The 63,643-nt window shown below is 37.4% G+C and overlaps 1 long non-coding RNA gene across 2 annotated transcripts; it reads right to left on the bottom strand.

Annotated features, from left to right (window-relative positions):
* Positions 1 to 5,651: 5,651 nt before the first annotated feature.
* On the bottom strand, positions 5,652 to 50,890 carry LOC139130510 (uncharacterized). Of its 2 annotated transcripts, none has more exons than XR_011551886.1 (6): positions 50,511 to 50,890; positions 40,241 to 40,371; positions 31,171 to 31,302; positions 30,382 to 30,513; positions 6,600 to 6,704; positions 5,652 to 6,129 (listed from the first exon to the last, which is right to left on the bottom strand). It is a non-coding gene; the product is annotated as an uncharacterized lncRNA (long non-coding RNA). The 2 variants fall into 2 exon arrangements; XR_011551884.1 differs by lacking the exon at positions 50,511 to 50,890 and adding an exon at positions 49,227 to 49,424.
* Between the last annotated feature and the right edge of the window lie 12,753 nt (positions 50,891 to 63,643).

The following is a 63,643-nucleotide window of genomic DNA, read 5'->3' as shown; positions in this document are numbered from 1 at the left end:
TGAATGATACTGGTGGAAATATGTCTGAGTTATGGCTCACTACATGAGAAAATCGTAACCACCGCCACGCAGCGATATTTGATCTTACTGTTTAAAAAATCAACACGTATATGTATGACATAAGTCAATGTCCAGGTAGAAACTTTGAATAAAATCAGTTGAGACTTGCCAAAGTCATGGCTCTCGACATAAAAAAAACCATAACAAAATTGCCACCATGTGGCCATATCGGACCATATCGAGAAACAAATCAAAGTACATATTTATATCGAAGTACATATGTATACTATAAGTCAATGTCCTTGTACCTACTTTGAATAAATTTGCTTGATACTGTCTAGTTTAGTTCAGGACATGGAAAATCGTAAATAAAATGGCCGCCTGGCAGCCATATTGGATCGTATCACAAAACAAATTGATGTGCATATCTATGACATTGGTTAATGTCCTTGTACCAACTTTGAATAAAATCCGTTGAAACATGTGTGAGTTATGGCTTTGTACATGAAAAAATTCTAATAAATGGCCGTCTGGTGGCCATATTGGATTGTATCGCAAAATAAATCAATGTGCATCTGTAGGTCATAGTGCTATGCCTTTGTGCCAAGTTTGAACAAAATTGGTTAAGCAGTGTCTGAGAAACTGTTGATGACGGACGGACGCACACATGGACGGGACCCAATCTGTAAGTCCCAGCCGGACTTAGTCCGCGGGGACTAAAAAAATAGTGTCAGGGACACTGTGCTCACATGTTTTGAATTGGTACATTTGAGAGTGATATAAACCAGCAACCTAGCTTTTGTATCCTGAAAAGTTCTTGCAGACATATCAAAGTGTGGGTACTGATGAACGTTCACTATTTGATTTGAACTATTCATAAATATCTATAATAAGATAAAGATGACATCTGGCCTAGAAGCTTAATATCTTTTATCCTTGGCACTGGGCGTGGGAGGCACGTCACATTGGAAGGTGTTATCAACTATCATGTACATACTTAAGGGACAAGCGGCCTTGGGACCAATATAGACCCTTTGTGATATATAGGACAATTGAAATGATGACACCCCTAGGAACCTCCATACTAAGTTTCAAATGAATTGGACCAGTGGTTTCAAAGAAGACTTTTAAAACCACAAATTGGAAAGTTGCCAAACATACAATTATGCAAATTTCATCACACTTCAAACAAATATGACAGAGGTTACCCCTACGAACCTACATACAAAGCTTAAAACCAATTAGAGTGCAGTTTCAGAGGAGATGATTTTTTTTTACCAACAATGGGAAAAATTGCCCCAAAACTACAAATATGCAAATTTCATCACAATGTCATCAATTCCGACTTAAGATCACCCGAAAACCTCCATACCAAGTTTCAAATAAATTGGAATTATGGTTTCAGTAAGAAGATTTTTTTAACAAAAATGGGAAACATTGCCCAAAAAATACAATTATGCAATTTAATCACAATATTTGAACAAGTCTGACTGATGTAACCCCTAGGGACCTCAATACCAAGTTTCAAATGAGTCAGACTTGCGATAACAGAGAAGAATCTTTTTTACCAAAAATGGCATTTTTAAAATCTAATTTGCATATTTTTGAAGAAATCACCAAAACGAAAATATCATCCGGGCATTTACACATCTTGCATTCACACTCCAAATATCAAGTCTATAGGTACTACGGTTCTCAAATTATTTGAGTGGACAGACATGACATACATACATACTGATGCCAACTTCAGCCTATACAATAAGCTCACATTGGTAAAGCAAAAGTAAGCTATAAAATCTTCATCAACTCCATGAACTCTAATACATAAAAATGAAGGAACAAGAATTCGATAAGGCTAAATGTAACTCTCAAAACTGTTTTACATGTGAAAGACAACCTATTTGAAAAAAAAAGTGAAGAGTATGGTACATCATATATTTTTTGTCTATGTTATCAATTGCGAGTTACCACATGAGGGTTCATCACATGCTAAATTCCTGAAAACGTTGGTTTTGCTGTGTTAAAGACAAAGCGTTTGAACAATTTTGAGCGAAAAAATTGAAGAGTACAGTACTTAATTTAAACATTTAATCAGAATTCAAATTTTGGAGTTACCTAATTTTGTTCATCACATGGTTAATTCCTAACTCTGTTGGTTTTGCTTTGTGGAAGAAGAACTGTTCAGACAGTTTGAAAGATAATAAATGTAGAATATGAAGAAGATGGTATTCACATATTTTGTTTTTCAAACTTAGGATTGTGGAGTTACCTCATGAGGTATATCAGATGGTAAATTCCTAACTCTATTGGTTTTGATGTGTTCAAAGACAAACTGTTTGTAATTTTTTGGAAGATAACAAGTGAAGACTATAGTGCCGCTGGTAAACATTTTCTTTTCAAAGTTAAAATTTCGAATAACCTCATGAGGTTCAACACGTTGTAAATTACTAACACTGTTGGTTTTGCAGTGTTCAATGACAAATCATTTGAACTTCTGAAATTTGAAAAGATAAGTTGGTTTTGATGTTTTCAACGACAAACTTTTACAACATTTAAAAAAAAACGAGTGAAAAGTATGGTACTTCATGTAAACATTTTAGTTCAGAGTTAAAATTATTGAGTTACCTAATAAGGTTATCACATGGTAAATTCCTAACTCAGTTGTTTTGCTGTGTTCAAAGACAAAGTGGTGGGATTTTGAAATTTGGAAAAATAACAGGTGAAGTGTATGGTATCTGCTGTAAACATTTTGTCAAGAATTAATATTATGGCGTTACCTCATGAGGTTAATCACATGGTAAATTATGAACTCTTTTGATGTGTTTAAAGACAAACTGTGGACATTTTTGAAAGCTAACAAATGTAGTATACGAAGAATATGGTACTTCATGTATTTTTACCCGAAAAATAATAATTTTTGAGTTACACCATGAGATAATCACATTATGAATTCCTATCTCCTGTTGGTTTTGATATGTTCAAAGTCAAACTGTTTGGGCATGTTTAAAAGATAGCAAGTGAAAAATTAACATATTTTTCCAATAAAAATTATTGAGTTACCTCAAGAGGTTCACCACATGGTAAATCTCAACTCTATTGGTTTTGCTGTGTTTAAAGACAACCTGTTTGGACATTATTGAAAGATAACAAGTGAAGAGTATGGCACTTCACATACTTTTTTTTCAAAGTTACAGTTTTGTCATTACCTCATTAGGTTCATCACATATAAAATTTCTAACTTTGTTGGTTTTGCTGTGTTCAAAGAGAAAGTGTTGGGAATATTTGGAAGATAACAAGTTGAAGACTAATAGTGATTCATGTTGACATTTTTTTCAAAATTAAAATTTTGGAGTTGCTGTAAGATATTCATCACATGGTAAATTCCTAACACTATTTGTCTTGAAGTGTTCAAAGACAACCTGTTTGCATATTTTTGAAAGAAAAGAAGTGAAGAATATGGTATTTCATATCCTTTTTTCAAAGTTACACTTTTGGAGTTACCTTATGAGAGTCATCGCATGTCAAATTCCAAATTTGTTGGGTTCTTGATATGGCCAAAAAGAATCCTCATGAGGAAACTCAAAAAGGTCTAATTTTGAAAAAAATGTGGTACCATAACTTCACTTTTTATATCTCAAAAATATCCAGTTTGTCTTCGAACACACCAAACGCAACAGACCAAGTAGGAATTTACCATGTGTTGAACGTCAGGGGGTAACTTCACAATTACATTAATTCTGAAAAACATTGTACACACAGAAACTCAGAGTCAAGGTAATCTAACAATCTGAATGCAAAACAGCTATCATTATACATCTCCTACAACTGTTTCTTTGCTCTCCTCTCATATGCTATTGCCCTGCTTTTAACATGTGCCATTTCAGCAATTTCAAGTTTCTGTTGCTCAAAACATTTTTTTATTTGCTAAGCATTTTTCAGCTTCGGCCTTTGTGACTATTTTATTCTTTCTAATGTGTGACATGAAATGGCTGTCAATGGCGGCTTCTTCTGCTTCAGTTAAAATTTTGGAATTACCTCATGAGGTTCATCACGTTGTAAATTACTACACTGTTGGTTTTGCAGTGTTCAATGACAAACCATTTGAACTTCTGAAATTATGAAAGATAAGTTGGTTTTGATGTTTTCAAAGACAAACTTTTTGTAACATTTTAGAAAAACGACAAGTAAAAAGTATGGTACTTCATGTAAACATTTTAGTTCAGAGTTAAAATTATTGAGTTACCTAATGAGGCTAACACTTGGTAATTAATTCCCAGCCCTGTTGTTTTGCTGTGTTCAAGGGCTAAGTGGTGGGATTTTGAAATTTTGAAAAATAACAGTTGAAAAGAATGGTACCTGTTGTAAACATTTTGTCAAGAATTAATATTATGGCATTACCTCATGAGGTTCTTCACATGGTAAATTCTGAATTCTGTTGCTTTTGATGTGTTTTAAATACAAACAGTGGACATTTTTCAAAGCCAACAAATGTAGTATATGAAGAATATGGTACTTCATGTATTTTTACCCCCAAAAATTATAATTTTGGAGTTACAACATGAGATAATCACATTATGAATTCCTATGTCTGCTGGTTTTGATGTGTTCAAATACACACTGTTTGGACATGTTAAATTAAAAGATAGAAAAAAAATTAACAGTTTTCCAAGTTAAAATTATGGGAGTTACCTCAAGAGGTTCATCACATGGTAAATTCTCACATTTCTGGCCGCTGGGAGTGCGGGATCGACAGTGTGGGAAAAATTGATCCCACACTCTCAGAAACCGTCCCACACTCTGCAGTAAATACTACACGAGCTCTGATTGGATGATAAACAGTCTGTTTTGTTCCACGCGCAAAATGTTATCCAATGGCACGACGAGTAACACACAGACAGAACTACAAAGTAAGCAGGTCAAAGTACAGTGGCAAATGATAGACTTGTCACGATTTTGGAAAATGTTGTACATGTCCAATGTGAATTTAACGCATTTTGTGGTCATGTGAGAAAAAGAATCTCACACACCAAGGACCTGGGATCAGATTTCTCACACCAGAAACCAGTTGGGGATATTTTGTCTCACACGAGCCTGCGGCTCGTGTGAGACAAAATCTGATCCAAGGTCCTTGGGGGTGTGAGATTCTATCATTCCCAACTCTATTGGTTTTGCTGTGTTCAAAGACAACCTGTTTGGACATTATTGAAAGATAACAAGTGAAGAGTATGGCACTTCAGATACTTTTTTTCAAAGTTACAGTTTTTTCATTACCTCATTAGGTTCATCACATATAAAATTTCTAACTTTGTTGGTTTTGCTGTGTTCAAAGAGAAACTGTTGGAATATTTGGAAGATAACAAGTTGAAGACTAATGGTGCTTCATGTTGACATTTTTTTCAAAGTTAAAATTTTGGAGTTGCTGTAAGATATTCATCAGATGATAAATTCCAACACTGTTTGTTTTGATGTGCTTAAAACAACCATTTGCATATTTTTGAAAGAAAAGAAGTGAAGATATGGTATTTATATATTTTTTTTTCAAAGTTACACTTTTGGAGTTACCTTATGAGAGTCATTGCATGTCAAATTCCAAATTTTGTTGGGTTCTTGATAAGGCCAAAAAGAACCTTCATGAGGAAACTCTTCATGAGGAAACTCCAAAAAGGCTAATTTCGAAAAGAAAAATATATATGGTACCATATCTTCACTTTTTATATCAGAAAAATGTCTCGTTTGTCTTCGAACACACCGAAAGCAACGGAGCTAGGAATTTACCATGTGGTTAACCTCATGGGGTAACTCCACAATATTAACTCTGAAAAACATTTTACATACAGAAACTCAGTGTCAAGGTAATCTAACAATCTGAAAGCAAAACAGCTATCATTATACGTCTTCTACAATTTTTTCTTTGCTTTCCTCTCATATGCTATTGCTCTGCTTTTTACATGCCGTTGCAGCAATTTCAAATTTCTGTTGCTGAGAACTTTCTCATTTGCTAAGCATACTGTTCAGCTTCGGCCTTTGTGACTGTTTAATTATCTCTGATGTGAGACATGAAATAGCTGTCAATGGCGGCTCCTTCTGCTTCAGTTCACGGTACTTACTGGCCAACAGGCTTTTTTCGAACTATAGTGAGGAAATATAGAGAAAATGGTTCATAAAATCAGGCCTTAACAAAATTCAAATATCTGTATTTCTCTGAAGAATGGGACCCTTCCTCACTAAAAAGTTGTAGGGGTCCTAGTGCGAAATAGGGAGTCTGCAAAGCAAAATTTGGGGTTAACGCAATCCTACATAAATACAAACAAACCCCACAAGGCAGCTCAATATGCTGCACACCAGTATCTGTTTGTCTTTAGCTGATTTAACAGTTGTGGGGTCACAGGTTCATGTGGAAAGCTATTTTCCCCCTAGGTATTACACAAGGAAGACAATCAAATAATATTAAACTCTATGCTATGCACATGATGTTCTGTTGATCTACTGTTACATGCTCAAGGAACAGATTTGTGATGTCACCTTCATGGCAAGTCATCCAATAGATGTTTACTGGTTACAGGTACATATATGTCAGTATATCATTGACTATCACTGACCTTCAGAAGTTTCATCATGTTCACATTGCTTCTTGTTCTTTTCTGCAGAGGACTCCATATGACTCCCTGGGTGGATAGTGTTCCTTTGCATATTCTCACTCGCAACTAATAATCATAGGAAAGAGCACCATCATGTAAGACCATGCAACACATAATACTGAACTTGCTTTTTGCAGATAATTTGCACTAGCGAGCGGCTCTCTCTGTGGCCTCTCTGCTAGGTGACTGATGCCGTATGTTGTGGGTTCGGACCCGATTGAAAACTAGCCGTATACAAAGGATATTCAAGATGAAATCTTAATTTCTTATTGCCATCTTTCCGACAGTAATCATAATATGTGAGAGAGATAATCATGCTGTCACAAATTAATTTCCAATTATATGACTGCCACAGATTCTGTATATCCCTGTATTTTATGGAAGTATTTAGCTGTCAATTGATATGTCAATCAATCAATCAATCTATCAATCAACCAATCAATCAATCAAAGCAATTTATAAGTGCTAGAATCAATTACACTGTTATTTTTGAAGGCACTGAAGTTAAAATACGTGAATTCTGTTACCATTGGAAGCAGATGGCACCTAGTCCTCACAAAGTAGAGCACAGGGCAGCACTTATTTTTTTTATCAAAGTTAACAGGCAGGCCACTACCTTTAATTGCTTGGTATTTTCAGTTTTTGTGGGTGTGTGTGGCAATGCCATTTTCTTGCTCTCCATAGTGAATTCCAACATACCCAGTTTTTTACAAGTCAACATATGTTGTGTCAATATATTAGTTTCGTTGTTCTCATTTACAAATGCCATCAAATCTGGAATGATAATTTTTCAGACCTGATCTGTGTCAAGAAGATTAAAGCCCCAGTAACTCTTGAAAACTTTCAAGGTGTATTGTCTCAGTTTTGTGTGTATTATAACAGTGGCCCTCGTTGTATTCTGCAAACAATTGCTTGATGTAATTTATCAACACACCCATTCTGTAGTAATCACCATTGTTATTGTTGAAGTCATTGTCAATGACATAGTCCCCATTCAGAATTGTGACATCAGTCTTCATAGAGCATTCAAATGAAGTCTGTATAATATACGGATAGTTTTCAATCGGATGCGAACCCACAACATACGGCATCAGTCGCCTAGCTGAGAGGCCTGAGACAGAACCAGTCGGCTAAATCTCCACTCCCAAAAAAGAGTGGTTCAATAGCCGGCTAAGTTGTTACATTTTTCTGACTGAGACCTTTCAACACGTTGTAGAGTTCGTGAAGCACTCACGCTCGCATGCTCACTATCATACATCGCACATACACACTTTATCGAAGCCAAGAAACAAATTTCATCGCTTTAACTGGGCGAACAATAACCTCGGGGACAATTCTGTCCACCAGCAGTGTTACCGACCCAGGATAGAAAATACGGATAGTTTTCAATCGGATGCGAACCCACAACATACGGCATCAGTCGCCTAGCTGAGAGGCCTGAGACAGAACCAGTCGGCTAAATCTCCACTCCCAAAAAAGAGTGGTTCAATAGCCGGCTAAGTTGTTACATTTTTCTGACTGAGACCTTTCAACACGTTGTAGAGTTCGTGAAGCACTCACGCTCGCATGCTCACTATCATACATCGCACATACACACTTTATCGAAGCTAAGAAAACAAATTCATCGCTTTAACTGGGCGAACAATAACCTCGGGGACAATTCTGTCCACCAGCAGTGTTACCGACCCAGGATAGAAAATACGGATAGTTTTCAATCGGATGCGAACCCACAACATACGGCATCAGTCGCCTAGCTGAGAGGCCTGAGACAGAACCAGTCGGCTAAATCTCCACTCCCAAAAAAGAGTGGTTCAATAGCCGGCTATTGTACTGTGAATCCAGTGATTGTTTTCATGTCGAGGCATCAATAAATAAGTGTGATTGGATTGTATCATAAAATGTATGACACAGGTTATATCCTTGTACCAATTTTGAAAGAAATCAGTTGAGACGTATTGAGTTATGGCTAAAGGCATAAACAAATCATAACAAATGGCCAGCTGGCAGCTATCAATTGCATCATATGACAACAAAATTGAGAGGTACATGTATTACAAAGGTTTATGTCCTTGTACCATATTTGGAAGAAATCAGTTGAGGCATGTCTGAGTTATGGCTTAACCCTTTTCCTGCCAGACAGTATTAAGACTAAATATTACTTCCCCATCAGCCAAGTCAGTAAAAAGCGGTATTGAGCCAAAAAACATGAAGTATTTTCACACACTTGGCTTGGTCTGTTATAGCATCTTTAGTAAAAAAAATAAAGTTTATAGTATTGATGTTTTCAACAGCTTTCAATTGATGTACAGTATTATGTTAAAATCGCCATATGTTGTGTTTCATTAATTTTAACCATCTTGACCTGATGGTGAAATATGGACTTGGCAGGAAAAGGGTTCTGACATGAAAAAATCGTAACAAAATGGCTGCCTGGTAACTCTATTGGGTCGTATCACAATAAATATCAACATGAACATGTATAACATAGGTCTATGTCGTTGTACCAACTTCAAAAGAAATCAGTTGAGACATGTTTGGGTTACGCTGTGGGTTACGGCTGGAAACATGAAAAAATCGTAACAAAATGGCTGCCTGGAGGGCATATTGGATTGTATTTTAACAAAATAGAGATGCATATGTATGACATAGGTCCATGTCCCTGTACCAATTTTGAAAGATATCAGTTGAGACACACTGGGTTATGGCTCAAGACATGAAAAATTGTAATGAAATGCCACTGGGCGGCCATATTGGATTGTATCAGAAGAAAAATCTACAAGCATATGTACGACATAGGTTAATGTCCTTGCACCAAATTTGAAAGACATCAGTTGACACATGTCTTGGTTACGGCTCAAGACATGAAAACTTGTAAAAAACTAGCTGCTAGGTGGCCATCTTGGGTCATATTGTGAAACTATTAAATCAACGTACTCTGTATGGAGTCTGGTGCTATACTTGTGCAAAGTTTGAAAGAAATTGACCAAGCCTTGTCTGAGATATCTGCGTGAACAGGGGAAGGCATGCATGTGCGCGGACTTACAGACGGAACTCAATCTATAAGTCCCTGGAGTTCGTTTGTGGGGACTAATTAATGAGGTATATGATAGTGTGCCATTAGGTGCCTTAACCTGCCATACCGGTATATGAACCATTTAGTCCTTTTAGTTATTTAATTATTCACATTTATGTGATATTAAGGGTAATGACCTTTGACCCCAGCATAATTGATGAGGTGTATATGACAGTTCATCATAAGGTGCTATAACCTACCAAATATGAACCATCTAGCCGTTTAAATTACCTAGTAATTCATATTTATGTGATATTTACGGTCAATGACCTTCAACCCCAGTTGACATATTGGCGAAATGGTTTGATCCAACGTTTCCGCACTCTCGAAGTTGGGTCCTTCATTTCATGCATAATAAGGGATTTCCTTCAAATGAAGGGCGCCCTCTCTTTAGTTTCGATGACCGTTACACCATGTTTCACGGCTAGAAAAATCGGCAAAAAACACTGCAAAAGGTTAGTATTTATGGAAATTTTCCATATCCTTGCCATTTATATTGCCTCCAGTCGTGACCTATGTAAATTTTTCAACAATCAGGGCAAATCTTTTGTAGAAATCACCAGATACGATTTTTGTAGACATGTTGACCTCGCCTTATACAGCACTGCGTCGCTTGCGTTGGCAAGACATTTAATTTAATTTGCAACCAGGTTTGGTCGGATTTGAATCTCATGACTATGATTTTCTGCAAAGTTTTGGTGTTCAAAACGGACAAATATGAATTTAACACGCCTTTGAAATGAGGTCTGTTCGGTGTTGAATACCGTTAAATCCAATAAATATGGTGGCCATGCACACGCAAACAGCTTGAGACGCGTTGGTATCACATATCATTGCGTATTTTCAGTATCCCAGTTGTTGTAATCTTTTATTTTTTGAGCAAAATTTGTGATCAAGAATATATATAATGATGGTTTTGTTTGTTTAAGTATGATCCACTTACCGAAATACATGTGTCTTTACATTTTGTTGGCAGATATACTGTGGCTGATAACCTACCACAGCCCGTTCTGGCAATGGCACATGGCTTACAATATTCACCGGTATTTTGTACCTGTATCTATGTTTACTAACAGTTTGAGTTTATGGTAACGTTTGGCCACAAGAAATTCACGTACTTTGAAATCATTTGTCATAGTTTTGAAAAATAAGAATTAAATGTTTGAAAGAAATATTTTGGAGAAAAAGGAGAGTGTTTGGATCCTTAGCCATATCAAGCAGTGCAAGTAAGGATGCTTTATTGAGAAGTTGCATAAACTACGGTATGCCATATGCCACAGAGCATGGAAGGTTGCCCCTGACAGAAGTAAAACTTGCGGCAGCAAGTCTTCTTAAATGGAGGGCAACTTAATAATATTACAGGCCAATCGCAAAAGTGGCATATTAATTTTTTGCCAATTTTGTGACTCAAAGACTGCAATATGCAACAGCACAAAGGTTGAACCATGTGAATATTTCTTTGTCCCTGAAAAACATCTAAACAGTGTACACAGAGCCTGGGAAATCTAAACAGTGTACACAGAGCCTGGGTCAAGATTTCAAAAGCTGTTTCACATTGTCAGAAACTCCATAGTCGAGGGGTTTTAAGTTTGAAACAGGATGCTCAGTGCACAAAAAACACATTCATTGTCAAAGAAATGATACTGTTGAAAAAGGATTGATGCAGTTATGTCATGGAAAGTAAAAGTAACATTGGCCTGCTCTCTGATATTGAAATACGGTTGTCCAGACTTGGCCAGTATGTGCTAAAAGATGCCACAAATTTGAAAAGCACCATGTAACTGTTGTGCTAGAAGGCAAAGAATTTATTCTTCCTTTAAAATCATCGCTTTCATGTGATATTCAGAAAGAGGTGGCCCACAGTCTCGGTTTACAGGAGACTACCATAGTTTTAAGTTATTCTCAGAAGACCAGCCATTGTATTGCTGTTTCAAGTCACACACATTGCACAAGAAAGTGCTTTTGATCAATATCTCTGGACTTGGAGATGTGAGGTCACATAAAGCAAAAACTCATCCAGATAAGAATAAGTGTGGTCCATGTGGTAAATGTGGGATAAAAAAACAAACAGATGGTACCATGTTGTGGGAAACCAGAGGAATATGTCCGAGCTGGTTAAAATCTAGGGGCATGAATGAACAGTATTGTTTCTGCAATGCGTGTCGCCTAGCTTTATATAGATAAAGAATTTCTGGAAGAGATGGAGGGGATGATGAGAAAGCACCAATAATTGATGTCACAGAGGCCAATGGTTCTACTCCGGAATAAAAAGGACGCGATGCATACGCCATTCTACATACTCAGAACGCCCAAATAATCACGTGATGCCGGTACAAACAAACCCACATGTGTACTGAACGCGTATAGAAATACACGTACGTCTGTGCGCGTTTGCGCACATGGCTTTGTTTGTACCGTGGTCGATTCGAATTCCGGGTTTGCCTATTGTTTAATCTGTACTTTAACTGGCCCAGGTTTACACTCCACTGATGTTGATGACAAAAACCTCTTTCTCACACAGTTTAATCTCTACTCCAGTGATATCGATACTTCCGTTCCTGACATAGTGTGTCTTTGTCCAGAACACTTCAATACATGGATGGAAAAAACTGAAAATACTGCAGCATGCCAGATTGTAGAAAGCGCATTACATCGAATGTGCGGTTTCCGTCAAATGTTGACTTAATCAATGGCTTCTCTCCATGATCATGGTGACTACATGAATTTTAGTTTTGATGGAAAAAGTCAACTGTGTGGAAAATGTTACATGCAACTTTACCATATTGTTGAAAAAATGAAAAAAAACATCAAGTGCAATCTCTCAAGACTTATAATGACCTTTAGCAAGTCATTGAAGACATTGCCTCCAGTATCAAAAATACAACTGATATCACTGATATAGCCCTGAACAAAATGTCACTTTTTATTGCGCTAAAATTATTAGAAAAGAGTCTGTCCTTCTTCAAGAGGCTAGAGGCTATGTTTTTCTTATAACCTCGGTGGTCTTTAATGCTCATACAGAGACTAAATAGAATTTAAACCAGCAACCTAAGGCGTCGGTGTTTTTCAATGTATTTTGGAAGCTGAATTTGTCGATGTCAATCTCGCTCCCATTGCTTCTTGACAGTCATTTTAGAATGGGAAAATTCACAAACAGAGAGGTTACAATGGTCGCCACGGACAAGTAACTTTTGGCTTATTGACCTGAAATTAAGTCAGTGTTCATTGAAAATTCAAAGACTGGACCCGTTGACATCTAAGCTTGCTCATGACTTTCATTGCATGCGGTCTTGCCACGATGCCATCCACTGTCACTCAACAAGTTAACATTGAAGAGTACGTCTTAGTAAAAGTCCCATTTTTGTGGTGATTTTTCACCACTGCACTTTATTTTTTACCTTATTATAAACGCTCATACAAAGCACAAAAACTGCTGTGTGTTTCTTTTTTTTACCGTATCGACATATTGTGAGACACCGTAACTCACAGTCAATGCAATGAACTATGGTGAACGTACGCTCCACCAGCTGAACAGCTTTTTCATATGCAAAATCAGCGTACGGTATTTAACCGGTGGTATTGTTTGAATTGCATTTTATTGGAAGTGATTATATGATTCTTTTCATCAATTCTTCATGCAATTTTACGAAAAAATCTTATGGAAATGTTCACAATGACATAATATGATACCGTGTTCCCTCGCTAGAAAATCGCTCTCGTGAATTCGATTTCTAGGTAATTACTTTTTTCCACTTGTCCCGTAGGGCAATGGCATCGGAGGTTCAATTGCCCGAACGTGACTTTCCCTTGCCCTGGGCAATCGGACAACCCTTAGTGTCTTTCCCTACCCTTGTAACTTACGATTTTTTGAGTGAACCCATCTCAGATTCCTCCGACCTCCCCCCCCGGGCCATAAATAATGACGGCTCCCTAATTACCCTACGCAACTCTTTTGGCATGATTTGTTCAAAGTCTAAGGCCAGAGATACCATGAATAGGACAGTTTTGAGTACCCCACAAGGAAAACTTTGCCGGTTGCTTCACCCCAGATAGTTTTGTCATAACAAGTCTTGAAAATATTGATGTAGGTCAACCCAATGTCAGTCCACTTCACTGTTTTAGTGTTTTGCAATAGCTGCACATCCTGTACTCAGAAAACTAGCCCATCAGGGCAGTTTAAAGCAAGATCCTACAAGTCTAGCTGTGTTGAAATAGCTAGAACTTGTGATAAGAAATTATACTGCTGTCTTGCTTGCAGCTAGTGATGAGACACGTATTTTGAGAAATATTGCCAAGCGATGAACAAAACATCTTGTTGACCATTGATTTTTTTTTTACTTTTTTGAAAGGTCACAAAAGGTCAACTCAGTACAGTACCTGGTGATTACGCAGAGCTGCTCTGTCTATGCTATGCCCTGAAATGTCCTGTTCAAGATATATATACCCATGACAAAATGCTATTGTACACATTTGGCTCAAAGTATCAGAATGTTGAACCTTTTCGAATCATTTGACAAGGGGATGGTCTGTATTCATTGCTTTTACACACAGAATGGCTTGATAGTGACTAGGACCTCTGTGACCTTGACAATGAAAATATGCCCTTAAATCCATGGTATCAGGCTAATGCCAGATTGGCTGGACTGCAGGTGATACAAAGTAAAATGAATGAGATCTTTTTGTGTGAGATATTGTTTCCCTGAGCACAGAGGTTGTTTTGCTTATATCTCTCTTTACATGGCTTTCCGTAGCAGTAATTGGCAACTGAGAATGGCATCAATCAAGCAGCTAGCCCCTTTGTATCATGCTTTTGATGGTCAACCTAGTATCTTCGTCTCCTACCAAGGCATCTCCATGATTTGCTGCAAGCACCATCTTGCATCCTAGATCACCTGCAGTCTGGGGGATTTACAACAAGCATAACTGGCTTCAGCTGGAGAGAGCTTGCACTTGATGAAGCCATGAACAACTTATCAATTTAAGTGTCAAAACTGCAGTTCATAAGCCCTCTCCTGAATTGCTTGACAACATGGCAAAGTATTTGCCTTTCAGGGCTTCATGCCTTAAAAATCTGCATTCTGAAATAACCCCCGAAAAGAGTGGCAAAAGTGTACAGATACAGATAAATGCAGAAGGGAATGAGGGAGACTGATGAAGGTTGTGCCGAGTGTATTATAAACAAGCGACCTAGCGGCCGATATAGCTCCGCTGTGTTTATGTAGAGAATAACTATTTTTTACACATGTGATGAGAAGGTGGAAATCTTTGATAGCTCAATGCAGAGGCCAGAAAAAGTGGCTAAAATAAGCTGCAAAAATATACAATTGAAGATTTAATCATACTTTGAATATATCACATCGATCATCCCTAAGAACATGTCAACCAAAGCTATCTGATGAGTAGTTTTTTGAGAATAAAATTTTCTGACCAAAAATGGCAACAATTGCCCCAAAAAATGAAATTGCAGATTTCATCATAATTTCAAGAGATCAAATTTAGTTCATAACTTTATCTATAGAAACCTGTATACCAAATTTCAAAGCTGTTAGACCAGTACTTTTTGTGAGAAACACATTTTTTGACCAAAAACGGAAAAAATTGCCCCAAAAAATCAAAATTGCAGATTTCATCATTATTTTTTAATAAATATCATTTAGTTCATCTATAGAAACCTGTATACCAAATTTCAAAGCTATCGGATGAGTAGTTTTGGAAATACACGTTTTGACCAAAAATGGCAAAAATTGCCCCCAAAATACAAAATTACAGATTTCATCAGAAATTCATTATATATTACTGAACTCATCTGTAGAAACCTGTATGCCAAATTTCAAAGCTATCAGACCAGTAATTTTTGAGAAACACATTTTTTGACCAAAAATGGCAAAAATTGCCCCAAAATTACAAAATTGCAGATTTCATCATAATTTCAACAAATATCATTAAGGTGATCTGTAAAACCTGTATACCAAATTTCAAAGCTATCAGATGAGTATTTTTGGAAATACACATTTTTTGACCAAAATGGCAAAAATTGCCCCAAAAATACAAAATTGCAGATTTCATCACAATTTCAATAAATATCATGTAGTTTATCTGTAGGAACCTGTATACCAAATTTCAAAGCTATCAAATAAATAGTTTTGGAAATACACATTTTTGACCAAAAATTGCAAAAATTGCCCCAAAAATACAAAATTTCAGATTTCATCAGAAATTCAATATATATTACTCAGTTCATCTATACAAAAGTGTATACCAAATTTCAAAAGTATTAGACCAGTACTTTTTGAGAAATACATTTTTTGACCAAAAATGGCAAAAATTGCCTTAAAAATGCAATTTTGCATATTTCTGCACAATTTGAACAAATCTGAAATAGATCATCCCTAGGGACATATGTACCAAATATCAAAGCTATCTGACTGGTAGTTTTGAAGAAGAAGATTTTTAAAGATATTTTTACCAAAAATGACAAAAATTGCCTTAAAAATACAAATATGCAAATTCACCATAATTTGAACAAATCTGACTGAAGTTACCCTAAGTAAACTGCATATCAAATTTCAAAGCAATCGGACAAGCGTTTCAGAGAAGAAGATTTTTTTACCAAAAACACCAAAAATTGCCCCAGAAATACAAATATGCAAATTTCACCACGATTTGAACAAACTTAAGTGTGGTCACCCCAAGTGAACTGCATATAAAATTTCAAAGCGATTGGACTTGCAGTTTCAGAGGAGAAGGCAATTGTTGACGGACGACGACGACGGACGACGACGATGGACGACGGACGACGACGGAAATCAACCTATTTGATAAGCTCTGCGTCGCTGACAGCGGAGCTAAAAAATCTGTGAGAGCTCTGTTTTTGCTGCAACCCCTGAAAAAAATCTTTGGAAAAGTTGTTCAGGAAGACTTGATGACATTTTATGAAGTAGGTCAAAGAGCTCTAGCAGACTACATCTCTACTAGGCTTTTACATAAACCTAGTACAGAAGCTCCTGTGAGGAGGAGAAAATTAAAAACATTTTCAGGGAAGGTTGTAGTAAAAAGGAGAACACGTACAGCTGATGCTGACAAAAAAAATAGTTGACGCCTGTTTAAAAAGGCAAATTGCTCACTCAATAAAATCTGGTGTGCCATAGAAGGCTTTGTGCAATTTATTCCCCTCCCACGTGCAATCTGTGATGCAGATGGGTCTATGCACCATCAAAGCTCAAAATCAAACACAACTTAAGTATTACAAAAAAGATATGACACATGCAGCATCATAAGTGAGGCACTGCCTGAGAATTGGACAGCTGAAATGGTAATACTTGAAGGTATGTTTTGATTCAGTGTGCGCCAATAAGACAGTGTTTTTGCTAAGGTTGGGGAAAAGAGGTAAATGATTTGGGAACCCCGGTAGCAATTCTGTGTCCCCTGATCTGATTGCATTGATACCAAGAGGAACCCTGGTAAAATGGCTGGGGAACCCCGGTAACATTTACTGGGGTACCAGCCTTAACAAAAACACTGTAAGATCCCATCATCAAACATTCAAAGACTACTTAATCTATACCATAAGGGACTGGACGTAAATTAGCAGGGAGGAGGGCCAGGGGGATTTGGGGGAGGGTCACAAATTTTTGAGCCTGGGGGAGGGTCACAATTTTTTGAATCCTCTAAGGGGGGGACACAAATTTTTGGGCTTGTTGTCGGTGCACTAAAAGAAGAAAAAAAATTGTTTGTGTAGGCAATTATGGTCACATGACATCACTCACACACTGCCTCTTACTTTTTATTAAGTGCTCATTCCCAACTCGCTGTGTATCTCTTCCCCACCATTATCTTAAACAGGATTGTCTCTCTTGTTGCCATTCTTATCGCCATTAAGTTTATAGCAAATCCAATCTATTGTTTCACAGCTGACCCACCATATTAAAAGGATATTATGATTCATGGCATTCTGGCTGCACATTGTACCATGTAGTGGGTTTTGTTAATAAACACTGGACAGTGTTTTTGCTAAGGTTGGGGAACAATGGGAACCCTGGATAAATTTCTGTTGTCCTCTAGTAAGACTGCACAGATATACCAAGGCTAACCCTGGTAAAATGACTGGGGAAACCCTGGTAACATTTACCTATAGGTACCGCCCTTAACAAAAACACTGCTGGATATTACCACAATATCTTACATTGTCTACTGATGTAGTCAATCTTGAACCTCTATTTGACAATATTATTTCTCATTCCACTTTTTGTTGATCAACAAAAGTTCCCTCTCTTGCATAAGTCACTTCCCTTTAAAGTTTAAGGCCAAGCTCCACCCTGCATCAGTCACTTTTTAGGTACATGAATTTTAGTTTTTAGAGATACTATCGTTTGAAATTAAGAGCAAGCTTTGGTGTGATAATTGATAATTTTGATTCTAGAAAAATGATTTTAGTAAATTAAATATTTAGGTACAGTCATCTGATTGGTATGGCTACTTGTGGCATTTTTCAAGTTTATATTGGCTTTACTACGTGGGTACTATCTTTGGAATGGATAGTGTTCATTTGTGTTGTTGATGGCAGGATATATGACATTTGTTGAAATTTAATGTGGGTAATTTATACAGTGAATTAGCCATGTTGATCACTATTCAGATTGAACTTGGTTAAATATGGTGAAATCCCAATGTCATTTCAGAATATGGAGACTTGATTGATCATGAAATAGTGTTTGCCACTTCTGTGTCAAATCAGGATCAGTCTAATCCTCTCTTATCTAGGCTGCTCTCCGTGATATGTTTAAAATGCAAAGAAACGAGGCACAAAAAATTGACAAAAGAAGACTTGATTATCATGAAATAGTGTTTGCCACTTCTGTGTCAAATCAGGATCAGTCTATCCTCTCTTATCTAGGCTGTGCTTTCTGTGATATGTTTAAAATGCAAAGAAATGAGGCACAAAAAATTGACAAAGTATTTTCAATGTTAAAACATCATAATTTCACACTATAGCATTCAATCTATTACGATACTTTGAATTGTTTGCTTAAAATATTGCATGAATAGGAATAGCCTTTCTGTTGACCTTTCCCACAAACAGGGCAACATGAACAAAACTTTCATTGTCTACTCGAACACATAGTACATTTTGTAAAATTGGATTTGATATGAGTGCAATGAGCACATGTACATGTATTTTCAGTTCTCTGACTACACAGGTCTATTGGAAATATAATAAATTCAGTGAATAATGGGGTCATGCACACACATGTAGTTGTATATCTGTACCAGGAATACATTTTAAACATACTTTCCATTATTTCCTCCCCACGTAGAGATTAAACTGCTCAATATATTGTACATTGAACAAATTATATTGCTGTGGAGATCAATATGTCACATCGTGTTTCTGCAGTATTCCCTCAATGGTCAACGTGATACATTCCAAAATTATGAATTTCACTAATATTTTGATAAATGTTAAATTATAATTCATAAGAAAAATGGCAGGCACAATTGTGCATTAATATAAAAGAAAACATTTGAAGAACATTATTTATTACAATCATTCTTAGTGGAGTATAAGTGTGCTCTACTCCATTATAAGCCAATTTGGGCATTCATTATATGAATTGTTGGACAGCCTATTGAATCACAGCATTCCACATCTGCACTTCAAAGCCAAAGTGAAAGGGCACATATTTACTGCCTACTTTACATGATATATGCCATTGACTTGGTGTAGCAGTCTAAGCCCTAGGAGAATGGTTAGAGTATTCAGCTATTGGCTGCTTTGATTGCCTCCAACAATGGCATACTCATCACACACAGGTGCAACCACAATCGCAACGTAAAGGCCTATGCACCCAGTAGGGAGAGCTCTTCTGGGTAAGTACATGTAGCCTTCGCGTAGCGACAGTGGTGCACATACGGTACAACTGTATCCTCCTAGCATAGGGCAATATTGCTGTTGTACCTCAATATTTGGACTGGTGTTTAGGTAGGACGTCAACTTGATCAATCCTAAAAACTAAAAGCTTAAATTTGAAAAAAGGCAAAACCTTCAGCTTCGAAACTGCAGCTACGTAAGGCAATATATGATACCACGGTACTACCAAAAGAGTGTGGTAGCTCCTAGCTTTGCTTGGCAGGGCTGTGCGTTAATTACCAGCGTTATACTTTACTTTATTGCTCAACAACACACTTAAGGAGTGTGGTAAAGCAGAAATTGCAAAACTCACCAAACACTGGATGAAGCTGCTGCTGGGAGAGGAAATAAAGTCCAAATATACGGCCTGTGGTAGGAGGCTGTATAACGCCGAACACACAACTTGATCCTTAATATATTTTTCATAAACCAAGAAGTCAATCATTTAAACATACAGACCTTTATTTCCTGAAAATGATAGGCTAAAATGTACAGTGTACGTCCAGAGAACTTCTTGGTACAGCGCGACACTTGTAAACAAACTTGAATGCGTTGAAGTTATTTGTATATATATACAGAATGATGTTCACAGTCACACTTGGAAGTTGTGACAATTTAGTCCAGTTGTAAGTGAAACATATTTATGAAAATCATCATTAAATTAAGTACTTTCAATACTTAGACCCTCAATCAATTTTGACAGTCAGGAAGAACAGACAGAAATAATTGAGTGAAATTAATGACTTGTATGACGAATCTCTGACTTAAAATAATGTAAAAGTTACTGGCATTTTCCAGAATACAATGTACGTACCAAGCTTGCAGGTCAAGTCCAGAGGGTCAAGTATGATATCAAATAGGCCCAGAAGAAAGCTTTTAAATAGCTTTGAAACAAGCAGACTGCCAATCTTGTTAAGCAGTCATGATCTAGTACAAAGACTTTAAATTTTTTCACATAATGCTATGCTTGGTGTCTGCCTCCATGGTGTACAACATACTGGTACATGATTCGGCGTCACTCATCAGAGGACTGCACTTTCATTGAAAATATTTGTGAGTTCACATGGTGGTGTAATCTTACATCCTGTTCAGAAATGGCTAATATTATGATACTTTGGACAAAGCTATTTTTGTCAACATTTTACAGTACTGTCTGTCAATGCACCAATTTTAAAAAAATATTCATTGCCACCATTTAATACTTCAATAGTGTAATGGTCATGCTGCTTGACACTTGAATTACAAGAATCTGTACTAGATATGTTCCAAGTTAAAGGGACAAAGTTGCTCATTTTTGACATTATTTGCCATTTAAATTTCTTTTGATGGATTATTCTCACTGAAATATGCTCACTCTCTGGTTATTGCAATTCAATTTTCATCTTTAATAAGACACATTAACATGTGAAATTAACTATGTTAAAATTTTTGGTAAATACCTTCCATGCATGCATATGAGTTGAGCTGTGACAACCAGAGATTGCAGTTTAGCCTATTTCAGTGAGCAGCAGAAAAGCATATATACAACAGAAATTAAAAGGACCAAAATTTGGTCAAAAATGAGTGACTTTGTCCCTTTAATGGCCAATATGAAAATGGATAAAATTCCATGTTTGCTGTTTTGTTATTTTTGCCTGTCAGTCACTGTTATTTTTAACAATGGTGTGGACAAGATGTTGGTTTTGTTGTTTACTTTGCAGTTCTGAGTTACATAAATGCATAAGATTTCAGAATTTTTCAGTATTAGCTGCTGTATTTTAGCATGATATGCTCTGTATTGATTCAGTTTGTCAGCCTAGCCTGATGACACTTGAGCAGTGGTGTCATTATTTGTGTCCAGTGAAGTCTTAAACTGTTTTTTTTTGTGGTTTGTTCCACATTTACAAGTGTGCTGACAACATGGAAAATTGAGAATTTCATCAAACTTGTGCAGTAAATCAAACAATGAATTAATTTAATCATAGAGTGTTTCCTATGGTGTTCCCCAGAACAATCCGCCCCTACCAAAATGGAAATAAGAATACCAGTACTCATTTATCTGGTGATTGGTTTACTAAGTTTAAACAGTGTAAGAGTTAAACAGTAAAAACAGTATATTAAACCATTATCATAACAATCAAAATGCATATTGTGTAGGCAGAGAAATCAGGGTTTCCCTTTTATTAAAAGTACTTATCTATAGCATAGAATTATCCAGATTTTTGTCTACAAGATTAGTTTTACCCATGCTGGTCAAATGTGACTGACACATCATTGAAAGTATTCTTAGGTAAGGCTGACATCCATATCTAGACTTGTTCTTGTCACAAGCAGAAGCAAATAAAAAATTTGCTGACATCCCTTGCTGGTGTCCATCTATTTTGCCGTGTGTTGTAAATCCCCAACTAAATTTTTGAACGTTGAAGATCCGATCAATTTGTAATATTATATTTTTTGAAACTTTACCAAGTCCTAAAGACTTGGAAAGAGCGCGTAGAGATGGTAAAGCAAAAAAAATGTACAGCATATATGAATCAATTGACCTGCAAACAGTACTTCCAAAAGAAAATTGGATGGTTTTTTGGTGACGAAAAACTAAGCGGTTATTGGTGAATTTTCTGTGTGAAGAAATTCCAGACTTTCTGAAGCCCTACCTTGGAGTTGACAAGGAGTTTGTCATTGCAGGGGGGTTTTGATGGCAAAAGAAAGACAAAGCAATAATTGTGAGTGGAAATTACCCTTCTCATGAATACCCTGCATATTTTTCAAATCATGAAGAAACTGATACACGTATATGGCGCCATGTCCCTGTTTCAGTAAAAAAGAACATACTTATATACTCGCCAGATACAGATGTTTACCACATCGGATTACCTCTGATGGCATCTGAGCTATCAGACAGAAACATCTTTATACAGCTCAGTGCATGTGCAGATGATCAGTCATATGTACATTTAAATAAATTAATTAAAGCCTTAGCAAATGATCCAGATCTTGCTTAAATGATCAAGACATAAGAGCAAAATGTCTCCAAACTCTCTATATCACATCTGGTTGTGACTTTTTTGTCATTTTTGTTGGCTGTGGAAAAGCAGCATTTCAGAAAGAATTTTTCCAATATTCAGAATTTGTTTCTGGTGGAATTGCCACCGCGACCTCAGGCACTCTTGCAGACACAGAGAGTGGCATCTGGGAGAAAGGCCTATCTCTCTTTCTTTTAATTGGAACTATTTACTACCAGAAACATCACAGTGAGTTTGAATCACAACATGACAGCCCATATGACCAGTTTAAAGCCATGAAATGAGATGAAACATTTGACACTGAATTGGAATTACATATTCAGTGGCTTGAAAAAATCAGAAATACCATCCAAGTTAGAATTCAGAGGGAGGAGGATCTAATTCCAAACCCAACAGCTTTAAAATACCATTGGCTCAGAACTTGTTTCATCTCTGATTCATGGTCACAGTCAGAAAGGGGCCAGATTGTCTTACGTGGATATGACAACTCTGGCTATGTTGTCAATGGTAACAAGTTATCACCCATATGGGATTCACCAGAAAATTTGTCCCAAGTACAGGAAAGGATGGCATTCTATACCAAAGGGTGTAATGTTAAAAATCTGGGTGCAAAAATAATTTTGCAAATGTACAAAGTCAAATAATGCTTGTGGCCCAGGGTGCATGCAATTGTTTAAATTGTGCCAATACTGGAGATCAGAGTGACAGCTTAATTGATGACATTGTTTTTGACAAAACCAACAAAGGGCAAACCACAGAAGCATTGGAATCAAAGAAATTGATGAGATCAATATCAAATGATCTTGCTGAAGAAAACATGGTTGAAGTAGTAGAATACACAGATGAAGATGACGAAGAAGAAGATGGAGACAGTTCCGATGACTGATGTATATCCTGATCAATTTTCTGTCATCACAAACTGTTGTCTGTACAATTACTACCATGGATGTACATCCATGTTACTACTAACACCAAGGTGGCTGATCATTAAAACAAATGATACACATGTGTATATACATAAAGTTCAACTGCGTTCTCATTGAATTTAAACAATTTTAATTTAGACTGAAAAATGACTGCTTCTAAGCTTAATAAATTCATATGTCTAATAGGTATGTCATCACGTATTCACGCATGGAGCCGATAGTCCGGTACGGTATACCAACACAGTGTGAAACCCACACAGTACATGCTGTACGGCGTACACTTCCCTCGGCGATGTTGCCGTGCACAAATGGTATAAAAACGGGTTTCATGACATAAATTCACTAATACTTCCTACCAAGGAAGTAAATAGCAAAACAAGTATCATTGTGAAGAATGATAGCCTGGTATCTTCAAATAAACAGTCGCTAGAGCAAAATACTCGTAGACAAGTTACTTCCGCATTTGCCCCTACTCAGTGCTGCACGCCAGCATTAAACACTGCGTCGTTTTCGTTGGCAAGGTCAGAAAGCATTCAAACTTCCAATCAGAATGCAGATATACACTATGAATATGTATACAAACTATGAACTCTGCACAAGACGATTACTTGGGGATAAAACCAAATTTACATACCCGAGTATGTAGCCGAGTTCAGCTGAGGCAGCAGCGAGAGACCGTACGCAAAATTCACAAGATAGTTGGATAGTTAGGTGGGGAGCCTCTTTCACAGTTTTACATAAAAATGAGACTCAGTAACGTTTGGTCGCTTTACTTTTGATCAAAAACCTACCAAACCCATCAGACAAGGCCCTACTCTTACGCAGAAAACCAAAGCTCTCAAGCGTCGACTTTCTCTTCCGCGTTTGAGACTCGTTCTTCTCTTTCGCATTTGAGAGAAACAAATGTCGACTTTATTCGGCAATGGTCCGCTATTCGTGGGCGTAAATTGCTAGACTACATATAGCCACATCGGCACTTCTGAAATGTTATCTCCGGCTTGCAAGACAACAAAAATATCAAAATATTATCATCAAAACCAGAATTTCGGGCTAGAGAGCGAAACATCGCTGAAAAGTAGCTGGCCAAAATACGGAAGTAGCCGGTCAATTTGGCCGGCATCTGGCTAAAAGTGAACACGCTGCAAACAGAGGGGCTTGTTGCGATGGACAAGTAGCCTTTGGCTCTTTGACCAGAAAAATAAGTGAGTGTTCATTGATAATTCAAAGACTGGATCCGTTGACACCAAAGTTTGCTCGTGACTTTCATTGCATTGCATGCACCTTTCCGCAATACCACTCATTGAGTCTGAACTGAAATGAAAGAGTACGTTTTAGTAAAAGTCCTGTTTGTTGTGCTGATTTTCGCTACCGTACTTTCTTTTATAGGGTAATAAACATTCATACAAAGCAAAAAATCTTCAGTTGTCTCCTTTCGATCGTACAGAGATATTGTGCGACAGGAAAACTTTAGCTCAAAGGGCAATGATCTTTGTGAACGTACCCTCAACCAGCTAAAATAGCTTTCTATATGCAAAATCAGCGTACATTAATTAACAGCATTTTATTGAAAGGGATTCTATAGTACCATTGTTTTTGTAAACTCTTCATGCAATTTTATGAACTAAATGATGACCTCAAAGTAACAGCAAGTGCTAGACGGCACTTTTAACGCTGGTCGGAAATCCAGAATGCCGGACAAGGGAGCCATCATCAAGTCCAGGCGCCGACTGGCATTGGCCATGCTAAAAGTAGTTCAGGCAGTGCTAATGTTTTGTTTACACTAAAAGGTAATCTGTTCGCATATGTTGACATAGAGATTAATCCTCTGATAACAAGCTCGGGTTAGTCGGGTACTTCTAAGTTAATGGAGCGTTCCCCTAATGCTTGGATTGTACCTGCGGATGACCAAACCTCATTAACATATTATTTGCATAGTTTAGAAATATGCAATTTCGGACCCAGATTCGAGAGTGTCTGCATGTGCACCAAAATTAGTGCACTAGCCTTATTGGTTAGCCTAGAATTAGGTATGTACATAATCTATGAGGTATATGTTAATTTGCAATAGGTGCTGTAACCTATGAAATATTAACCATCTAGCCCTTTAAAGGTATACAACCACCTGTAATCTAAATATCCCCATGTATGGTCAGGGCATTCCTTGGTATTCAAAATGCCCATGTGAGGGCGCTGTTTTTAAAAAGTGGCCACCCGCTTAAACTCTGTGGTTGGTTAGATTTTCTCTTTGCATAGTAACTATTGCACAATTGGAACAGGTGACAGTATATCTTTAAGTTACCTAGTAATTCGCATTTTTGTGATATTTAGGGTCATTGACCTTTGACCCCAGTTGACATGTCGGCGAAATGGTTTGATCCCGTGCTTCGCACTGTGTACCAAAAATAAGCACTGTAGCCTTATTGGTTAGCCTAGAATTAGATATATGCATAATAATTAAAGGGACATTATTTGTATCTTTTGACTTTTTTTTCATTTTTTCGATGACTGAAATCAACTGTCAAATCAATGGAAGACCTAAATTGTGACTATGGATGGCTTCAAGGATATGTAAAACCACATTCTTGCTCTTTACGGCAAGGTTCAATGTTGGTAAGGGTGTTCAGCACGATTTGAACCAACCGCCATGATTGAACCCCTGCACATAACCAATATTACTACGCATACGTCAACCATCAAAGTACAGCTGGAACATAAAAGGCCTGTGACCTACATACTAACTTCAGCACAATGGATATCGAGGAGCACACGGTGCATAAACAAATGCACGTATCACAAACTACTGTCAAATAGTGAAACTAAGCAGGGCATTTGCTTTTAAGTTTCATTTTAGTATCGATGACACGGACTGTGGAACAAATGAAACCATAGACGCAATTGGTTCAATGGTAAAACTAAAACGATCGATGTCAGATTGCTGTGGTAATAGTGAAACAGGTACAATGTAATGCATTTCCTGTGCATTTGATCATTAGCAAAACTTCGTCAATTTTTAAGATTTTTAGGACATTTTCTTGTCAATACGTTGGTTCGTTTTACAAACACGACATGATCACTTGTTGAACCTGGAAACATCACACTCGGACTGAACACTGCACGGTGTGTAGCATCGGTGACATTGTGACACCGCGCCGGGCGAGTACTGTCATTGATACTGCTCGCGATTGGAGTCACCTCTCGACACACAAGATCTGTTTGAAAGTTGTTATTCTCTGTGCATCGTGTAATTATTTGTATCAGTTGAATCGCATTTCGAACCAAAAGTGAGTACATCACAGTTACAGTTGCCTAGACCCATTCGCTTACGGCCTCTGTGCCTCCGACCCACTCCCAAAAGTGGACTTTACGTAAGAAGCGCAGCTGAGCACATCATGTACCTACATGAGTAAAGCCCTCCGTACGGCCTCCACGCCTATAACGCTGGGAACACACAGACCTGTACGCAGGGCTAATCGTGTACCCAGGCGAGGTGGGTGTGCTATGCAAGTTTTGGATTAAAATGGGTTGTTTTTGGTGGAGAAAACTGCACGCCGCAACCGAGGTGCTGCCAGCGGTTTGGCACAGCCCTGCCACGCAGAGTTAGCTTTCACCCAACAATGTACCGGTACATAATGTAAGTGTCAGTCGCCAAAGTACCGGTACATTGCTCAATTTTGCGATCACCTCGACAATAACATGACTGTCTACTGAAGTTAAATATCCCGTCATTTTACTCTGTTTTCACATTTCTATGCACAAAGGCTTTGGGCAAGTCTACATATGCATATGGAGGAACAAACGAGATGAAAAATCCGCAATTATAGACCTTGTCGTTGTCAGCTGGTACTGGTAGGCATTTGAAATGCCCATTCTAAAATGTGCTCTGTAGCAGTAAAGAATGGTGTATCTAAGAGCAGGATTGGCCGTCAAGATCTCCATCAAAAACTGACCGTCAAAATGTAACTGAGCAAACTGGATTAGTAATAGGGAATCCCGAAACTGCAATACTGCACTTTTGACTTTCACTTCGTGTGGTTTATTTTTTTTACACGCGGATGCTTACAGTGGCCCAGATAGCAGTTTGCAGTGTGGTTACTGATCGCAGGTCAACCTGCCAACTCTGAGGTTAACAGTAACCTCCATAAACCTCAGACCCAAGGGTTTTTTTAAAGGTGTACGCAAATGGGATGGAAGTTGTCTGTGGTCGGCTACTGCTTGTTTGCAACAATATGAGGTCAAAGATGCAAATAATGTCCCTTTAATAAGGTATGAGATAGTTAACCATTAGGTGCTGTAACCTACCAAATATGAACTATCTGGCCCTTTAAGTTATCTGCTAATTCACATTTGTGTGATATTTAAGGCCAATGACCTTTGACCTCAGTTGACATGGTGGCGAAATGTTTTGACACCATGCTTCGCAATGTGTACCAAAATTAGCACTCTAGCCTTATTTGCTCTAAAAATTGAGGTAATAAAACTGTGTCACTGCATCATTTTTCCAATATGAATACGATGAGAAAGTAAATTTTTATTTTTTGTGGCCCTTATACAAGGAAGTCTACGGAGAACTGTCTTATACATAGGAGTCTATGGAGAACTGCCTGATAAATGGAAGTCTATGGAGAGTAAAACTAAGAGTCCTCTAACACGGCCAAATTTAATTCCATTGTGAAACAAATTAATTGACGTGCATCTGTATGGGGTAGGGTAATATCCTTGTGCAAAGTTTGAAAGAAATTGACCATGGCATGTCTGAGATATCTGTGTGAACGGACGGACGCATGACATTACAAGATCTAAAATGAATTAAAGTCTATAGACTAAATTCATTTGTCAATAATAATAGTGGCCATTACTCATGTACAGGCTTTCTTAAGAAACTTATGATTGAAGCTTTTGTAAGGTATCAATAGTAGAACAAGAAAATGGAGTTGAGACATGTAAGAAAAATACTGAGAAAATAGCAAAAAGTTGGCATTGCTTGGGCTTGAAGACTAATATGCCTTCAAGTCTGCTTCAGGGAGCAGAACAAGAAACTGGTTTATGCTACGTACAGAAAAAAATATACCGCCAAGGGCATGCAGTGTGATGCTCTCATCAACAAAAAAGGTATTATATGAAAGGTATTAGCTGTTCAAAATCCCGATAATCCTCACTAGAAACCAAGTCAAAAGTGCTACAATGTTAGCAGAGATTAGGTAGCTTTTGAATTTTAAATTGTTACAGTTGAATCTGAACACCAAAATACCCTGAAACTTGGCTGAGCACTTAGCAATATGCAGCAGAGTTCCCTAAACCAAAGTCTGTTTTACTGCTTCAGAGTTTTAGACAACTCAGCAGGTGCCCTACTGAGTCAACTGATAAGCGGCTGTTGCTATAAACCATTTACCACTTACACAGTCCAAACACAGTTGAGCATTGGATGATGTATTCTCAAAGTAACCACAAATTATTGTTTTACTCACAGTATTTACTTCCCCCTTCAAAAATTCTTCCATTTACATTTGTAATATTGCCAGTCAAAAATGGTTTGACCAACATAAATAGATCAGTTTACTCAGAGGGGCTGCCTACTGAGTTGTATCAGACTTCCCACACCCACACACTAGACTTTGTTTTGGCAAATGTCTTGGTATAAAGCTGAATGCTCTGCCAAGTTGCTAAGTAATTACTAACTTTGGTGTTCAGATAACAAGGGCAAATGCTGCAAGCCGCGAGTTCAGATAGAACACAATCTTTCAACTTGCTGGTGAAATTTTTTGCATCGAAAGCTGAAGCTTTAGAGTAATTTTAAAGTGTATTTTTAAAAAATAGCGTCATGGACACTGTTCCCACATTTGTTTTGAACATTTTTTCACGAGTGTTATGAATTAGAAATGTAAGATGCGAATAGCAAACAAGATCTTGAATGAAAATTCATGAAAATTATGTACATTTGCCATTATGTTATTGTGTAACTTTATAATTTATATAAATTTCACTACAATTTTGACAAATCCTACTGAGATCACCCCTAGGTCCACATTACCAAGTTTTAAATGAATTGGACTTGCACTTTCAGAGAAAAAGACTTTTTACCAAAATCAAGAAAAAACCATTTCACCATAATTTCAGGCAATCTGACTGATATCACACCTGGGAACCTCTATACCTAGCTTCAAATGAACTGGACTTGTGGTTTAAGGGAAAACAATTTTTTGACCAAAAGTGGCAAAAAATTGCCTCAAAAACACAATTATGTAAATTTCACAACAATGTTGACAAATCAGACTGAGATCACCCCTATGAACTGTGATACCACATTTCAAATGAATTGGAATTTGGACTTGCGGTTTCAGAGAAAAAAGGCTTTTTTACCAAAAAACAGGGAAAATTGAGCAAAAATTACAATTATACAAATTTCAACAACATTTCCTCTTATCTGACTGACATTATCTTTAGATACCTCCATAGCAAGTTTTAAATGAATAAGACTTTTGGCTTGGGGCCTGAGATGAGCAACTGATAAACAGTGTGACCATACAGTACTGAACATCACACCAGGCCTACATATACACATTTAATTAACCCTACATGGTGTTTTTATACACATAACTGTTAGTTGTTTAATTACATGATGAAACTCCAGTGAGATAGAAATATTATTTATGTGTCGCTGTAGTTGTCACTACTATTTATACACAACAATGACATAAAATTATACCTTTTAACAAACATGTGTTATTCCAAAAAATTTTGATCTAACAAAATCATGCGAGTTTTTGAAAGATATCACTTTACCTTCATTTCATTGTACTCATTAATTAACACAATCAAATTAAACATTCATACATACCTTAATTCTGAACGGAGTATTGGGATGACAAATTGTAATAACCGGATGATAACTACACTGGATTCAGACAAGGAGACATCATCCAATACAGTATCTACACTGTCAACCTGCACAGGAAAGGTTGCGAATAGCCTTCCCGAGAACAAAGCAAAATCAGTGAGAATGTACTGGCCTAAGTGGGTAGCTGTAAATTTCACAACAATTCACAACAATTTTGACAAATCAGACTGAGATCACCCCTATGAACTGTGATATCACATTTCAAATGAATTGGAATTTGGACTTGCGGTTTCAGAGAAAAAGGCTTTTTTACCAAAAAACAGGGAAAATTGAGCAAAAATTACAATTATCCAAATTTCAACAATATTTCCTCTTATCTGACTGACATTATCTTTAGATACCTCCATAGCAAGTTTTTAATGAATGGGACTTTTGGCTTGGGGCCTGAGATGAGCAACTGATAAACAGTGTGACCATACAGTACTGAACATCACACCAGGCCTACATATACACATTTAATTAACCCTACATGGTGTTTTTATACACATAACTGTTAGTTGTTTAATTACATGATGAAACTCCAGTGAGATAGAAATATTATTTATGTGTCGCTGTAGTTGTCACTACTATTTATACACAACAATGACATAAAATTATACCTTTTAACAAACATGTGTTATTCCAAAAAATTTTGATCTAACAAAATCATGTGATTTTTTGAAAGATATCACTTTACCTTCATTTCATTGTACTCATTAATTAAACAATCAAATTAAACATTATACATACCTTAATTCTGAACGGAGTATTGGGATGACAAATTGTAATAACCGGATGATAACTACACTGGATTCAGACAAGGAGACATCATCCAATACAGTATCTACACTGTCAACCTGCACTGGAAAGCTTGCGAATAGCCTTCCCGAGAACAAAGCAAAATCAGTGAGAATGTACTGGCCTAAGTGGGTAGCTGTAAATTTCACAACAATTTTGACAAATCAGACTGAGATCACCCCTATGAACTGTGATACCACATTTCAAATGAATTGGAATTTGGACTTGCGGTTTCAGAGAAAAAAGGCTTTTTTACCAAAAAACAGGGAAAATTGAGCAAAAATTACAATTATCCAAATTTCAACAACATTTCCTCTTATCGGACTGACATTATCTTTAGATACCTATATAGCAAGTTTTAAATGAATGGGACTTTTGGCTTGGGGCCTGAGATGAGCAACTGATAAACAGTGTAACTTGCCAATTTATGCATGAACAAATGGCTCTGACTTTTTGCCTGATGAATGGAACAATACCTATCTAAAAATCAAGTCTCACTTAACCGATAATGTTGATAAAACAAAATAAATCACTGCATGAGTAAAGCAAATACTGTACTACAATCACTCCAACTATCCTGTACTTTGAATGTACAGTCATGGTCTCTTATCTACACTTATTGACATAACTATAGATCTACATGCACACTACAATCACTCCACTATCCCATATTTTGAATGTGCAGTTATGGTCTCTCATCTATACTTATTGAAATAACTATCTACATGCACACTACAATCTATCCAAATATCTAATATTTTGAATGTGCAGTCATGGTCTCTCATCTACACATTGATTTAACTATCCACATACACTCTACAATCCATCCAACTATCTGATATTTTGAATGTACAGTCATGGTCCCTCATCTAAACTTATTGACATAACTACATGTATCTACATGCACACGACAATCACTCCACTATCCCATATTTTGAATGTACAGTCATGGTCTCTCATCTACACTTATTGAAAAGTATCTACATGCACACTACAATCAATCTAACTATCCAATATTTTGAATGTACAGTCATGGTCTCTCATCTACACTTATTGACATAACTATCTACATGCACACTACAATCACTCCACCATCCCATATTTTGAATGTGCAGTCATGGTCTCTCAACTACACTTATGAGACATAACTATCTACATACACACTACAATCTAACCAACTATCTAATAGCTATCTAATATTGTGAATGTACAGTCATGGTCCCTCATCTACACTTATTGACATAACTGTCTACATGCACACACAATCACTCCACTATCCCATATTTTGAATGAACAGTCATGGTCTCTCATCTACACTTATTAAATAACTATCTACATGCACACGACAATCACTCCACTATCCCATATTTTGAATTTACAGCCATGGTCTCTCATCTACACTTATTGACATAACTATCTACATACACACTACAATCTATCCAACTATCTAATATTTTGAAAGTACAGTCATGGTCCCTTATATAAACTTATTGACATAACTGTCTACATCACACAACAATCAGACTATCCCATATTTTGAATGTACAGTCATTGTCTCTCATCTACACTTATTAAATAACTATCTACATGCACACTACAATCATTCCACAATCAGATATTTTGCATGTGCTGATATGGACTCATCTACACTTATTGAAATAACTATCGACATACACGCTACAATCTCTCCACTATCCCATATTTTGAATGTACAGTCATGGTCTCTCATCTACAATTATTGACAAAACTATATACATACAAACTACCGGTACATCACTCCAACGTTCCCATATTTTGTATGTACAGTCATGGTCTCTCATCTACACTTATTGACACAACTATCTACATCTACACAACAATCACTCCACTATCCCATATTTTGAATGTACAGTAATGGTCTCTCAACTACACTTATTGACATAACTATCTACATGCACACAACAATCACTCCACTATCCAATATTTTAAATGTGCAGTCATGGTCTCTCATCTACACTTATTGACATAACTATCTACATGCACACAACAATCACTCCATAATCCAATAGTTTGAATGTGCAGTCATGGTCTCTCCATCTACACTTATTGACATAATTATCCACCTACACACGACAATCACTCCGACTATCCCATAGTTAGAATGTGCAGTCATGGTCCCTCATCTACACTTATTGACATAACTATCAACATACTGGCTACAATCATCCAACTATCTAATATTTTGAATGTACAGTCACGGTCTCTCATCTAGTAGATCTACACTTATTGACATGACTATCCACATGCACGTTACAATCTATCCAACTATCTAATATTTTGAATGTACAGTCATGGTCCCTTATCTAAACTTATTGAAATAACTGTCTACATGCACACAACAATCACTCGGCTATCCCATATTTTGAATGTACAGTCATGGTCTCTCATCTACACTTATTGACATAACTATCTACATGCACACAACAATCACTCCACTATCCAATATTTTGAATGTGCAGTCATGGTCTCTCATCTACACTTATTGACATAACTATCTACATGCACCCAACAATCACTCCATAATCCAATAGTTTGAATGTGCAGTCATGGTCTCTCCATCTACACTTATTGACATAATTATCCACCTACACACGACAATCACTCCAACTATCCCATAGTTAGAATGTGCAGTCATGGTCTCTCATCTACACTTATTGACATAACTATCCACATACTGGCTACAATCTATCCAACTATCGAATATTTTGAATGTACAGTCACGGTCTCTCATCTAGTAGATCTACATTTATTGACAGGACTATCCACATGCACGTTACAATCTATCCAACTATCTAATATTTTGAATGTACAGTCATGGTCCCTTATCTAAACTTATTGAAATAACTGTCTACATGCACACAACAATCACTCGGCTATCCCATATTTTGAATGTACAGTCATGGTCTCTCATCTACACTTATTGACCTAACTATCTACATGCACACAACAATCACTCCACTATCCCATATTTTGAATGTACAGTCATGGTCTCTCATCTACACTTATTGACATAACTATCTACATGCACACGAAAATCACTCCACTATCCCATATTTTAAATGGCAGTCATGGTCTCTCATCTACACTTGTTGACATAACTATCTACATGCACACGACAATCACTCCACTATCCCATATTTTGAATGTGCAGTCATGGTCTCTCATCTACACTTATTGACATAACTATCTACATGCACACAACAATCACTCCACTATCCAATATTTTGAATGTGCAGTCATGGTCTCTCATCTACACTTATTGACATAACTATCTACATGCACCCAACAATCACTCCATAATCCAATAGTTTGAATGTGCAGTCATGGTCTCTCCATCTACACTTATTGACATAATTATCCACCTACACACGACAATCACTCCAACTATCCCATAGTTAGAATGTGCAGTCATGGTCCCTCATCTACACTTATTGACATAACTATCCACATACTGGCTACAATCTATCCAACTATCGAATATTTTGAATGTACAGTCACGGTCTCTCATCTAGTAGATCTACATTTATTGACAGGACTATCCACATGCACGTTACAATCTATCCAACTATCTAATATTTTGAATGTACAGTCATGGTCCCTTATCTAAACTTATTGAAATAACTGTCTACATGCACACAACAATCACTCAACTATCCCATATTTTGAATGTGCAGTCATGGTCTCCCAACTACACTTATGAGATATAACTATCTACATACACACTATAATTTATCCAACTATCTTATATTTTGAATGTACAGTCATGGTCCCTCATCTACACTTATTGACATAACTGTCTACATGCACACAACAATCACTCCACTATCCAATATTTTGAATGTGCAGTCATGGTCTCTCATCTACACTTATTGACATAACCATCTACATGCACACAACAATCACTCCACTATCCAATATTTTGAATGTGCAGTCATGGTCTCTCATCTACACTTATTGACATAACTATCTACATGCACCCAACAATCACTCTATAATCCAATAGTTTGAATGTGCAGTCATGGTCTCTCCATCTACACTTATTGACATAATTATCCACCTACACACGACAATCACTCCAACTATCCCATAGTTAGAATGTGCAGTCATGGTCTCTCATCTACACTTATTGACATAACTATCCACATACTGGCTACAATCTATCCAACTATCGAATATTTTGAATGTACAGTCACGGTCTCTCATCTAGTAGATCTACATTTATTGACAGGACTATCCACATGCACGTTACAATCTATCCAACTATCTAATATTTTGAATGTACAGTCATGGTCCCTTATCTAAACTTATTGAAATAACTGTCTACATGCCACAACAATCACTCCACTATCCCATATTTTGAATGTGCAGTCATGGTCTCCCAACTACACTTATGAGATATAACTATCTACATACACACTATAATTTATCCAACTATCTTATATTTTGAATGTACAGTCATGGTCCCTCATCTACACTTATTGACATAACTGTCTACATGCACCCAACAATCACTCCACTATCCCATATTTTGAATGAACAGTCATGGTCTCTCATCTACACTTATTAAATAACTATCTACATGCACACGACAATCACTCCACTATCCTATATTTTGAATTTACAGTCATGGTCTCTCACCTACACTTATTGACATAACTATCTACATACACACTACAATCTATCCAACTATCTAATATTTTGAAAGTACAGTCATGGTCTCTCATCTACACTTAATGACATAACTATCTACATGCACACTACAATCACTCAACCATCCCATACTTTGAATGTGCAGTCATGGTCTCTCAACTACACTTATGAGACATAGCTATCTACATACACACTATAATCTATCCAACTATCTAATATTTTGAATGTGCAGTCATGGTCCCTCATCTACACTTATTGACATAACTGTCTACATGCACACAACAATCACTCCACTATCCCATATTTTGAATGAACAGTCATGGTTTCTCATCTACACTAATTAAATAACTATCTACATGCACACGACAATCACTCCACTATCCCATATTTTGAATTTACAGTCATGGTCTCTCATCTACACTTATTGATACAACTATCTACATACACACTATAATCTATCCAACTATCTAATATTTTGAAAGTACAGTCATGGTCCCTTATCTAAACTTATTGACATAACTGTCTACATCACACAACAATCAGACTATACCATATTTTGAATGTACAGTCATTGTCTCTCATCTACACTTATTAAATAACTATCTACATGCACACTACAATCATTCCACTATCAGATATTTTGCATGTGCTGATATGCACTCATCTACACTTATGAAATAACTATCCACCTACATACTACAATCTTTCCACTATCCCATATTTTGAATGTACAGTCATGGTCTCTCATCTACAATTATTGAAAAAACTATATACATACACACTACCGGTACATCACTCCAACAATCCCATATTTTGTATGTACAGTCATGGTCTCTCATCTACACTTATTGACACAACTATCTACACCTACACAACAATCACTCCACTATCCCATATTTTGAATGTACAGTAATGGTCTCTCATCTACACTTATTGACATAACTATCTACATGCATACAACAATCACTCCATAATCCAATATTTTGAATGTGCAGTCATGGTCTCTCCATCTACACTTATTGACATAATTATCCACCTACACACGACAATCACTCCAACTACCCCATAGTTTGAATGTGCAGTCATGGTCCCTCATCTACACTTATTGACATAACTATCCACATACTGGCTACAATCTATCCAACTATCTAATATTTTGAATGTACAGTCACAGTCTCTCATCTAGTAGATCTACACTTATTGACATGACTATCCACATGCACGTTACAATCTATCCAATTATCTAATATTTTGAATGTACAGTCATGGTCTCTCATCTACAATTATTGACAAAACTATATACATACACACTACCGGTACATCACTCCAACGTTCCCATATTTTGTATGTACAGTCATGGTCTCTCATCTACACTTATTGACACAACTATCTACATCTTCACAACAATCACTCCACTATCCCATATTTTGAATGTTCAGTAATGGTCTCTCAACTACACTTATTGACACAACTATCTTCATGCACTAAACAATCACTTCACTATCCATATTTTAAATGTACAGTATCTACACTTATTGACATAACTATCTACATGCACACAACAATCACTCCACTATCTAATATTTTGAATGTACAGTCATGGTCTCTCATCTACACTTATTGACACAACAATCATCCCACTATCCAATATTTTGAATGTGCAGTCATGGTCTCTCATCTACACTTATTGACATAACTATATTTTACGCACACAACAATCACTTCACTATCCCATTTTTAAATGTCAAGTAATGGTCTCTCAACTACACTTATGACACTATTACATGTACTACATGTACACAACAATCGCTCCATTATCCCATATTTTGAATGTACAGTCATGGTCTCTCATCTACACTTATTGACAATAACTATCCACATACTCATGACAATCACCCCAACTATACCATAGTTTGAATGTGCAGTCATGGTCCCTCATCTACACTCATTGACATAACTATCCATATACACGCTACAATCTATCCAACTAACTAATATTTGGAACATACAGTCATGGTCTCTCATCTACACTTATTGACATGACTATCCACATGCACGTTACAATCTATCCAACTATCTCATATTTTGAATGTACAGTCATGGTCCCTTATCTAAACTTATTGACATAACTGTCTACATGTACACAACAATCAATCTAACTATCCAATATTTAGAATGTACAGTCATGGTCTCTCATCTACACTTATTAAATAACTATCTATATGCACACTACAATCACTCCACTATCGGATATTTTGCATGTGCTGATATGGTCTCTCATCTACACTTATTGAAAGAACTATCCACATACACACTACAATCTCTCCACTATCCCATATTTTGAATGTACAGTCATGGTCTCTCATCTACACTTATTGACACAACTATCTACATGCACACAACAATCACTCCACTATCCCATATTTTGAATGTACAGTAATTGTCTCTCATCTAAACTTATTGAAATAACTATCTACATGCACACGACAATCTCTCCACTATCCCATATTTTGAATTTACAGTAATGGTCCCTAAACTACATTTATTGACAAAACTACAATCTCTCAACTATCCAATAATTTGAATGTACAGTAATGGTCTCTCAACTACATTTATTGACATAACTATCTGCATGCACACAACAATCACTCCACTATCCCATTTTTAAATGTACAGTAATGGTCTCTCCATCTACACTTATGAGACATAACTATCAACCTGCACACAACAATCACTCCACTATCCCATATTTTGAATGTACAGTAATGGTCTCTCATCTACACTTATCGACATAACTATCTACATGCACACAACAATCACTCCACTATCCCATATTTTGAATGTACAGTCATGGTCTCTCATCTACACTTATTGACATGACTATCCACATGCACACGACAATCACTCCACTATCCCATATTTTGAATATGCAGTCATGGTCTCTCATATATGCACTTATTGACACAACTATCTAAATGAACACTACAATCTCTCCAGCTGTCCTGTATTTTGAATGTGCAGTCATGGTTATAGGATATCAACTCAAGCCTACACAAATCTGACCATCTGTAAACTGTTTATTGTGTGAGTAAAATGTGTGTATCGACATAGAACATCACACCAGGCCTACACAAATGTAATTTTCTAGATACATGTTTACTGTGTGAATCAAGATGTGTGTCCACATAGGACATCACACCTGGCTAACACAAAGGAATGCGTACATGTTTACAGTGCGAGTCAAAATGTGTGACCACAAAGGACATCACACCAGGCCTACACACAAATGTAGTTATATCTATATGTTTATAATGTTAGTAAAGGGGTGTCCACATAGGAAGTCACACCACGCCTACACAACATCAATTATGGTAACTGTGTAATCAAGATGTGTGTCTACATAGGAAATCACACCTAGCCTACAACATTAACTATTTTTACATGTTTATTAATTGTGTGAGTCAAGATGTGTGTCCACATAGGACATCACACCTGGCCTACACAGCATTATATTAAGTATCTATACATGTTTATTATGTGAGTAAAGATGTGTTTCAACATAGGACGTCACACCTGGCCTACACAATATTATTTATTATCTGTACATGTATACTGTGTTATCAAGATGTGTATCCACATAGGACATCACACCTGGCCTACACAAATCTAATTTAATCTCTACATGTTTAATGTGAGGGTCAAGATGTGTGGCCACACAGGACATCACACTTAACCTTCACAACATTAATTATCTTTCATGTTTATTGTGTAATCAAGATGTGTGTCCACATTGGACATCACACCTGGCCTACACAATATTATTAATTATCTGAACATGTATACTGTGTAATCAAGATGTGTATCCACATAGGACATCACACCTGGCCTACGCAAATCTAATTTAATCTCTACATGTTTAATGTGGGGGTCAAAATGTGTGTCCACATAGGACATCACACCAGGCCTACACAAATCTCATTATCTCTATATGCTGTGTAAGTCAAGATGTGTGTGACCATACAGTACTGAACATCACACCAGGCCTACATACATATTCAATTAACCCTAAACCCTACATGGTGTTTTTATACATATAACTGTTAGTTGTTTAATTATATGAGGAAACTCCAGGATAGAAATATTATTTATGTGTCGCTGTAGTTGTCACTACTATTATTCACAACAATGACATAAAATTATACCTTTTAACAAACATGTGTTATTCAAAAAATTTTGATCTAACTAAATCATGCGAGTTTTTTTAAGATATCACTTTACCTTCATTTCATTGTACTCATTAATTAACACAATCAAATTAAACATTTATACATACCTTAATTCTGAACGGAGTATCGGGATGACAAATTGTAATAACCGGATGATAACTACACTGGATTCAGACAAGGAGACATCATCCAATACAGTGTCTACACTGTCAACCTGCACAGGAAGGTTGCGAATAGCCTTCCCGAGAAAAAAGCAAAATCAGTGAGAAAGTACTGGCCTAAGTGGGTAGCTGAATTAGCGTGGTTGGAAAAACAGAAACTGAATAGACTACAACATACACAGAATTATTCAAATTCACAACACATGTAATTCTATCAGATGTGAGATTGTCCAAATGAAGTTTCTGGTGACTGTAATTATCCCCATCCATATCGGGGAGATATCTCAGGTAAATATACAGCATTCATCACAACAATACTTCTCTATTAAACTTTGTACATTATTGGAGCCCTGGATGATATCATTCTATTCAGATTCTTCCAAAAAGGCTAGTGTGGTGCTTACATTTTGTCAGAGAATCCAAGGAAACCAACTTATAACTCACATTGTTTCTGTACCCAGAAAACTGCACATTGGTGAACGGTCAGACACAGTGCTATTTTTTTGGCAAAAGAAATGCCTTTCAGCCATGAAACAGATTTACAGCCACAGTAGCTATAACTTTTGGTGATTTTCAGCATTTTTGTTCTGTATACCGGTATTTACTGAACTAGTTTATTGTTAAACGTATAAATCATGTAGAAATGTCCACTATATAGCTTATCAGCACAGCTCATATGTGTATAATGAACATTGTTATTGATAAATAAATTTTAGTCCGGACTAAAATTAAAATGTAAACAGTAACAATGCATTCTACACACATACACTTTGAATTCACAAGCTGAACACTGTGTATTTGTATATCTTTTGTTTGCATTGAGGGTCCGCTTAATACACATTACAGTTAATAGGACCTGTGTCTTTAGTTTTTTTCCTTTGGCATTTGGTCATTGAACTGTCACAAGGTCTTCAGTGTTTTTACCTGCAAGATTATATAATGGTTTAGACCTGTGACATGCTCAATGGAGCCATTTTTCCCATGATTCAATTTTACAGGACGTTTAAGAAGCCCAGCAAAAGCATTCGTTTTTTATGATTTTACGGAAACCCTATGATTCAAAGTTGGTGGAAATGACTGTATTGGGTAACAGCCTCCCCTAGAGGACATTTAAAAATACCGCCAATAAGACGGTGTCACTCCCATATGATCAGAGTTGTTGTATAATAACTGTGGCACTGGGTCACATAGCCCATGGTGAACTGCATTAAAAATCAGTCAATAGGATTCAGAGATGTTTGCTCAAAATGGGAGAAAATGACCCAAAAATACAATCACACAAATTTACTTCAATTTGAAACAAAGCATATCTAAACCAAGGAGTTTTGAGTATTTACATTTCTTGATGGATTTCACAGAAATATTCTTCCAAAAATAAACTTCAAGTTAGAAGGAGCCACGTTGGCCCAGGAGGCACCCTCTTTGTCCAATGTAAACATCCCCCTATTTTCTGGCTCATGAATATTAATTAGGCCACACTTGTCGTGCAGCGGAAGCAAAACGACTCCGATTGTTGTGAGTGTTTATAATTATTGAAGCCAGGTATGTATATTTACATTGATACTTCAAAGAGTTTGTTAACTACATGTACTTTCCCTTGACAAATCTGGCAATATTCGATTCGGCAGGTTGCCAAATGTCACTATTTCTCACTGCTATTGCCGGTTACCAGGCAAGCGCTAACTTCATAGCAACAACCACCTTCCCAAGAAAACCGTTTAAAATTGATAGTTTTATGCCATGATTCAAAATTTTAAAATCATACGATTGTTGTTTGATAATTTCTGATCCTTACAACTATAATTTCAATCACTATTGATAACTTTTGTTGAAATCAAGTCAGGCTGAAATTTCCGTTTTCGCCGTGCAGTCAATGAATATTGCTACCCCATTGACGGCTATGGCAGATTACACATCGATTTCACCAACTGTAGAAAAGATGGTTGTTTTTATAACGCGAGTGCCGAATTCAAAATTCTGAAACCAACAGTTGTTTTAAATTCCCAAATGAACTCAAGGACACTAAAATTTCGCCATTAAATAGAGAAATAAAAAAACTTAACCTGAAAGAATTTTCATATCTTGATTACTGTGCTCGCGTCGAAATGGCCACGCGTATATGCGCTTACAGACCTGCATGCATACGCGTGTCGCCGTGTGTCCCTGGGAAATATACTATGTTAATGGCAGCGATTATGGATAATGACATACCGGTATGTGCAGGGACTCTTTTTCCGGCAAACACCTCGCATTTGATCGATGAACTATGTATGTATGTATGTATGTATGTATGTATGTATGTATGTATACATGTATGTATGTATGTATGTATGTATGTATGTATGTATGTATATGTATGGTATGTTAGCTGTGCATGGCAGGGCTGTGTGTTACCAGCATTATACGACCTCCGACCACAGGCTATGGTGGGAGGCCACATAACGCCGGTAACACACAGCCCTGCCATGCAGAGCTACTATGTATGTACCAGGGGTATGTATGTATGTATGTATGTATGTATGTATGTATGTAAGCTGTGCATGGCAGGGCTGTGTGTTACAGGCGTTATACGGCCTCCCACCACAGGCTGTGGTGGGAGGCACATAATGCCGGTAACACACAGCCCTACCATGCACAACTAAATGTATGTATGTATGTATGTATGTATGTATGTATGTATGTATGTTAGCTGTGCATGGCAGGGCTGTGTGTTACCAGCGTTATACGGCCTCCCACCACAGGCTGTGGTGGGATGCGATGTATGTATGTATGTATGTATGTATGTATGTATGTATGTATGCATGCATGTGTATGTATGTATATATGTATGTATGTATGTATGTATGTATGTATATGTTTGTATGTATGTATGTATGTATGTATGTGTGTGTATGTGTGTATGTATGTATGTGTATGTATGTATGTATGTATGTGTGTATGTATGTATGTATGTATGTATGTATGTATGTATGTATGTGTATGTATGTTAGCTGTGCATGGCAGGGCTGTGTGTTACCGGCGTTATACCGGTACGGCCTCCCACCACAGGCTGTGGTGGGAGGCCACATAATGCCGGTAACACACAGCCCTGCTATGCAGAGCTAGTATGTATGTATGTATGTATGTATGTATGTGTGTATGTATGTATGTATGTATGTATGTATGTTAGCTGTGCATGGCAGGGCTGTGTGTTACCGTCGTTATACGGCCTCCCACCACAGGCTGTGGTGGGAGGCCACATAACGCTGGTAACACAGTGAGCCCTGCCATGCAGAGCTAGTATGTATGTATGTATGTATGTATGTATGTATGTATGTATGTATGTATGTATGTATGCTGTGCATGGCAGGGCTGTGTGTTACCGTCGTTATGTCTCATCCCACCACAGCCTCTGGTGGGAGGCCGTATAATGCGGTAACACACAGCCCTGCCATGCAGACATTAGTGGACGTTTCCATCTAAAAACAATGCATATTCAATGCACATTCACCACTTGAAATAGGGGTTTGAAGGGGTATGGAGCTCCTAATTAAAGTTATTTGCCATCTCGTAAGCTGTTTGCAATATGTGATTAGAGATAGCAATTAAGTGGGTGTACAGGGCAGACATCTTTGCCTTACACACTTCACTCATACAGATAATCGTTCGCCTTGAACTTCTTTGAACATTGTACCCTAATTTTCACAGAATAGGACCTATAAATATACTACACGCCATATTTTAGTTCAAATTAATAAAGTAGGAACAAATTCCGATGTCCTGAAATGATAATACTGTTGTCAAGGTTTACACGAGACTGAGTTTGTGCCGCTTCGCTGTACAATACCTTGCAATGGCATAAAGTAGTACCAGCGAAGCTATTGGTATCTGAAGTTGTTGACTAAGCGTTATGTAATGTCTGATTATATCTGATATAACTACTGTAGATTGCATATTATCAGTGCAGAAAGAGCTCAAAAAAGTGCACTGTTTTTTAGATGCAAGCGTCCCGTCATGAGCTAATATGTATGTACCGGGGGTATGTATGTATGTATGTATGTATGTAGTATGTATGTATGTATGTATATATGTTAGCTGTGCATGGCAGGGCTGTGTTACCGGTGTTATACGGCCTCCCACCACAGGCTGTGGTCACGGGGAGGCCACATAACGCCGGTAACACACAGCCCTGCCATGCAGAGCTAGTATGTATGTATGTATGCATGTATGTATGTATGTATGTTTGCTGTGCATGGCAGGGCTGTGTGTTACCGTCGTTATACGGCCTCCCACCACAGGCTGTGGTGGGAGGCCACATAACGCCGGTAACACACAGCCCTGCCATGCAGAGCCAGTATGTATGTATGTATGTATGTATGAATGTATACATGTTTGCTGTGCATGGCAGGGCTGTGTGTTACCGGCATTATACGGCCTCCCACCACAGGCTGACAGGCCACTATAATGCCGGTAACACACAGCCCTGCCATGCAGAGCTAGTATGTATGTATGTATGTATGTATGTATGTGTGTATGTATGTATGTATGCATGTATGTATGTATGTATGTACCGGTATGTATGTATGTATGTATGTATGTATGTAAGCTGTGCATGGCAGGGCTGTGTGTTACTTAGTCAGAAAACAGACAGGTTCAGGCAGGATCCCGAGGTAAGATATTCTCTCTCTCTCTCTCTCTCTCTCTCTCTCTCTCTCTCTCTCTCTCTCTCTCTCTCTCATGCACACACTGTATATATATATATATATATATATATATATATATATATATATATATATATAATATATATATATATATATATATATATAATATATATGTATACCCTTATATCCCGAGGTAAGATAATTCTCTCTCTCTCTCTCTCTCTCTCTCTCTCTCTCTCTCTCTCTCTCTCTCTCTCTCTCTCTCTCATGCACACACTGTATATATATATATATATATATATATATATATATATATATATATATATATATATATATATATAATATATATATATATATATATATATAATATATATAGTACAGTGCTTCATGCAAAAGCAGAAGGTTACAAAGGAAGTTCAATATGGGGTTGGGTCTTAATACAATGGAGGGAAGAGAAGCCAAGCATTTGCGCTTACTTGAATACAGTTGTAAATCAACACCCCAGAACAGATGGTCTCTCATATTCAGGCATGAATACGTACTACTGTATTGGCTACGCACACAAGACCCCTGTTCTGATAATTATAGGGGGGGGGGGTCATATGGGATTGAAAGCCATAGAGAATGCCAAATATATTCCAGACAGATATTATGATGACCCGAGTTACTGTTTTTGTGGCAATGAGAAGCAGTGTTCCTCTGAATCTTGTGAAATTTGCAGCAGCAAATTTATGGGGAAATTAAACGGTCTGCAGTGAGTGGGAAAATAAGTAAAATTCTGAAAATACATTGAAGTGATGAGCTTTGGATGCAAAATTGTGCATGCCTTCACAGTGTAAATTTGAATGGATATAATAGGTATACAAAGATGTTGATAAGTTTTGCCTATATAAGTTAGAAGCTAATTGTTAAACATTTTGTAGGATTATTAGAAAATCATAAACAGCTGAGAATGAAATTTTTAAACAGTTAAGTGTAAGATTGAATTCAGTTTTTGTCTGAGAATGATCTTTGTGCTTTGATAAATATATAAAAGAATTTCAATTTTTTAGAATTACGTGAGATCATAATTTAGTTTCACAATCACTGCTGAGCCTATATCCAAAGGTTTTTGAAGTAATGTAATTTTAATATTTTGGCCGCATTTTAATGGAATTGTAAAGTCTGAATTTGTAAAATTTAGTGTAAAAAAAATTTCTTCATGGGACTGCAAAAGTTCACTTCATTTGCTGAGTTGAACATTGCAGCAGAGCTTTCAAAGAGGTGATACTCGAATACATGTTTGACCAATGGTTAAGAAATAAATGCATGTAGTGTTTTTTATTGACAAGTTATCTTGTTAATATTTAGGATGCCTTTCATTCTGAAACCACCATTGTATGTAAGGAATATGGACTGTAATTTACTGTATGCCACAGTTAACTTTCAAGCAAAGTCATAAAGATCACAAACTTTGATGAAATATCAATTTTTTTTTATTTCTGTATGATTGAACATGTGCAGAAACATCTGCTGATTTCATGCTTTGAAAAAAGGCCAAAAAATGTGAACTCTTCACAGCTATGAAATGATTTCAAAACTTGAACAAGAACGTCAAACCTCAGCAGTTCAAAATTTCTCCAGGACATCTCACCATTCAAACATGTTGAGGAACCCCATGTTTGTTCCAACAGCCATAGTGGAAGTTGATCGTCGCTGTTTCTGATGTCTTCCTATACCGCACGATCATGGGCTTGTCATCGGTACAGATAACTTCCATACACTGAACCTTTACTGACCTCAGTAACAGCTGCTGATTTTCGTAGCGGGCTCCACGGCCAAGGATAGTTGACTTTGTTCAACCAGGTAAATTTCAGAGTTACTGTACACGGTGTTTCAGACTCTTCAATGCGCATTGAATTGCGGGTTGAATACAGCCGAATGAGCTCAAACACTTCTGCTGGGATATTTCTGTAAAGGTTCCCTTCCATGGATTCCGCATTGAGCAAGAGGGTTTCAATTTCTGGGTCACTGCTGATCGCCAATGTCTCATTTCACACTCAAATATTGGGTACACCTCTATCTGGCGGAGCTTTACCTTGTCAGCTGTGATTTTATCATGTTTCTTGATTGCAGGGTCAACATTGGCATCTAGTTCATCGAAAAGGCCATGTACCGGTAGGTCACAATGGAAATCGCCCTTGCTTCTCATAAGCTCAAACTTTGCGTTGCGTAGCTTACGCTTGACAGCTGTAGCGATGACTAACATGGGCGCTGCCATATTGATTTACAGTAACTACGGTAAATGACCTCAGTCATGACCCCAATATAGGTATACCGCGCTCCACGAAGCATTGGACAAAACAGGGCGCTGCTGGGCCGCAGTGAACATACCGGTATACTTCATCTCTTGTATAAACACAGATGGCTGTGTGCTATCTATCAGCTGAGCTCTATAAACTGTCAATTTCAATGTCAATACCCCTTTCAACAACAGACTTTGTGAAACCAATATTTTAAAGCCATCAATTGGACCTCTTGTATTATAGCAATCATGGTGATGTTAAAAAAGATTTTGCAAAAGACAATGCAGGGGTTTCACTAAGTTTTGAAACAGGGGGCCATATGAAAATTACAGGGGCCAAGCCATACCAACCAGCAAACATGTGGATGTTTGGTACGTACCCCCACCCCTCACCCACCAATACACGGTTCCAAATTAGCTTTTTACAAACTGGACAAAACAGTTCATCAACCACAAACGGTAAGTTACAAGTTTTATTTCAAGCATTGCTTACAGAAATATGTCATTATGATCATCTACAAACAGGGTTCGAAATTTATTTTTTGTTTGGTGGTCAAGTTTGACCACCAGATTCAAATTTTGGTGGTCAATTGCAAAATTCTGGTGGTCAAAAATAATTGTCATTGTCAGAGTGTAATTCTTGTGGAGGTCAGGGTCCATAGGGGTGAATAGTGGGCTGACATCTTGTTCTGGAACCATTCCACTATGCTGCTACTCGTGTTACGTTGGTCTATGTTGGATGCCCAGTAAAATCCACTAGAAAAATTTTCAGTATTTTCACAACTTGAAATGAGTGCATGAGTGACTGACTGACTGTAAGTTTTGACAGAATTACAAACTGAGTAATCAAGAAATGACAATTACTGCTGATAACATGACAATTATTGCATTTTTTGAACTTATGAAGTTTTGTCAGAGTTTTGTACAATGAGATGTTATGCAACATTTGCAGACTTAATCACAATAATCATAGCAGTAAACAGTAAAACAAAGAGAGACATTGTCTATCCAAAGGAACGCCTCACTTGGGTAGATTGGAGTGGGGTTGAAGGACTGACATTAAACCAAAGTGGAGGGACTGTGATTGAACAGACAAGATGTGTACTACTAGATAACTGCTATATCTATCTCTGAGGATAATATATTGTTTCTGGATACTCCTAGCAATAAACTGTGAGAGGAATGTAAGACTTACAGCTTTGCAGCACTAGTGTGACCTCCGAAAACTTGGTGTCAACATTGATGCAGTTTTCCTCTATGGTTCACCACTGAAAATAGTCATTTCAAGTGATTGTTGGTAGAACAGAATGAAAATTTCTATGAATTTTGACTTTGACCCTAGTACACTAGCCCTCAGTCGCTCCGCATTTCTACTTTATTTACATTTTTCAAAGGATCAGGGACCAACATTAGACAGCCTGGATCTACTTTAAAATCATCAACGGCAGCTGTTGTAAAAAAGTGTTCGTTTTATGAAAGTGTTCGTTTTTTGGAAACCACACTCAAAAATGCATCGTCTTCAACACAAAAAGCATACAAGATATGAATTTAGAGATGTATTGGAAGCCATCGATACGGGGGTTTTTGAATGAATTATTGCGGCTTTTGGTGCAGGAAAGCAGTCTTCGAACTTTAGTGATAGGTGCAGGCTATAGCAGCCATGGCCGGTTTATTCCATTTCCGGACTTCCTGCATTGCCGTGTATGACGACTGTGCTACAGCCAACCGCTAAACGTCACAGTCTGCTGAAGTTTACACCTTCATTTATTCAGTTTTGAAATTTATATGCCCACGGAGTTAAGGCAAGTCAAACATAAAGAAAATCATTAAAATCCGAGAGCGAACGTCGACCACCAATGCCAAGGTGTTGTTTACATTTTACAACCCGAGGCTGGTGGATCGCTGTAGGGGCGAATGCTGATGCATTCAGAAGAAACATTTCCTGATAAATATTCATAAAACGCCGCATAAGTATCAATATGATCTGAGAAATTGCCATAAACTGTACCTTTCGTCATCAACCCGTCTGTATTTCTCCATTTCGACCCAATGAATCACTTCACTCACATCTCATGGCCAACGCAATGTTGCGTTATGGCACAAGCTCAATGACCTCTAACCTCCAACCAGCTGTGTACGTTGTATTGACGTTTTCCATGCACAGGCGCTCCTTAGCTGGGTCGTCTGCTAAGTAGATCGATTTTCGGATCGATCTATTGATCCCGTAGTCGATATGCCCGCCACTGCAACCTAATTAGGTTAACCTATTTAGGTTGCAGTGGCGGGCATATCGACTACGGGATCAATAGATCGATCCGAAAATCGATCTACTTGGCAGACGACCCAGCTAAGGAGCGCCTGTGATTCCGTGCGGTACTATCGGTACCTACATCTTCAAGCTTAGCGAGGCATTGCGCGATCGACAAATGCGAACGAATGAACACAAAATTTTCGTTGAAAACACCCCAAAAGTGTTGAAAAACAAGTAATTCAGCATTAAGGATACAGATCATTGTAAACTTTTGGCAACATGCTGTTTGTTACTAGCTATTCATTTCTGTAGGAAGCACAACAATTACACGATTTTCAGGTAATAACAGGCGGCCGTATGACCGGTGGCCGGCTTTTAACGAAACCCCTGTAAATACTGTTCAACTTTAGTTTCAAAATCTGTTGAGTTGTACAGTGTATTGCATAGAAATAAATGTGATTTAGTCCAACATGGTAATTGCTTAAGTCAGAGTATACATCGACCACATACAAATCGGCATTTGTCTGCAAATTTAGACAAAACACTCAGACTGTACTGGCAATATGACAATGTTGAAAACTGGGCTTGGTGTCTATCGAAACCGACGACATTAACACTGCAAGCAAGCATATAAAATGCTTGCAACTCCTGCATCAAGTTGAGACATAGCCGCAGAATGAACCGAAGCAAAGTTGTCTGCATTTTGATGCAAAGTGCCAATGTCGCGCGCATTGTCCTATATTTAGAAGCTAGTTCTGTCACAGAACTGTGCTCAAATGATGACCATGCAACATCGAGCAGTTCCTCGTATATAGACATACACATCAGGTATCAAACTTTGCTATAACGGACAAAAATGAGATAAACTCAGTTATTTTTCTGACAAAATTGTTCACCGAAATTGTACCCCTACTAAACTTGATCGCGCTGGTCAGGAGTCATCGATCGCTGGTTGAGAGCTGGTGGCACATATTTAATTAAAAAAGCAAAATCGGCGAAATTTACAACATTAGTTCAAGTAAATATGATGGTTGTACTAACCTGTAACGAAAGAAGCTCTTTGGACCTACGACGTGTCCAACAAGCACACCACACAGCGCAGGAGAGGCAGATCCCAGACGTGTCGAACTGTACGCTTGCAAGCAGTATAGCAATATGGCGGACGTATTGACATCACCGTTGTCGAATGGTGGCGCTCGTTCAGGCAAACTACGGGTGCGTAGATCCTGGCGAGGCACGCACCTCACACACAAAATTTCACACTCATTTTCCCGGTGCGTAGAAAAATGAGGCCAGTCGATAAAAACGTTAGTAAGCACTATTTAGGCAGTTCTTAGGCCATTGGAAGGCTAACATTATAAAGCCAGGGCTTTTGGCTTTATTACGCAAGTCTGGTCTCGATAAGTACGTGAATTCCTTACTACATGGCTCGATAGTACTAGTACACACACACACACACACACACACACACACAAAAAAACAAAAAAAAAAAAAAACAGCACACAGAGAAGAATGAAAAATGAAGAACAGGCGTAATGTGGAGGTAAATATTGATTTCCTATCGATAAGGACTTATGTGTCCATTATTGCAGATGATCTGTCTTTGGAGACTTGTTGCAGTAATTTACAATCATCTCATATTTATAGCAAAACAATTTGAATACAGTACTCAGTAAGAAACTCTCATTAGCTCTCTGGGCTGCTACATGTTAAATACAACTGCCATCGAAAGTGTGAAATTGCTCTGGAAAAAGACATGTTTTAGAAATAGTTGTAAATTGATTAAAATACTAGCAGCGAGAACTGCACTGTTGTGTGAAATGTTTTCTTGATGTGAAAAACTAATTATTTTTGTGTCGACTACATTTTCTTGACTACACAAAGCAAGCTTAAACACCTACTGTATAATTTGCCATCACAGATTCAATACAATGTAAAATGGAGTATAAGTGTTTAAGTTTGAATTCTTGCCTGGACTGTATTTCCTTATCAACGATAATAGTGAGGTCATGTACAGGCTTAGTTGGCCAGCTCCACACTGTGCATCTCAACATGCTAGGGGAGACAAAATTGTAGTAGATATAAAAATAAAAAAATATATGAATAAACATCATTAAAAGTTACAGCTCATCCTTTTATTGCACGTTGCCCGTTTGAGTGTTTTTACCTCCATTGCCACGCTTTGAACAGGCTTGTGGGGTTCTATAAAAGTCGACAATAAATATTTATGCGTACGCCACATGGAAGATCAGTAGAGGTAATTCTCTTCAGGCTGTGGAAGCAGAGTAATTGACAGCGAGCGTCGACAGGAGCAGATCGGATTCGAGCGTGATTTGTATTCACGCATGGGCAATGGGGAAACTTCTGTTCAGTGCAAATCATAAGTCAGTCATTCATGGATAATTTTAATGTTACAATAAAGGATGACCATAATAAGTTGCCTAGCTTATACTGGATACCAAAGCTCCACAAAACACCTTACAAAGCTAGGTTTATCGCAGGATCTTCAAAATGTTCAACTACAGAGTTATCGAAGATACTGACTTCTGTTCTTTGTACTGTTAAACGGGGACTTCAAGCATACTGTGATGTTGTCTTTTCTCGGAGTGGTATAAATCAAATGTGGATATTAAAAAATTCGAAGGAACTCTTGGAAAATTTGAAATCAAGATCTGTTTCAAAAATAACATCTATTAAAACTTTCGATTTTTCCACATTGTATACCACAATACCACATAATAAATTGAAAGAACGCTTGAAAAACATCATCAACCAAGCATTTTTCTACAAAAACGGTTCACGCCGTTACAAATATGTAGTATTAGGGTATAATTCTACATATTTTGTTAAAAATGCTACTAATGCTAAAGTGTTTTATACCGAGAAAGACATTATCAGTATGCTTGATTTCCTCATCGACAACATATTTGTAGAATTTGGAGGGCACATTTTTAACAGTGTATAGGAATTCCTATGGACACTAACTGTGCTCCCTTGCTTGCAGACTTATTTCTGTTCTCATATGAGGCAGAATTTATCCAGAACTTAATTAAACAGAAAAAGGTCTCTGTAGCTCGAACTTTCTATCTAACATATAGATACATAGACGATGTTATTTCTATGATAACTCTGAATTCAGTAAATATCTCGCTATGATTTATCCTCCAGAATTGGAGATTAAAGAAACTACAGAAACGGCCTTTTCTGCTTCATATCTGGACATTTTACTTGAATTTGACTCTAATGGTCACCTTTCTATAGCTATATGACAAGAGAGATGATTTCAACTTTAGTATCATCAATTTTCCACACCTCATAAGTAATATTCCACTCTCACCAGCTTATGGGGTATACATTTCCCATCTTATTCGATATGCTAGAGCATGCAGTTCATATGGTGATTTTGTAGAGAGACATGGCCATCTCTCTTACAAACTATTAAATCAAGGTTACACCAGAGCAAGATTTGTCTCTACATTCAAACGCTTTTTTGGCAGGTATCGCAAGCTGGTAGATAAATACAATATCTCACTTCGACAAATGATCACTGATGGCATCGGTGACATTGGGCCTTATTTAGTGACCACTACCTATCTGACTTATAGATTGATATATGGCGGGTGCCACATGTGGGGCAGGATGCGCTTACTATTTTCGAAACACCTGACATCACTTCTTGGTCTTCTGGCCAGAGGTCCATATATCTTTCTTTCATGAATGTGACTTTGTTTGTGTACCGTCAATTTACTGTCTGTTCTGTGCTGTTTTGTGTCTATATTTACAACTATTGTCTTCCGAATTCCGACCTACTGTCATTGGATTATGGATTGGTATGATTGCGATTATTATACACGCATCAACTTCCAAAGTTTTTAACTGACAGTTGTAAATGACATCGGATAAATTTGTTGTCTTTGTACTGTTCACTGTATACGAGAACATAACGTGCAGCATGTATAGCAGCACTTTGAAAGCCACATGCGACATGTAAATGACAAGCAAACAGTCTCCCGCAGGACCCTGGCTGAGGCATCGCTGTTGTGGGGAGAGGCGGGCTTTCAAATCTGATTGGCTGGACCCTAAGTAGCACCCCGCTATAGTATGGTGTTTATAGTCTTTTAGCTCCGTTTTCTCACATGGAGCCTATGCTGAAACGATGCCTGGCTGTAGTCAACGGTAATACAATTGCAAACCTTTTGGCAGTACATGTAAAACAAAACCCAAGAGACAAAACAAAACAAAAGAAAAACAACAACCCAGAAATGCCTTTTTATAAGGCCTGCCGAAATATATGTTAGTCGACTTTCTCCACAAACGACCGAAAATGATGTAACGTCACACCTTAAAAAGCTTGGCTTTTGTGTAAAAACTGTTCCGATACTAACCAAATATGAATCATATTAATCCTTTAAGGTGATTACGACTTCCGAACATTGCAAAAACATATTGACACCAAACGTCTGGCCGTCGGGTGTTATAGTGAGGAAATTCTATCCTGCTAGAAAGAATCAGCAACTTTCATGACTTTAAATATTACATCTTACAACTGTCGTGGAATGAAATCGTCTATTGAGACTAAAAAGGAACTGTGCAAAGATTGTGATATCTGTTGTCTTCAAGAACATTGGCTGACGCAATCGGAGCTTAACCTGTTATCACATATTAGTGACAATTTTTATGCAGTTGGTGAGACGTCGATGGATGATGAGGCAGGTATTCGGATTGGTCGTCCATATGGGGGAGTGGCCGTCATGTGGAGAAAATCCCTTGTTGATGTTAATGTTAAACGTTATGATGATAGCCGTATTATTGGCCTTGAAATTAAGCATTCCGGTGGTATTCTGACCATCATAAATGTATATGTGCCATTTCATAATAGAGATAATTACCACGAGTTTCTTGAATATCTGCAGAAAGTTCGCCACTGCATTGATAATGCTCAAACTAATAGTGTTATGGTCATTGGGGACTGGAATGCCGACATTAGAAGTAACTCTGAATTTGGTAAAGAAATTACTAGTTTTTGTACAGACAATAATTACATCTGTTCTGATATCAGTTTCCTTGATATAAACAATCACCACAATTTCACGTACTATGGTGAAGCCCATCACACTACATCATGGCTTGACCACTGCATTTCAACTCCTGCTGCACATTCATGTATTCGCGATGTTAATATTTTACATGATTATATCGGGTCAGACCACTTCCCTTTAAGTGTTGTATGATATCTTGATTCCCTTCAGAATTATGACTTTCAGTATTGTGCCCAAAATAGCTCAACTTTCAATAAGATCGACTGGTCTTGTATTGATAAAACTTCCGTACAGAATTATCATGATTTGTCAGAACATTATTTGAGAACTATCAGCTTCGATGCTGGAGCACTCTCTTGTCGTGATTGCACATGTAAACATTCCTCTCACTTGAATTCTATAAATAAGCTTTATGACAATATTGTTGATGCCCTAACATCTGCAGCGTCTCAGTGTATTTCATCAAAGCAAACACATTATATCAATAAGAATGTTCCGGGTTGGAATCACTATGTAAAGGAGTATCACTTAATTGCTCGGGATGCATTTATCTTGTGGAGGGATAATGGCAGTCCTCGCCATGGTCCAATTTTTGAAATAATGAGGAAAACCCGTGCCAAGTTTAAATATATTTTGAAGATTTGTAAGAAAAGTGAAAATCAAATGCGAACTGACGCCCTTGCTGAAAATCTCTCAAACAAAAATACTAAGCAATTTTGGAAAGGTGTCAGTGGTAAGAAGTCTTCACCATTGTCATCATCTGTGGGTGGTTGTAATGGTCATCAAAATATCGCTGGAATGTGGCGAGATCATTTTTCTGGTCTGTTGTCATCTGTTACTGATCATAGTAACGAATCCTATGTAAGGGCTGGAATTTCGAATGTTAACTTTATTGACAATATGACTGTTAGGCCCGATGAAATTTCCAACTGTATTGTTAGATTAGCCAATGGGAAAGCAGTAGGGCCAGATGGCCTTGCTGCTGAGCATATCAAATACGCACACAACTGTGTACACCCTTTGTTGTCACTTTTATTTACAGCTGTACATGTTCATGGACATTTACCGGCTGCTATGCTAGATACTACCTTGATACCAATTGTTAAAGATAAAACCGGTGATATAACTTGTGCTAAAAATTATCGCCCTATTGCCATAGCTACAGCCATTTCAAAGTTATACGAAATTTTACTACTTGATAGATGTAAGCAGTATCTTGGTACAAGCGATCATCAGTTTTGATTTAAAACTGGTCATTCGACTGACATGTGTATTTTTCGGTTAAAAGAAGTCATTGATTTCTATAATCGCAACAATAGTCCAGTCTTTATGTGCTCTTTAGATGCCACTAAAGCGTTTGATAGGGTCAATCATTGGACCCTATTTCGCAAGCTGATTGACAGACGTGTTCCTCTGTATATTGTGCGCGTTTTAGTACTTTGGTATCGCAAACAAGAATTTTGTGTCAAATGGGGTAACGCTATTTCTGAGAGTTTTACTGCAAATAATGGCGTTCGACAAGGGGGAATTTTATCGCCTCTTTTATTTAGTGTTTATATGGATAATTTGAGTGATTCGCTTTGTAAAAAACAAATTGGATGTCACCTTGCTGAGCAATGCGTTAATCATTTCCTTTATGCTGACGATATTGTCTTAATTTGTCCATCTGTGAAGGGTTTGAACAAACTCTTGGAAACAAGTCGTCATTATGCTATGTCTCACGACATTGTCTTTAATCCAAACAAATCCAAGTGTCTGTCTATTTTACCTAAACATTGCAAAATAACATGTATTCCACATGTATATTTGAACAATTCCACCCTTTCATTTGTGAGAAAACACTCATATCTTGGTATTGTTTTAAACCGTTTGGGTAACGACATAAACGACAACTGAAACGCTTTTATGCTAATGCGAACTTTCTAATCCGTAAGTTTACAATTGTTCATTTTCTGTCAAAATTCATTTATTTAAAGCGTACTGTTCAACCATGTACTGTGCACATTTGTGGAGTGTATTTACACAGAAATGTATTAACGATGTTCGAGTGTCATATAATAACGCTTTCAGAATCCTACTTGGTATTAAACATCGCTTAGGTATTTCTGAAACCTTCGTCAGCAACCATATTATGACCTTTAGTAGCAAACAACGCATGCTTCGTTCTAAATTCTATGTTAGATTGAATAAAAGCACAAATACCTTGATTAAAGCAGCTCTATCTGTCGATGTTGTAAGGCAAAGTGTCTTTTGGGCAAAGACTGTTTCAGATTATTTTTAATTCTGTATTTTTAAAAGCTCTTTTAGTGTTTTCATTTTTTTGTTTTGTATTGTCTCGTGATGCGGGCGTTAGCTGTTTATTGTCTTGTTTTTTCACATTTGAGCAAGTACTCGAAATAAAGATTGATTGAATTGTATTCTACATTTTCGAGCATATTCATTATATTCAACACCTATTACCTGGACATGAGGGCTATAGCGTCCATCTATTACCCAAAGAGCCGTGCGTTACCAGAAACACATCGCTATTCCCCCGAGGTCGTAGACCGAGGGGTATCTGGGTATAGCGTTGTTTTTCTGGTAATGCAGGGCCATCATGAAATCATAAAATACATAACATTACTGTAATGAAACCATTCATAGTATGATCCCTTATACCAATTTATATCTCCCCTCAGCCTCGCGTGCCCCTTTTAAACTCACTTCTAAAGTATGGCCTCATTTCTCATACTTTGTTATGTGTACAAAATCAGCAACTGTGATGTTTGCTTACCATTTTTAAATGCTGATACACAGACAAGCACAGAGAGACAGATATTTACATTGACAGACAGACAGACAGACAGAAAGACAGACAGACAGACAGAAAGATAGACAGATAGATAGATAGATAGATAGATAGATAGATAGATAGATAGATGTGAGATTGCAATGCTGAAACGTTAGATTAATATCGCTTGCTACTTAAATGAACATGCCGTGGTGAAATCAAATTGCTTCACTCGAGCTGTAACATCTCCGTTAAAAAATCTGTGCATTAATATGTTTCATGGTACAAGTCGTTTGTAAAAACGCTTTCTGTTACGACCATTTTACTGTGAACCCAGGTGGTGTTGGTCAAGATGTCACTTCCGGTTTAGCACTCGTCTCCTGCGTAGAACATGGCTGACCATACAACTATTTTGGCGTAGGGTTGCCTATTATTTTCCATCGATACGCCTTAAGCCTGCATAGGAAGTAGCGTTTTCACAAAGGGAAAACCCGAGTTTTGTAAAAGGTAGAATTTGAGTATAGTTATCAGGTATGTAAAACTTATATACCTTTCGATTGTTTAGATTTTTGTCGCTTTTCTACCGCGTCGAACAGCTTTATTATATGTGCAGTTTAACTTTTCTGTACTTTATTGCTAAACAACACAGGCAGAGAGTGTGAAAATGCAAAACTTACAAAACTCAAAGATGCATACTTTAACAAGAACCGGATGGATGCAATCTTTTAATCTTGCTGCGGGACATGCAGATAACACCTCATTGCTCATGTAATCTGTAAATATTTGAGTGACCCCCAGGGTCATGAAGATGACGATATCAAAATTCAAGCAGTAACGTTAGTGACTCATGTAGTCCTCAAAATGCCCTTTGCCTGTGCATTGATTAAGTTACAACCGAGATTAAAGGCATTATACCTACAGTTCTCATCTGAGAGACATGACACAAAGTATCTGTACAATTCTGTCATAAACTTTAATAGGAAACAAATAAGGAACACAAAAATGACCACATAAGGAATTTTTGCATGATATATTTGCAATGAACGCAAAACTTTCCCTCATCGGGATTTCAAGTGCTGAGGCGGTGTAAGAGGGAAATGAACCATAATCCTTTAATGAAATCTCGACCGTCACGGGATCTCAGGCTGGATTTAAATAACAGTGAAGTTTTCATATTGAAACTATAATGAATCAAGTGTAGACATAAGGAAACGTAATTTTTAAGTATATAATTATATGAATATTTGATATACGTATGAATAATCAGTGTTAGTATTGTCGCAACATTTCGTATTTAAAGAAGCATATTGCGAATGGGTTGTTAGACTGCTTAGTGTATTTTTTACAGGGAGGTGGTGTTGAGTGAGCTTCTACAAAATCATTAATACGTTTTAATTTATTCTGACCTTACCACGATTCTACCAGAGAAGAATGTCAACAGAATCACCAGCTAAGACGTAAGTACATTGGAAAACTTATGGACACATTTTGGGATAAACCTATCACAGCTAAACTAAAATATCTGTTTTCTGAGCCTGTTAGGCATTTTGCAAAATTTATCGAGAAAGCATTTTTGAGGTTTTTTATATGTAATGCTCCAATTTTCCTGCTCACTCTCACTCATTTGCATATTTCTATGTTTCTCTGACACCTTCAACTGTTTGTACTGTATAAAAGTAATTGAATGGTGATTTACAAGCCCATCGGGCTAGGCAACTCATAGAGTTGCAAGTCACAATAATACACAATTACTATTACTACTACTATTACTACTATTACTACTACTACTACTACTACTACTACTATTACAGTTTGTTGTTCTCTCATTTTAAAGCAGTTGTGTGTATTTTCCTTACTCATTTAATTTTTTGTCTGTTAGTCGTTTATTCGTTAAAAAAGTCTGATTTTCCGTGTATGAGCAAGTTTAGAAATTGAAGGGAATGAAGAACTGACTCCTGGTGTTTGAGTAGTCCATGGTCAACTCGTTGGTCTTGACAAATAGAGCATTTCTACCCACTGCATGAAAACCCAATAAAACAGATAAATTCACACTAATGAGTTGCCTGTATTATGGAAGAATACACTTTAATTTACATGAATCAACATAAATACAGGCTTGCTGAATACAAGCAATCGATTATTGACTGTATTCATCTGTATATGCACTCTTCAGCTAAAATACAGGCAATAGTCCATGTTAATACAGTAAGTATTGTGTTTTCATGCAGTGACATGCGGCACTCACTTACTGGTTTCTTTTAATGGTGTGTGCACTAATATATACACACGGATATATAAGGATTTTTCATCATTTCTAAAGATTGTTTCTCATTTGAAAAACCGGATTTTTAATTTTCTATAAGTATGTATGATTACATCCGCCTTCAATTATTATGTAATAGTTAAATACTATCAGTTTCAAAAGTACTCTTGATTTTTCATTGCAAGCGTTTTGGGGGTTATTACACGAAGTTTTGTCGATACCGAGTCGTATGCGAGTGATGTGTCCGTATTTTGACGAGTTGCTCTGCAACGAGTCAAAATGCGGACACATTTTTGCTATGGATTATATTATTTGAATAGGTTTGACCATCATATCTGCAGCCAACCTTTGGTGTCTTTGTCTTATGGGCACTGCTTTTGTAGCGATTTCTTCTTCTCCGTTGCTGCGTCATGTATTTGTCCCTTGAAAATCTTACGCGAAGTTTTCTTTGTGCTGCGTCTATTCTATCTGACGAGCTTGATTGCCTGATGCGCTAAAGCCAGCAAGGGTAAATTGCTAATCTGGACGCTGTAACCGGATTATCACCGGATTGACTTTGACAAATTCAACAACAAACGCACAAGCAAGGAATGTTATCATAAGGTTCGACAAGATATTGCCATTTGCACTTGCCTGACCTTTGAAAGCGATGTCATATGGATACCTTCCAAGTTATGTCAGTGGTTTTGTTCGATCCTGTGGAGAATTCGCCTGATGGGGAGACTGTACCGGAAATCTTATCATGAGACAAGGCTATTCACTGCGTCTTCAATGTCATCTGGTCAAGTCAGTAATATCTGACACATATATAGTTTTTCAAGTGTCTATTGATCATCACCCTTCAATAACCACTTGATCTAGAATCAGACAGTGGGGATTTGAGATAATTTAAAATGTATTTCTGAGTTATACAAAATAAAATCATAAATAGGATTTACACGGGAGTTTTTCTCCTACATATGAGACACCAACTTATACAACACTTAATGACTGGTGGAGTAACATTGCTAATTTTAGTGGAATGCTCTCTATCCACAATGGAAAGGTCAACAGTATACACATATTGACTGGCCATGAGGGCAACAGCATACGTCTGTACCCCGAGGGACTGTGAGTCACCCCCAAAAACAGACTGTTTCCCGAGGCCGTAGGCCGAGGGAAACAGTCTGTTTTTGGGGGTGACTCACAGGCCCGAGGGTTAAAAACGTATGCTGTTGCCCCCATGCCAGTTGTTACGTGCAGAGAAAACGAACAAAAGGGTGAACTCAGCAGTTAACGTTTAAACAAAATTTATTACGAAAAAAAACTAATTGCTAGTCAGGGATAGAGTACAAGCTTTAAAAGTGTACAGACTACTTATCTCAGCTGGGACGGCAAAGCTCCAGTCTCAGAGTTGTAACAGTCAGTTGGATGAATGAACAGTCCTTGCAGGCTTGCAGCTGCACAAAGTCCACAGTATAAATCCAGCGTTGACAGTGAAGGCCTTGAAAAGTCTTGAGAATGACTACTGCTGGAGTTTAGTAACACACAAGAGACAAGATCCCCAAAAGTCTGACTGGAAGCTGTGCACGTCCTTTTATAAAGGCATGTAAGAACAATCTAGAACTTTTATTGACATGCTAATTACTGTTCTAAAATTATCTCCCTTACACAACTAATCAACTTTCCAGAACATTCCAAACATGACTAATTGAATTCAAGGTTGTGAGGTCATCAAGGGCAGTGACCTTGGGAATGTTCTAGACTAATTGAACTCAGGTCATGATGAGTGTGGGGGAAATGACCTACATAACACACCCCCTCTTCAAAAAAAGAAAATTTTTCAAGAAAAAGCTTTCTTTTACAAATGTAATCTTGAAAAGGATTTAAGTACTCAAATTTTGTTTTACTCTAAAGTAAATTTCTTGAAAGTGAACAACAATAAAATTTCTTGAAAGTGAACAACAATAATTTCTAAATACGAGAGAGACAGTCTGCAATTAAATTGTCTCTGCCTTTGATATGTCTATGTCAAGATTAAACTCCTGTAACATTAAACTCCATCTTAGCAATCTCTGATTTTTGCCTTTAAATTTCTGCAGAAAAACAAGAGGGTTGTGATCAATATAAACCACTATTGGCTGATTTGAAGAGTAACATAAACTTCAAAATGCTGTAAAGCTAATATCAAAGATAAACACTCTTTTTCAATTGTAGAGTAGTTTCTCTGGGATTTGTTAATTTGCGTGAAAATAGCAAACAGGATGATCTACACCATGACTATCCTCTTGCAATAAAACAGCACCAGCAGCCGTATCACTAGCATCTACAGCTAATTTGAATGGCAAAGTGAAATCTGGTGCAGACAACACTGGGGCACTTTGCAGTATGGCTTTAAGTGTATCAAATGCCTGTTGGCATTGCTCTGACCAAACAAACTTTACTTTCTTTTTAAGTAAGTTAGTCAAAGGCTCAGTAATTGTGGAGAAATTTGGACAGAATTTTCTGTAGTAACCAGCCATACCGAGAAAGCGCATCAGTTGTCGTTTGCAGTTTGGTATGGGAAAACTTGAAATGGCACTGATTTTGGCATCAACAGGTTTTACCTCACCCTGTCCTACAGTATGTCCGAGGTAAGTCACCCTCGCCCAACCAAACTCAGATTTGGCAAGGTTGACAGTCAACATTGCTTTGCTCAGTCTCTCAAAGAACTTCCGCATGAGCTTGATGTGTTCCTCCCAGGTGTCAGTATCAGGACGACGTCGTCAACGTAAGCTGCACACCCGTCTAGCCCGGATATGACGTCGTTGATCATCCGTTGGAATGTTGCCGGAGAGTTCTTCATTCCGAATGGCATCACCTTGTACTGGAACAATCCGTCTGGTGTAACAAAGGCGGATATTTCACGAGCACGATCCGTCAGAGGGACTTGCCAAAATCCCTTCAGTAGGTCAAATTTCGTCACATACTTGGCTTTTCCCACTCGGTCGATGCAGTCATCAATCCTCGGGATTGGGAAAGTGTCTGTCTTTGTTAAAGTGTTGACCTTCCTAAAGTCCGTGCACATACGATAACTGTGGTCTGATTTGGGAACAAGTATGCACGGCGAACTCCAGTTACTTTTACTGGGTTCAATAAAGTCATTGTCCAGCAGGTATTTGACTTCTTCCTGGAGATATTTTGCTTTTGTTGGATTCAGTCTGTATGGATGTTGTTTTACAGGCTTACTGTCCCCAACATCAACGTCGTGATAGATGACGTTTGTCCTCGTTGGAACATCTTGAAACAGGTGTTTATATTCGTGGAGCAGTTCTTTCACCTGTTGTTGTTGTTCTGGCTGGAGGTGTGCCACTTTGTAGACTCCAGCTTCTCCAGGATTTCTGAGTTCTGAAGCTTGACCGAGCCCAGCTTTGAGTTTAGAGTTTTTCACTCAAGTCAGTTTCAGTATCACTATCTTCATAATGGTTTGAACTGACTGCACTGACAGGCTGAGTTATAGTAGGATTATCCCTATCCAAATATGGCTTAAGCATATTTATGTGACATAGCTGTTTTTGTTTTCGCCTGTCAGGTGTTGTTATGATGTAATTTAAATCACTCAATTTCTTATCAATTAGATATGGCCCAAAGTAACGAGCATGGAGTGGTTTGCCAGGAATTGGAAGTAGAACAAGAACCTTTTGACCTGGTTCAAACTTCCGTTTTGAGGTGCTTTTATCATATCTGGTTTTCATTGACTGCTGAGATGACTCAAGATTTTCTCTGGCTAATTCACATGCTTTAGAGAGTTTTGTACGAAAATCTGACACATATTGCAAAATATTCAGACAATCATCATCGTCTGATAGGAATTTCTCTTTAACGAGCTTAAGTGGGCCACGGACTGTATGTCCAAATACAAGCTCAAATGGGCTAAAACCAAGAGACTCCTGAATTGACTCTCTTACAGCAAAGAGCAGAAAATGAATTCCTTCATCCCACTGCTTCTCTGTGTCAAAACAGTAGGTCTTAATCATGTTTTTCAAAGTTTGATGAAATCGCTCAAGAGCACCCTGACTTTCTGGATGATAGGCGGATGACCTATACTGTTTAATGCCTAGCTGATCCATTACTTGTTGAAAAA

The sequence above is a fragment of the Ptychodera flava genome, chromosome 1 (assembly GCF_041260155.1).
Source record: "Ptychodera flava strain L36383 chromosome 1, AS_Pfla_20210202, whole genome shotgun sequence".
Classification (NCBI taxonomy): domain Eukaryota; kingdom Metazoa; phylum Hemichordata; class Enteropneusta; family Ptychoderidae; genus Ptychodera; species Ptychodera flava.
Note: the sequence above shows the minus strand (reverse complement) of the source record. Positions and strands in the feature narration are given on the sequence as shown.